We start from the raw sequence: 61,995 nt of genomic DNA on the forward strand, positions 1-61,995 counted from the left end.
AACAGCTTTACTTAAATTTCTAAACAATGATCTGAAAATAAACACAGAAGAATGCAACTAGAATTAAAGAATGGGAGTCGAAGATTAGCCTTCCAGCTTGATGTTGAAGAAGGAAAAAGAAACTTCATCCCTCCTCCCACCACAGGCACACAGTCAGGCTTTGTATTTCAGAATAGCTTGTACCCAAGAGGTCTTACTGAAATGAGTCGGGTCACTTGTTTTGGGTGACCAAGTATGAAATTCCAGGGTTTTTCATTTAAAACCTCTTCCTCCCCTGCCAGGAAGTCTTCCCCTAAAATATTCTCATCCTTACATTCAGGAAGTAGAAGCTTTATTACAGTTTCTAAGATTTGCGATTTCCAAGAAGCATCTTTTATAAGATTATGACACACACAGGGTTAAATACATAAAAATATTTAAAAGCTAGCAGAGAAACTGTATGGGAAAAAGAAATGTAGTCATTGATCTGCACAGTGGGATTTAGAGAGCAATCTTTTCAGTTTACACTTTATAAAATATGCACCAGGGCTGCATGTCAGACAGCTGCAGACACGTACAGTGAAGATACTTGAAATAATTGAACTAAAAACAAAAGATTAAAAAGCATGCCTTCAGCTCAGGAAGACTCCCCTTTCCACTCCAGAAATTTATACTGAAAAGTTTTATTTATCCTGCTTTGTGGCAAGAAATCTTTTAGGAATGCTGTAACTCCCTGAAGGCAAGAGTCAGGAACCTAAGAGGACTTTCTGTATCCTGGAATCCAGCAGAAATACCTCTTCTCCCTTACAAATTCCTCTTCCATTAAAAAATAAAATAATTTTTAAAAATTACTACTTCTGAAGCAAGCTGTCTTCTTTTACTGTCTCAGAAAAGCATAAACCAAAGTGCTGCTATTTTTCCCCACTCTTCTGTGAAGGTCGAAAATTTTAAAAACATAATTTTTTTGAAAAACTTTTTAAAAGGTGTTGCAGATCAAAGATTTCTTTCTCAAGTATTTGCTTAAATCCTACTCATTGTTCATGTAAAAAAATTTACATAATTATAATGTAATTTCCAAACTGAGTTCAGTGAGGCACACAAAGGGATGTTTACTTTCCAGTGCATCATAACAGCAGAAGTATGAAACAAGACAGTTTTGGCACTCGGTAACTGAGGCTTTTTTAAATAGCACTTTTCACTTGGTTTTACAATATTACCAATAGTCTAGATACTTAATTGAGCCATTAAATAGAACTTGGGACACAAATGAAGAACTGATCGATCACACTGGTGTAGGAGCACCAGCAGGTCTCTTAAAAATATCTTTTATGACACTGGAAAATAAGAAATTTTGATTTACAGTAGACAGCATTTCAATATAAGTTATTTACTTTGTGCATTTTACTTGCCCTCCCTGCATCAGTGAGGGCAGTGCCACTCTCCTGTTTTGTGAAGGAAGACACTACAAGAACAGAACTGTTCACTAAAGAATAAGCCACTTGTCTGAGTAACCAGACAAAAATAAAGGAGAGCTACTTAAAAAAAAATTCTGCCTTAGGAAAAGATTTAGTGTTTTCTAAAGAAATCTTTCACAAAAAAAAGCCCAGAAAGAGAACAAAAGGATGGGCACCATGAGGCCAAATCAAAGAGGTCTGCAGTAGATACAAATTTACCTCTGAGTAACCAGAGCACCATATTTTTATCACCATTTAATTCCACCATTAAAAATATAAATTGCTTCCCACAGGAGAAGGTTTAGTCTCCAGTCTACACTTGACCTGGAGGAGCAGCCTTGTTCCAGCTGTGTGGAGCTCCTCACATTGCTAAGCTGAGGGGTGCAGCTCCACAGCACCGCAAGGCAATCCGGACTGGGAGCTGCACCTGAACCCCTCCTGCTCCAGGAACCTAAAAGCCTACACCCTACACAGCAGTCACACCTTTTGTTTCAGCAAGGTGAGCTTGCTGAACCACTTCACCACCCAGCCAAACAAGAACCAAGGGTAATGCAGAGGGGCAAGGCATCATATTCCAGGCAGCTCAAGCGTGAGTGTGCTGGGCAGAGCAAGACACTATCCCTCCTGTTAAGAGCCACACGTGCTATGGTAAAAGGCTCTCCCTGAATTTATTAAAAAAAAACCAACCAAAACCAAACAAAAAAAGCCCAACGAAACAAAAATCTTCAACTTCAGCTCAGCTCATCAGTGATTTGTTAAACAACTTGTATCCTCCAAATCAATTTGGAAGCTCCTGTGGCTGGCAGAATACAACAGAAAACATGCGCCATCTCTCTCAAGCACTGTGAGGGCTCTACCGAGACAGACACCTGGGAACTGCTTTTGTTACAAGCCCTTTCTCATGTTTTCCTTGTAATAACTCTTTTCCTGCTTTTTAACAAGCCACTTCTCACAACAGCTTTGTTTTCTGAAACATTGTTACCTCAAAAGACAACAAGATATTCCTTAAACAATCTTGCCCACCTATGCCTACAGTCAGACTTCTGGGAAGGTTTCCCTGCTGTGAGAACAGGAAAAGCTAACTCCTATCATCCACAGAGGAAGATGACTGAGGATGAAGCATTCAAACAAGGGGCCAATTTCACCTGCAGGCACAGAGAGAATTTCTGTCTTCCGATCTCATCCATGAATGTTTCCTTTTATATTAAACCCTGGCTAAAAGCTTCCTTGCTGCCACAGAAGGCTGTAAGCACAGTAAAAAAGGAGAGACTGGACCAATTCACAGGTAATTCTATAAAGAAGTTCAGAAAGGTATGTACCCTCTAAGATCCTTAATACAGTACACAAAGATTCTATGGAAGTACAAAGGGAAAAGACAACAGAAAGCAGTCAGGCATGTGGGCTCTCCCTAAATAGCATCTCCTATTGCCACTGCTGTACAGCAGAGGAACCCAGAAGGGCACTTGTTAAGGGTCTCCTTGGCTTATGGATGGCAAACAGCAACAGCTCTTGGCTCTACTGCTGCACACTGATGTTTCTTACTATTGTGGAAGTAGAAGCTCTCATTTTACCCTTCTCACAGCACCCAGGGTGTGATGAACCTCCCATTACATACCCTGACAATTCTGAGCAGTTTTTCCATCCAGCAGACTGCTCTAGTGTCTGTCCCAGAGCTTCCTAAGCTGTAACGGAGCTGAACTGACCTCTGGACTTCCAAAAGCATCTGTGAAAATTGGCAGCTTGAAGGGAACTATGAACAGCAACACCGGGGTGTGTGCATCCTGAACTGTACACTAGCAGACTTTTGGAAAGACCTACCATCAATCTGTATTCTGTTCACACTTGGAAAGATTTCTTTGCAAACAATTATTAAGAGGTTCTTTTGCTGAGTCTGGGTTTGGGGTTTCTTTTGTTGCTTCCTTTTAGTCTAGCAAAAACGAAATACTCGTTTTGCATAAAGTGATGGAATTTTTCTAAATGTTTCCTGCTTCTAGAAGCAGGATTTATCAAACCTTTTCACAGTACCTCCTTACTGGGCTTCTGTTAAGATCTGAAGTGCAGAAAGATAATTTTTCTTTTCTGAATTTACACTGAAGAGAGAGAATATTCTGTCACCTGAAGTTATAGATGTAACTGAAAAAGGGAAGGGGAGGGAAGAAGTATGTGGAATCTTACTTGTCTGGGTTTTTCACTCTGAATGTTGCATTAAGAGCTTTTAATCTGGAATCTGCCTGAAAAAGGGGAAAAAAAGCTTTGTTAATTTAACGCAATTAAATTTCAGTGACAAAAAAATCTCAGCCCTTGGCAGCACCATTAGAAAAAAATCCTGCCTTCCTGGCATATTTAAATCTTCAAACATTGAACAAGTTGACACTAGCTGCCCTGCATGTCAGATATTTTTATTAAAAAGTCAAAAAACTAAGCTATTTTTATGAATATGATGTAAACAGTAACCACTAAAATTAAGCTGGTATAATCCAAATCCCACAAAAATAGTCCCTTCTTAAAATGCAGCACATATCATGGAGTTAAGATACACAACCCTGCATTCTTTTTAGATGAAGCAATTAGGTAACATAAGACCATATGGACAAGCTATTTTATATTTTTCAAACCAAATAAAACCAATGGTAGAGTGACCTCTATATGCTCCTTATTACTAGGAACAGTTCCCCAGTGAAATCAAAATCTTATATATGGTGTTCCCTTATTTTATGACTTGCTTTACAGAAAATATGTAATTTGTATATCAGAATAGAACCATTTTAACGCAATGTTCTTCTCTATAGTAGAGCATATATAAATCTCTACAGAATAAAGTTCTAATACCTAATTAAAAAGGTAATTGGCTGCTTTAGTTTTTGAGATGTTGGTTTACCAATGTCTGCAACAGTAGTATAGAACCTTGCTAAGGAGATGGAGGGGTTTTTTTCCAGTTTAACTGAATATTAAATTGTGCAATGGGTATTTACTCTTAATAAGACACCAGTACAGATGAGAGATCCCAGCCTCATCCACAGAGGTCCCACATCACTACAACTCTTCATTTCTATAATGCATTTTATACAAAGCTCGCTCAGGGCTCATCTACACTGCAGGAAAACTCCAAATCTGGGTAAATGGCTGGATTTCGCTTTTGATCAAAACATCCTTCTCTCCAGTAAAAGGAAAATAAACAAACACCCCTTGTGAGGTGTATAGATTTCCTACAGTGTACTCTTTAGCTAACAGGCTATGCCACAGCTGCGAGCAGTGAGTTACTTCAGCAGTACTTGATAGTGCTGGTATATGACACAGGAATATTTTGTGCACTGTTACAGCCAACTCAGGGCTTGAAGAGCTATTTTGAGTTTGACAGAGAAGGGAACAGAGTGTTTTCCCAAACCAAGAAGAGAGGCCTTCCTTTAGGGCCCTTGTAATAACCTCTACAGATGAGACAGGCACAGTTTGAGACTGTTTCACCTCCTGCTGCATTTAGGCTGAGCAGAAGATACTCCATAACTAACCTGGAGAAAGGGAGGCTCAGGGGGCACCTTAATGCTCTCTACAACTATCTCAAAGGAGGTTGTAGTGAGGGGGACATTGGTCTCCTCTCCCACATAACAAGCAACAGGACAAGAGCAAATGGCCTCGGGTTGCAACAGGGGAAGTTTAGACTGGATACTAGAAAAAATTTGTTTACTAAAAGGGTTGTCAAGCACAGGATGAGGCTGCCCAGGGAAGTGATGGAGTCACCTCCAAGTTGTTTAAAAGGCATGTTGATGTGGCGCTCAGGAACATGGTTTAGTGGTGGACTTGGGAGAGTTAGATTAACTTTAGCTGTCCTTCCACTGACCAAACCATCAAAACAAAACATAATCCACAAACAAAAAGGTAAGTGAACAAAACCCTCAGGACTAAGACTGACTGACACGGGGAGAAAACTGTTTCACTGTTACCACTGCATATGACACTTCTCTAAGAGTATCTTGCAAAGGGAAGACAAGGCAGCACGGAGAAGCATGTTCCAGACAGCACAAGGAACACAAAATCCTGCTGGAACTCCAAGTCTCAGCCTTCATGTTTATTCAGAGTGCTTCAGGTGCTTGTATGGTCTTGGATCTCCAACAAGTCAATACACAAGCCAGTTACACTTTGAGTTGATCACACACCCCCATGTGTACTCCTCACACATCCTCTCACAGTACAAACATCACCTGGATACACTGACATTATCAGAGTCCATCCCTCTATGTAGCTATTTCAAAAACCACTGTATTTATGTTCAAACAGCAGTCACCAAAGCCACAGAGTTGGGACAGCATGCACATTCAACAGGTTTACACTTGGAAAGGACCACTTCCAAACTTACAGCTGCAGGGCAAGCTTTTTGTCTTTTGTCACAAAACACGTAGCACTCTGAAGAAAGAGTTCAGTAAAGCACTGTCAGGCAGGAAGCACAATCCTGCCAACACTCAACCATCTAAGTAGGGCTATTTCCTTCTTGCCAATCGCAGCACAGTAACTCCCACACACCACTTTTGAGCATTTGCACCAGAGTTGAGCTTCTAGAAAAACATCTGTCCAGTCTTAAAACTGATTTAAGACTAATACGCACAAGCATTTTAGAGATTAACTCCCCATCAAATGAAGTACAGTCAAGGAGTTTTCAGACAGTTAATTCCTACTATGATCCTATAATCATTTAAGTAAACTAAAGAGAGAGGGGAATTTTCTCTTTCCTAAAGGAAGGGTTAAAATCCCAAGTGACAAATCCCTTAAATATAAAATTAAGTGTTGGGGAGGGAGGGAGGAAAGGCATAATTTAATGATACAGTTGGCAGAATAAACAAAGTTTCCAATGTCAACACTCAGCTGTAACATACTACACTGCATTAATGCCCAATTTAAAGTTTAGTTGCCCTGGTTCAAACTCTTTCAGACAAAAGACACATCCTGCTTTAATGCAGAGGCAACAGCAACACGTAAACCAGTGGTCTGATTACATTTAGGGAATGTCTAAGACATTTAGGGAATAGAGGTTTTTGCTCCAGTGTAGTGATAAATCTTGAGGGTTTATGCTTTAGATGTAGAATAAAGGAAAGATACTCTTTAACAGGTTTTTGAAAAAGTTATTTTTCTTTCCTAAGGAAACCAGAACTGTGAAAGGGAAACTCTACACAATCAAACCTAGAAGGAAAGCAGGACTTGCTCATCTGTCATTTAATCTACAGTGTGGTTTCAGGTAGGCAAACAGTCTCACCACTCTGAGTTTTTACACACCACTGTGTGCACTCCTGAACATACCCTGCCAGTACAAACCTTCTGAACTTCTATGAGTGTAAGCTGAAATAAATATGTGCTGACTAGGAACACACAGCTCCAGAGCTTTACACTGTTTGCACTGTGAATACCAGCAATATTCAAAACCTACTGTGATGGAAGAGAATTATTGCCAACTTAAGTTATCAACAGTAAGTGTCAGTATCAAAGCCCCTTGGACATTGAGGATAAGAACACCAGGGATTTTCTTTAGCTCTCACTATTTAGAATAATTCTTCATAATCCACCTAGTTTTCAGTTGTGATTTCATGAGGCCAGATCACATTACAATGAAACAAAAAGCTCAGTATTTGTCCCCATACAGTAACTCTTCCAGACACAGCCCAGCAATCTATCAGCTTCTCAGATTCTTGACCTGTACAGACACACGACCTTTGATCATTTATTCCTGCAAGTCTTCCACCAGTTTACCCAGCCATGAACTCAATGATGTCAATGGGGATAGTATTACTCCAAGACAAATTCTATTAAACAGTTAAGGGGCACCAAATCCGTCTTAGTCCCTTTCAGCAACTTCTCCTTGTAAAGAAGTCCTACAATTCAGACCCCTTTGCTTACCTTTTCTTTTTTTTGACACCTTGCACCTCTTACCAGGCTAAATCTGACACACACCTTTAAAATGATGCTAAACTAAAGTGACAACATAAAAAAGCAGTGCTATAGGCTTAAGTTCATTACTTTTAAAGCTTATAAGGATCATAATTCTACATTTCTAGCAGAATTACACAGGCACATAACAAGCCTGCTAGAGAACTTAACAACTGCAATCCTACCTATCACGTGCAAAGAACATCACTGTTTTTTGCAGTTACAAGTATACATAAAGCAATGCCTTTAACTCATTTTCACAGCAAACAGCCTTTCATAAATAGCCTAGAACACGTTTGCTGGAATATGTCTGTGTCACAGCAGGCATGAGACAATTACAGTAATTACCTTTAACTGAAATCCAGTCTCGTTCACCATTTCTTTCCACCCACCTTCCTAAAAATACAGGAAAAGAATGTTCAGTTAGAGTAATTTAAGAGTGCTGTAGCTTTTGCAAGTCCCTATTTGAGAGCCTATATCAAAAGAGCTTCTCCTGTAAGCCTGCCTTCTGCCTCAGCTACCCTTCCCATGTCTTTCCAAGATTCTGGGTTAAGAATAACCAATCATTATGTTGTGTTTACATACTAATCTCCCCCCAAAATGCTCTTCTCTTCACTACTCAATTACCTCATTCTATCAAGTGGGGGCAGGAGCCACACACCTCTGTCTAAAGAGGTAGCTCAGCTCTTTAGAAAGAAGGGTTGCCTTTGAGATTATCAGCAGCTGCAAGGACCTTTGCAGCTCGAGGCAAAGTGCAGAGAGCATACAGGTGACAACAGTTTATGTGCACATGCTGTCACCTGGCTCAGGTGTAGTGGTTGGTTTTCCACTGTTTTCAGCTCCTATACATTGGTTCACCTACATACTATACTGTGCTGTGGCAAACGTAGCTGCTCAGTCCACCATTTGGGAATCTCTCATCAAAGCACAGAAAAAAAAAAAGAGCCATCCAACATCTCCTAAAGTTGAAAGCTGCAGAATGCATTGCTTAAGCTGACAACTGGACCACAACTTTTGTGACAATGATCACGATCCAAACCGCAAAGCTACAGAAACTATGGATATCCAGAGAGTGAACTGGAAGCCAGTACTGTCTCTGCAGCCAGCAGCACAGCATGCTTACTATTTCAGCTTTGGTCCTGTGGAAGCTTTCCCAACCAACATGCATTAAGTTCCTAATATGCTGTTTCAAAGTGGTAGAAATTCTTTCTTAGCAGCCTTAAAACTTGACTGGAAAAAAGTCCTAAGGTACATTAGAAGCGCAACTGTACAACTGCAGTGGGCTGTTAAGAAACTTTTAGCTGGACAAGCCTTTTCCACCTCAAGTTCATTCACACTGTCTATCCTTCCTCCCGACATAGAACAAGCTATGGGTCAATAGAAGGGAAGAAGAGCAAAAGAACATTATCTTAAATAAATAACAATCAAATAATGTATTTAGAAATAACTCTACTATACCTGCGTTAAAAATGAATAAAAGATTTTGTCTTGACAAAGAACAGGATGTGAAGCCACACGTAGCAAGAAGTTTTCCAAACCAATTCTTCTTCTTTCCACAAAATCTGGATCCATGTTATCTGCTGATAGCTTATGCCAAACAAAGTCAGCCTGGTTAAACAGAAGAGTGTCAATAGTAAATAAATAACAAACAAAACAAAGCAAGCTGCAGCCTCAGCTTCCTTACCCTTTTTTCTGGCAAAGGTGGAACAACAATATGCGGGTAAGTAACGGACAAATAATTCCTCAACAACTCAAATTCACTGTAACGTCGCCACAGGGACTCCACTGGTGAACACTGTCCCTCACTCTGGGACTCAACAGCTCTGAAAGATAAAGCAGCAAATTTGAGCATTATCACCCACTCCCTCAAACCAGCAGTACAAACAGAGCAAAGGCCCCAAGAATACTACTGATTACTGCATAACTTGCTCATAACCTAAAGGAATCTTAATTAATTTCACGTCTACATACTTAATGTAAAAAATATTTGTAATTTCTGCCTGATAGCACTCAAATTTTTTAGGAACACAGGAAAAGACAATGCATTTACACACCAAAAACAAACAGGTAGATCACAGTCAAGTAAAGAGTCACAAAGGTGACTTAGTTTAGATCACTACAGAATTAGACATATTTCTCTTGGAACAATCTTAGGCTCCAAATCAGCACAATTTCATAAGCAGCTGAAAGATACAGAGTATTATAAGAAGGAATTTGCTATTCAGCGGGAAAATCTTCACTTCAGAGGATAAAAATTGTCTTGCATGCAACAGCTAAAATACTTACAAACATAGCTTCAAAAATATTAAGTAATTTTAAAGAATATTTTTAGAAAAACACAGTAAATTTCAAAGAACTTCCAATTTTTTGTTCAAAGTAGTATCTTTTTATATTTAAGGACCAAGGACATAAACTAGCTAGAGTAAGCAGGTACAAAATTGATGCATCTGAAAAAATTGTTGAAAACTTAAAACCAGCATGACCTAGCAAGATATTGAAGGATTTTATGTTACTATAAAAGGAGAAATCATGAAATACTGTAGAACTGAAAAATAATATAAAAATTTGACAAGAAAAATCATTTTTCACACAATACATTTAAAGCAACAGAAATACTTTGCAATATCATAAAATAAGGGTCAGTATCATTGGGTCAGTAACACTTCTTAGCAGTTAGCATCAGCTGTCTCTTTCAGAGGCTGAACAACCCCATCTCTCTGAGCCTCTCCCTGCATGTCAGACACTCCGAGCCCATCATCATCCTTATGGCCCTTCACTGGACTTGCTTCACTAAGTCCACATGCTCTTTGTGCTGAAGAGCTCAGAACTGGGCACAGTAAGTTATGAACTCATATGGTACTCAGCAGAATAGACTGCTATGTTACTTCTTCCAGCTGAAGTCAGGTTATGCAGTTCTTGAATTCATATGAACATTCTGAAGTTTTAAAAACATCTAAGTAGCACACAAATTATAGATTTTTTTTAAGCCATTCTCAACCTCCTACAAGGTTGGATTTCTAATGACCTTGCTGAAAAACAAACAATTCCACTCTAAAGCAGCCTTACATCTTGAGGTGGAAATAATGTAATACAGATTTATGCAAAAGATTTTTTTTTTTACTGAGTAAGGTAGAATGACTCTTGTATATCTACCCTTGCCTTGAGGAAAGGACATTTATTCCAGGTGACTGAATTTGTAGGGGGAAAAAACTTCAGAAGGAAGAAGAAAAAAAGGATGTATTCATAGCATTCAACACAAACAGATGCAGATTAAAACTGCTTGAGAGTGACTCAAGAAGAAAAGGTGAACACACTGCTGGCAGCCACTAAAACTGCACTGCCAACATCCCACAGAATTCTTCCCTATTAGAGTATTTCAATTCAATGAAGTTGCAACTGCAAATACAGAGTTCTGAAGAGGGTAAGCTCAGCTTAGTGCTGGACTGACAGGCTGTGCAGCATTCCTCCCCACACTAATGCTGCACAGTTTAAATACTGCGAGACCACTTCAGCTCAAAGCAGGTATCTAGTGATTGAACTATGGCTGAGTAAAAGGTAAATTGAATGGATAAGGAATTGAGCTACTATGCCTCGAAAGATTAATTGTTTAGTCGAAAGTTGAAGGCATACACCTTACATTCCTAGGGGAGAAACTCCCAGCAGGGTTTGGTAAACAATCTGGCCATTCAAGACACTCACACAGAAGTACTTCAGTATTACAGATCCTTTTAATCTCCAGCTTCAGCAGCTATCAACCAGCTGCACTGACTTAGACCATGGGTTTCAACAGCACTACTTTCACATGGGTTATCATCAACCCTTAAGCAAGACTGACACAATCAATACATCCTAGGATTATGTGGACCCTGTCTAAAAACACAACTGCACAAGCAAACATGAATAGGGAGACAAGAAAAACACAGGTCAGGACTGCCCTGAGAATCCAACCAACATCCCAGAAGGACCCATCTGTGCTGCAGACACAGATGCTGCTGTGACAGCAGGAAGACACCAGAGAGTCACCCAGAGCTCAGCAGATACATTGAACAGAATGAAGACGACTGCAACCTCCTTTACTCAAATGCAGGAAGATGACAGAGATTCAGATTTCAGACCTGGTACAAGAAGTTCACCACAATATAATGAATGTTCTATCAGACAAGAATGAGAGGAAGAAAAAAAAAACAAACTTCAGGATGCAGTTGGTCCACTGCTATTACATGTCTCTGTCACTCCTATGCATAACCATTTCCTGGTCACAGAAAATGTAACCCTGGGATTGGCACAGGAGTTGTGTTTAATCAGCTCTTCTTTCCTGTATTGATTTTTCTGTAATAGGAGAGTTCCATTATTCATTTTTTTCTAAAATGTAACTAAAGTTTAAGACTGAGTGCATTGCCTCATAACTAGAGGCAGGCTCAGTGTGTGCACACACTAGTGACATTTATGGCAGCCTTGCACAGTTCAGACACACAGTAGAGCTACAGAGACTTAAGAACGTACCAACAAAGGTTGACTGCAAGAACAGTTCACTTTATGTTTTCAATATCATTCTTATTCTGCTCGTCAATATGAGCTCCTAAGGAAAAGTACTCCAAGCTGCAATTATTTTTTGTCTCCACATACCTTATTCTTTGGGCTTACACTGCCATAGACAACTTCAAATATGAAGTTTTCTACTTCCCAAATATAAGTTACTCAGGAAAGTTCATTTGTCTGTTTCATTTCAACAGAGAGTGTGCTTAATTGTTGTCTTCTGCCTCTAACCAAACCCATTCCCCACGCAGTGATCTTAAAAGTATCACTGTGTGAATAACCTGTAACATCAGTGAGGTCAGCACAGAGAAGAATGAAAAGGAGTTTACCTCTCCAGGAAGTTTCTAGCCCAGACATTCCTACTCTGTTTTCAAGTGCACTGCTGCAGAAACACAGCTTCACACAACATCAGAAAAGAACCACCTCGAATTTTGTTAGGATGCATTTGTAAGTGGCCTCAATATATCACTCCCATATCAGATACAATTACAGCAATATACATTAGATAAAGTTAGGCAGCTTGTTGATCCGCCTTAACTCATCCTGCTCTGGCTTGCCATTCCTCCACACACCCAATTTTTGCCAAAGCAGCTTTATCATGTAAAAGTTGATCTGTATTTTTCTTAGAATTCCCAATTTTTGCAATCAAAAGAATCACATTATCATTTAATAAGTTTCAACAGATTTAACACCACAAATATGAGAAAAGAACTAAAGAATAGTGCTCTGCTGCAAACTAACAGTAGAAAAAGAAATGAAATCGAGAAAACTGTCTTTAGAAAGTGACTTCACAGATTCAAGTCTGTTTGGGGAACTACATATACTTGACTTCCATAGTATAGATTACAGGTTAGAAGCACTTACATTTCACATTTCTATCCTATAAATATTGAAGGAAGGCAAATACACCGATAGGATCATCACATGTTTTCACAGTGCAGCAGTCCATTTATCATTTGCAAGGGTTGAGGTCAACACACATCAGTAACCTGTCACTGTAAGAGATCACAGCCTTCTGACAGGAAAACGTTCCAGTGTAAATTACGCTCTTAGTGCTCCGTAACTGTTTGGCAGAGTTAATTATAAATTAGGAGAAGTAAAGACCATGTGGAGACTCAACTGTGCAAAAAACTTTTTCAAGTTTTGTATCAGCTTTGTATTTGTCAGAATTAACAAGAACACGTCAGTTATTTAAAAAAACCCCAACATAGTAGTAACATCTCAAACCCACACACATACACAAGCACTAAGCAGAAATCTAAATATTAATTGACATTTTTAAAAGGTCATTTGGGAGTGTAACACTTCAGCAGGGAAGGACCACAGCTTTATAGAGAAGCCTAGTCCTAAGCCAGCACAAACCACTACCTTGTTACTTGAAGTTTTATGTCCATACAGGGCCTCAAGAACTCCAGGAGGAAGGAAGCAGACTGCCAGACCAGATCATGCCATTCACTGCATCTTCCCTGCCCACACTGAAGACATCAAGGAAGTTTATTAGATCTAAAGCCTACTGCCAATTTGTTCTGACAAAGCAGATGTGTGGACAACAGGCTAGGCTTCCCTCAGTCTAAGTTAATCAAGCTTTACAACCCCTATGAGGGACACAAAAGCTTCACACTATACCCTGATGAAAAAGATTAAATTACTAACAGAGAATCTTGAAGGTCAAACTTGCCCGTGTAGTTTGTTCTTTCTTAACTAGATAGCATCCAATACAACCTCCTCACCACAGTCTGTGTTAAGGAGCCTGACACTATTTCTCTTCTCAGATCATACTTACATCCTTTATTCTAACATGCATTTATTCTGTCTTAGAAGTGCAAATGCTGCCTTTTACAGTTGCAGTTGTTGCTTTATCTTCATCAGGAGGGTACCTATGTAGCACCAAACAAGGCAGTCATGCTTCTTTAATTAACTCATTTAAATAAATTTAAAATTACTTTGAAATTATTAACACTAGTTTCAGATTCCCACTTACACCCAGGCTTACAGTAAAGCTGCCAGATTCTGCTCTCCAGAGCACATAACACTACAGAGCTGGGTAAGGGAGGGAAGCAGCAAAGTTCTTTGCAAAGCTGTGGTGTAAAATCACTGCACAGCCCTCAGTTTGGAGCCCGCGCCCACAGCACGGCCTTTCAAATGAGGTAATAAGAGTTTGAAACTGCATGGATGGATTTGGGACAGGCAAGTAAGATTAGAGAAATTTTTTTTTTTTAATCACACCAAAAATGTCTCCACCTGGTTACATATGAGGCCATAAAATATCACCAATTACAAGAACATTTCTCCCCAGGAACCCCATTTCAGAAAGGAAGTAGAAATTCACAAAGGTACTCATTACACTCAATACCTTCACTACCATCTAATTTTTTAGACCACATTATGAACTCCCCCATTAAATGCAAGTATTGCAGACCAGTTTCAATTAAGATTATAATCACTTGTTGACATTCAGTCAAACTTCTCAATTTGTTTTGGTTCTAAAAACACAATATAATACTTGTACAGTCTTCAGGCAGGAAAACCATATGTTTCCCCTTTAAGTACAGTTTTAACAATGCAAGTTATTCATTCCATGAACCAACCTGCCTGAAAAAATTAAAAAGACAAAATTGAAACCTTCAGCTTTTACATTCATAACTGATGTTATCATAACCAATTCGAAGATTACATTACTCCCTGTCACGTTCATTTGCCTTAATTCAAAGTGCCAATGTGAAAACTTTAGTCCATCTAATTAACCTCTTCTCACTTCCTGTTTAAAACCAATTACCTCAAATGAGCCATTAAACAATTCTGAGTGCAATAAAAAGATGAACGGCTGCAAAATATTAAATCCCACGAGAAGGAAACACACGAGTTTATTTCCCTGTAAAAGCCCTCACCTCTTCAATGGTAGAAGCATTAACTTTGCTTCCAGCCTTTGACCTTCCAGTGTATGAGAAGTGACACTTCCATTCCCCTGTAGTGGGCAAGGTTCACTCTCTGTGCAGAAGAACACTATTTTAGAGGGATGGGCAACTTTTCTCACCAGCTACTTAGAAACAGTCTCTCTATTCAGGCCTCTCAGACAGCTGATATCTAATGATTGCTCTACTACCTGGCAAGCTGTATGACAAAGAAGCTGTATGACTTCTCTTGCCACGGGATTTTTCACGGTCAGCTGATTCTTTGGTTTTTTACACTTCACCCAGTTTGCTGTATTTAATCAAAATATACATTTATTAGGCAGATTAATTATTCATAGTATCAATCAAGTAAAAATCAACAGTAAGTTTTCAAAGCCTCTGTCTTCTTTCACCTCCCAGCTCTCCCCTAGTTAAAGCTCATGCTGAATTTAGACTTTCTTTCTTCCTAATACCTCCTCTGGAGGGAGCAGACAAGTCTTCCTGACTCTCAATGACCAAAACCTGCCTTTTGCTGTTTTATCAGAAGACAACATACTTCTGTAGGCTTTCATCCTGTGCCTCTCCCCAAGAAACACAAGAGTGGGCTTTTCACATAGCCCGGCATGGAATGGGAGACTTTGGGAATGGTATTCAAACAAAATATAACAAAGGAAAAACTCCCAAAATCCCATGGTGCAGCCCTACTACCACTGAAATGTAGCCTGGCTGGCTACTGATTTCCAAGTTCACTTCTCTCACAGAAACTTTCTTTAGAAGTTCTTACACTTTGGGTGGGCAATCCAAGGTCTTAACAGAGAAGCTGTTATCACTCCTGTCACAATTTAACTACTGGAAAACTTTCCAAATACTGAAAACAGAAATAAGATTAGTAACTGCCCAGTCATACTGGGGCAGTATGACTGGGAAACATACTGAGCCACCTTGTCAATTTACTTCAAGAGGAAGTGAAGACTAGTAGGGCTGGAAACCAGGGATCTTGCTATTAAGTAGTCAGATACCAGGCTGCACAAGGTTGTGCCACTTTTTCCTAAAGCCACATTTAAAACAAACAAAAGAATACACTCTAGTCATCACATTATTTGATCACAAATGCCAGACTAGAAGTCTTAAAGCAAGCAGGATGGAAGCAAAGTGAACTACATGGGAAGTGTCCTACTACTACAGAGGAAATTGTTTACTTTAAAGGAGAACAGGCAAAAAAGGCATTCCCCAAATGTCCTATAACTAAAAGTGCATCAAAACAGATCACTTATGGAGGTGCTGTGCATTCTGATTGACTTTCAGTTCTGTCATGAAAAATAACAGGTACAAGAGCAGGAGTCAGGGGTTTATACTATCTCAGTTCCTGTCGTTTCATGCAGACTCTGATATAAGACACAGCTGCCTAAAATTCTAACAAGCAAGTCTGAATTTAGATAAGGTCTTGGATATTTGTAATTTCCCTTATAGAAAGCAAGTCATAGGCTGAGCACTTATATCTCAAGAAGGAATATTTAGCTACACATCTTATTTATAAGAATTTATACTTGCCTTAATACCATTTCCCAAAAAGAGGTGGAAGTGTCCCCTGTTCTTATAGGGAGAATACAAAAACTAAGTTATTTTTAAATAACTGTATGGTTTAACGGAAGCTGTGAAACAAATTGACATCATGACTAATTGAATAGAAATAGTTCCCAACAAAAATCTAATTAGCTAATGCAGAAAGGTGTAAACCAAGAATATAGGGGATGCTTTCAAGAAGCACAACCCTTGGAATTTGCTGAGGCTCTGTGGTCTATGGGAATGGAGTTCATTTTGTTTCAAAGAAACCCATCTACATCAAGGTATAATATAACTTTAAAAAAAATCATAAAAGTCACATGAAAATGTGAGCATAGTAATAAGTCTTTTCATTTTGAAAAGAAAAAGTAAGCAACAACATTTTCATCAGCACTGGTGAAACTTACATGTTAAAAGTTTAAGCACTTAGCTCCTGTTCTGTACCAAATACACAGGAGTCATCACTGCATCCATCTTGTGTCTCTTATTCACCCAGATACAATTCCTCAATTAAAACTGAAATTAAATCCTAGATAGCAGTAACGGTGGAACCCCAGTTCACATAAACGTAATGCAACTATTATTAAGTGGTCTTCCTTTTATATTACTATAAAAGTTTTATTCTTCAGCTACAGAATATCCTATTACCCACAGACAAATTGCTGTAAGCCCACCTACAGCTACAGGCTCAGCAGGAAGCACATTTAACACCCACCATTTATATTTATGCAAGAAATTTTGCCTTCTCAGCAAAAGGAAAAGAGAACCCATTTTATTATAGATGTGACAAACCCACATTTTCAATAGTTCTGCGACAAACATGTCTTGGTATTTGCTGACCACAGAATAAAATAAATCTAAATGAAAAAATGCAATCTGAGCAGCAAAACACAGTTTTGCCACTATAGAAGAACGACCAGGAAAGACCAGCAGGAGAGAGTGTAAAGTAACACAGGGATGACTGGGAAAGGAGATGCAGTCAGCATGTTCTAGGGCTGCATAAAGCTACCCCCAGAATACACTTCACATCACAGTTAGACACCAATGATTCCAGTTTTCTTCTCTTTTCCTTCAGAAAGATTATTACAAGCAAAATAACACTTATTTTACATGAGAAGATGTGATCTTTAATATCAATACACTGTAAAAGTATTTTTTAAGCATCTGAGCAACTGCCAAAGAACTACAATGTTTGAAAAATATAATATATGTCTATTTTGGATTTCATTTTGTAAGTTTAGCAAAAATACAGTAAAACATATCCCAGTAGGTCTGCAGTCAGTTTGACTGGCGTGTCCATTAGTTAAACAAGCTAAGAAGCCTTTTAAATTTGAACTCTTCAGAGCCTTTGCAAAATGCAACTGCTTTGTTTCAGAAGGTTTTATCTATATAGCAGATCATTCCCAAGGCAAGGCCCAAAGGTTAAAAGTGGTAATATAAAGAAGAGAGAAGCAAAACTCCCAAAAAAGTCTAATTCTGAAATTCTTGATTCAGCTGAGTAATATGATCCTGCATAATAGGAGTCATCTGTGACTGTTTGAGAAGTAAGGATAATTAGAAAATATTTTAAAGCTTTTTTCACTACTCAATACTTGACATTTTAAGTTGTCTTTGTGGTACTGAGCATGTTTATCAAAGTAGTATTATTAATCTTGTTAATACAAGAAGATTGAAAGCAGTAAGTTCTCCAGTGAAAGTTCAAGGTAGTATGAAGAGAGGAAACAGTTAATTAACCCTGACCCTTAGACCATCTACAGGGAGGACGTGGTGATCAGATCAAGCAAAACACTCCAAATATTAGAGGAACAGTAAATTTTCACCACGTAACATAAGTCACGAGACTTCTTTATTTTCTTGTGATCTCCAGCAAGCTTAACCATTATGTTAGACCTCTCTCATATACAGCCTCATAAATGTGTATAAATTTGCCCAAACTATGTCTAAGAAATAACCAAGCAGTTGTTGACACCATATTAAAGCAACAACTTTCAAGCACGCATTTTCCCACCTAGCTCCAAATCAAGAATTACAGTACAGTTACACAACACCAGCACTAGTACTGGAGATCAGCTGCCAAGTTTTCACAGGAAAAGATCCTCCACAGTGGGTTGATAAGCACATGACAAAGCACAAACCAGCTAAATCCTCTCATCAACTGTACCTGAATATTTTTAGGGGTGGAAGGAGGGAAAATCTGTTAAGAATGGCACATCCATGCACTCTGAGATCAAGCTCTCATCACCCACCTAGTCTCAATGAGGTAAGCAGTGTATGTTTCTTGTATGTTCATGGCATTCCTCCCAGTCCGCTTTTCAGCTTCTGAAACAGTGATTTCCATTTTCTTTGCCAAACAGTCTTCCATCTTTTTAGAAGAGGAAAATAAAGATTCATGCAACATTAACCACACAAGGCAAAGGCTACTAACCCTGCCTCCCCTTCTCCCACACCACATTTGTTCAAATAAGACAGGTCTCTGTGGGATAAAGGCTTTGACAGGACTTCATTTTATACCTATGTTCTCTATCACATTTGCAAGTGAAAACAGAAAACCTGCTTTGAGGAGAAAAGAGCAAAGTTAACAAACTGACAACTTCAGATACCAAAAATCACCCTGAGCCAGGAAAATACAGAAAGGAAAAGTATTTTTCTTTACAGGTAACAAAGTAACCTTTTTAAAAGCAAGCAAACAAACAAACAAACCCCAGTACTTTCTATCCAAACACTTCCCAGCTACCGGTGAATTCCTCCTCAGGACACCTGGGACATGTAACCACCTCTCCTCTTTCACAGGAAACACAACACATCCGCACCGAGATGTTTTTCTTTTAATCTCTCAGAGGAGAACGGTTGTCTTTTACACATTTGCAATCAGGAAGCAGTCAGGACCACACGCCCACCCAGGAAAGGCAGAGCTGCACTGAGCAGGGAGGGGGGATTCATTTGTGAAATTAAGGGGAAGGGAGAGACAAAAAGGGTAATTGATATAATAATCTGACACTAGGGACGAGGACAGAGGGTGCACAAAGCTCTCTGACAGAGGCCAGACCGAGTCTGGAAGCAGAGCCGCTCAGCTCAGAGGGTCGGGCTGCACAGCTCTGCCGGGCAGGGCTCGTCCCCGGGCAGGTGGACGAAGGGCTCGTCCCACCTGTAGCCCCTTCCCGCGGCGGCGGGCAGTGCAGGGCAGGGCACCGCCCGGCCCGGCCTCCCCGCGCCCCTCCGCCTCCCCGCCCGGCCCGGGCAGCGCGCTCAGGAAAGGCCGGTGCTCGCCCCGGCCGAGCAGGCCCCGGTCCCGGGGCGGGGGACACCGCCCCTCCGCCGCCGCCCCTCTTACCTTCACCGCGGCCGCAGGCTGCTCCGGGGGCAGCAAGGCGCCGTCCTCTTCCTCGTCCTCCTCGTCGTCGTCCTCCTCCTCCTCCTCGGGGCGGCTGCCGCTCGGCTCGGGCTCGGCGCTCTCCATGGGGCTCGGGGGCTCGGCCGCCGCGCTGCGCGCAGGCGCTGATCCCGGCTCCGGGCAAACCCATGGCCGGCCCTAGAGCCGGGCCGGGCCGGGGTGTGTCCGCGGGGCCGCCCCGGTCCCGCCGCCGGCCGTGTCCACCGACACGCTCGATCCCGGGGCGCTGCCGGCGTCCGGCCCGCCCTGGTACCCGCAAGGGGCTCGATAGTTCCCCTCTGCACCGACACCCCCCTTTGTGACCGTGCTCCGCAGCCGTGAGCCTCCCGTCCGGGACGGGGACAGAGCTTCCCCTGACCGCTCACCATCGGCCTTACAGCTGCCAGTGTTTATTTCTAAGATTTGTTTGTGGTGTTGTTCCTCTCTCTAGTTCTCAGGTCATCCCAGAGTTTCTCACGCCTTTCCTGCTTGGATTTTTTGACAGCCTGTGTTGTTCTAGCAAATAGCACACCTTAAACAAACAAACAAAAAATATATGCCATATTAGTAGGAAATATTTCAGATATTTTTCTGTCTTTCGTCCGTAGCAGGAGTTGTCACTTTTCTTTACACAGTCTCTTTCAGCAGCCAATAACTTTCCCACAGGATGTTTCTTAGCACTAGGCAGCTCGGGTTATTTTTTAAAGCCCCCCAGCCCATTATTTCCCCACTCTCAATCCTTTGCTAGTAGAGAAGGACTCAGTCGTGCTGTATTCCTTACCCTACTGGCTACCCAGCCTTTTCCATCAGCTCCCTCCTGGCGCTGGCATGACACCCAGAAGGGCATTCTCCTGCTCACCATCTCTGCTGGCCAACACCTAAGCATGTCCCATCCCACCACGCTTCCCCAGGAAGGACCTAAGTGATTAAAATCTGCCGAGTTCAGCTCTGGGGAAGCCTCTGTCATTATTTATTAAAAGCCCCAGCCATCTTGTTTCATTAAGGAGGAACAAACTTTCCTGTGCATTTCTGTTATTCCTAGCCTGTCTTTTTGGAGAGATATACAGCAAGTCCGCCCAGCAGCTCCTGCAGAACATCAGTTAATGTATCACACACTGTACATAAATACACCTTCATTATTGCAGCCTTTGGGTTTATTGCCTTATAATCCCATGGTACCTACACAGTCCTTGTGGGGCTGGCAAACCAGATGAAGAGATTGCTCCTATATATTCCTCATAATCCAAACACCATTTTGGACACTCAGGAACAGAGCCCTTGTTCCCTGGTTTACATATCACATCATTCCCTTGAGACTTCCCATTTTTGCACCAGATTCATGTCCTTTGATTCGGCACTACATTCTGTATTATTATCATGTAGTTTTTTTTCTTTTCTTGTCCTTTTCAAACCCAGGTTAAAGGCCACCTCAGGGGATTACAGAGTTGATATTATGTGTTTCTTTGCTTTGCCTTTTTTTCTGCTTTGTGTAGGAAACGGTTTTTTTTCAGTGTTGACCAGAGCTGAATTTGCATACAGTTTTCATCCAAAATTTAATCTTTTTCTTTCAACGACAGTTAAAATAAATCTCAAAATCCCCTTTGAAGACCCCATGAATTAATATTTGGCGTCTGGTTTCTATTCTGTTGTCTTCAATGTTTACTCAACTTTTTCCTCAGCTTGTTTGAACGGATACCTCAATCTGTCCTTTCCCACCCCTCCACCACTGTAGCTGGATGGAGTTTCCCAAGCTTTTCCACAAAAGGCTTTCCTAAAACAAAAGTTTTTTACAAGTATGTGAACTGTGATTTGTCCTCTGAATAGGACTGATTTAAGATTTGTTTTCTAAACCCAAAGTCCAGTTTAGATGTAAAAGCATGATTGCATGCTGTAAGGCACAGTCTGTTTTCCATTAGGGTATGGTTTTCTTATGTTTACTCAAGATGTACATTAAGATACATACCTTGTATCAATTACACTTGCATTTGCAGCATGCACATACTGAATTTTTTCTGATCCGTATCAGTGATATGATGGAAATATTTATGTGAGGCTCACGCAGGATACCATACTTTGTACTAAATATTTTTATTATGGAAACAACATTATCAATAAAGTACAGTAATATTTTGTGGGTCTAACATTCTATGATTTCAAAAACTATTTTCACCTTTGAATTTTCTTTGTAGTAATAAAAGTTGTGGAGAAGAGTTAAAACACTGTGGATATAGAAGGAGGATAGTGATAGAAGTGCCCAAATCAAGTTGAGCAGCAGCCTGGGTAGTCCTTATGTACATTATAGCCTGGGGAGCTTTAGGGGAGAGTGAGATGTCCTGAGAAACTAGTGTGCAATGGAGAGGTCTTCAATAAGGACCAAAGTCTCCAGCAAAGTGCTTTTCCTCAGCCACATTTTCCTACCTCAGCCTGCAAAGTGGGCTAACAGTATTTTCTAATAGCACAGTACTGCTCTCAGGAGAAATTCCAGGACTGATGCTACTTTGGTCAGAATAAGCTTTAGTGTTTTCCCCGTAAGCTAGGCACAACCATTCATGCAGCCAGGCCCTCTTTGGATCCCCTCCAGTCAGGATCTGAGTCCAATTTCCTGCAGGTCACTCTAACCAGGAAACTCTCCTCCTCTTCAGCATCTTCACTAGGCAGCATAACCCTTGTTCTTAAGAAAGCAAACTCAACTTCCTACCTACCAGTCCCTTCAGTCTCTGAAGCTGTCCTGACTCCCGTCACAGCCTCTGTAAAACAGGGAGCTCCATCTTTTTCCATCCTGAAGTCTGTTCTTTTTAATCCTACTGTTACTCTGGATAAACTGCTTTTTGGCAGAAGATAGCTAAGCAAGGTATATTACCTTATAAATTAGATTCCTAGTGCTTTTTGTAAGCTTATGTGTGTTTCCTTTCTTGGATATTTTGACAGTCTGTGTTGCTCTAGCAAATAACACACCTTAAACAAACAAACAAATAAAAAACCATATTAATGGGAAATATTTCATAACAACTTTGTCACAACACTATTTATCAGTATCTTCATTTAGAGTTTCTCGTCCCTTCAACCTCTTAGAAATAGTTAGAATTAAAAGATAATACAACTACCATCAACAACCATCACTTTACTACTGAGAACTTAAATGAAAACACCTAAAGCAGTGGCTCTGCTTTGCATCTATCCTGCAACACCCACGGCCTTTCAGTAACCTCAGGAAGAGAGAATAAAACAGCCAATATTCCTGCTGACGAGAGTCGCGTATCCTGTGCAGTGTCTGGCTGTGCCGGCGGCTGAAAGCAATGGGGTACAGTACAGAGTAGATTCATGGAGCAACACAGCTGGAGTTGAGGACCCACCATCCACACCACACATATTTTAGCTGATGATTTTTAGGGTGCCTCTAGCCCACTTCCAGGGACTGGCTACCCTTCACACCTTCCAGTTTGGCTGCTACCAGAAAAAAACCCAATGTGTGCCCTGCCTTAAGCCTGCCTTGTAGTGTAAGCCAAAGCATTCCTTTGGCCAGGAGTTTCTCTTCAAAAGCACATTCCTGATCCATGGTTCAGGCTTCTGGATCCTTTCATAGTTTTACTATTAATAATAATAGTACAAAGATCATGACTCAGGCTGTCAAACTGCTCCTACAGGCTAATTCCTCCAGAACCAAAGGTGTTTGCTATCTGGAGCTGTCTGGCAGCTGAAGTGATGCCCACTTGTGCTGTTGGTCTTCAAAGGCTGATCCTCACTGAAGACCCTGGCATCTGTCCACATGTGATGTCCTCGGTATGATGGATGCAGCAGAAAACAGTGCTTGCTTAGGATCCTTAAGAAAACACAGAAGAGGAGTGAACTTCAAGGAACTGTCAGTAAAATGCATGAGTAGCTGCTTCAGCATGGAATACTGCAGGAGGAAAAGTAGGTGAGTTCAGGCTGGCTCCTCATAGACATATTTCTATCATCTAAATATCTGTGCGAAATGATCACTAAACAGTAGGAAAATCAAAATTTTGTTAATTTTTCAGAAGAAGAAAAGCTCAAGGGAAGATAAGCAGAGAGTGGAAAAGAGAGATGGGTGCAGGAAATCACTCAATTCCACTCAATCTGAAATTGGTAGCAGTGGTTTCCATCCATTTCAGCTATGGCAGATCGAGTTCCACAAATACAAACACAAAGGCCAAAACTAATCCACATTTTTGAAAGAATCTGTACAAACACATCAGTAGTATGAATGAAAACTTAATGAAAGTGGCTTCAAAAGCAGCTTGAAGTGAGCTGTGAGAAAAACTCAAAACTTCAGAAGAAGAAAGCCAGAAGATTTGGGACAGAATTGAAGAGAAAAAAACCAACAAACCAACTCAGTAACATTGTAAATGATAGAGGTGGTACACCTTTACTTAATCTTGCAGCATTCATCAAGGAACCTGTTGCATGCCATCTGTGAGAAGCTGGAAGTTAGGCCAGTGTTTCTGGACTATGCAAAGACTCCAATAAAAGTCAGGCATCACAGAAAGTGCAATTATGTTTCATGGCTACCACAACGAGCATTAACTGAGAGGCAGGAGCATGGGGAAGCTGACAGGGCTGAGGAGAATTGATTGAGGCAATGTAGACAAGGCCACCTGTGGCCAGAGGTATGGCTGTGTCCCTCAGGATGCAGTGCTGGCTTTGATTGCTCATGCTCCTCATGCTATCTGATCATCAAAGATTGCCACACCATCACTGGGACAGGCTGTAGCAAGAGAATGGAAAATGCCAACGGTATTTTTCATGGTATTTTTCCTGGTATTTTTCCTTAGGTGAATGCAGGATGGATGTGATGGCTGGATTGGATCCACCCTGCAGGATGCACATCTTTCTCAGGCAACTGTTGCTGATGGCACAGTGAAACCAAGGTCATGCTTATACGATGCAGAAGTGATGACATTTCTGGGGTTTAATTAACTGCCAGGACAACTTGAGAGGAGTTCAATATGATCACACAATAAATGCACATAGATTAGGAGTATGGATTTGTGCTGCTCACAGGTAGAAGCTAAGTCCCAATCCTATCAGGTAGCTGTTTTCCTTAGACCCGTCTTTTAATACTTCAAGGTATAAAATTGATTCTCCTCACGACGAAACTACTCAAGGAACTAATCTAAAGCCCAACATAACTACTGACATAAATAGATTAAAATAAAGAACAATGTAGAAGCAATACATATTAGTCCAGTCATGTAATATGCAGGAAATCAAGATGGCCAAGGGAACATCTGATTGCACAAGTAAACCCAACACTTTTTGTTGTAGTCAGTCATTTTAAACTCAGTACTCCTACTATGATCTCTGGGGTCTAGAGGGCATGGAGGAGGCCTAGAGAAGCTTGGGAGCACTGGCCCTTGCATTAGCACTGTCTGGGGCATGGTTACGTGGTTCCCTTCTCTCCCTCCACATTCCCTGTCACATGAAGGTGAACTTCACCCCTGGAAAGAATAATAAGTTTGACTCACCTGGGCCCGACACATGTTCGTTGTGACGTTACCCTGCACGGGGGTATTTAGTGCTCATGTTGGAGCTTCAGATCTCTTGCTTGATTGCTGAGCCTTGCCTCCCACGGTGGAAACCCAGGCTGCTTGCAACCTTCGTTTAAATATATGTTATATTGTTTCAGGTGTCCAAAGTTTTATTTTACTTCTCTAGTAAATATCTTCAGCTCCTAAACGAGAACTTTGGGAAAACTTCTCCCACAATGCAACTTAAAAATCACCCTGCAGAGACCTTACGTTCCTCAGCTTAAATCCAGCCTTCAGTGTGCCTTGAGTTATGAGGCTGTCCAGACCACTAATAGAGGAGCAGGGGAATTTACACCAAAAGGAAAAAACAAGCCAACAATAAAAATAACCATTTATCTCTTCTTCCTCCCCAGTGTCTTACTCAAAAGGTCACTGTGTTCTTTCGTGGAAGCAAAGCTCTATAATGTGAGTTTAGACACTTTAGGTAAGCCCCAGAGTTCTTACTCACTTTCCCCCGAGTAACTTTGGCGGATTTTTAGTTTGAATTTTTTCCCTGGATAAGATCTAAGAAATAACCAGGGTCTCCAGAACAGAGCTGTTAGTCAGAGAAAAGACAGGTCAGTGGGGCACGTGCTACAGGGCTCCCCACTCAACTCTGCGTGACTCACGGCACAGTGCTAGGAAAGAAACAAGCTCCTAGCCTCCCTTTCCTCCTATTTTGCAGATGAAGTTTGCTTACAGTAGCCTCAGCTCAGTGGACTGAAAATGCAGGTTACAGAAGCATATATCTAGCTCTGTGCAGTCTTACACAAGGGCTGAACAGACAAGTTCCCCCTGTGCAGAAAGCAAACTCCTGCCCATGTCATCATGGCACCATGTTTTACCAAGGAGCAGGTCTAACACCATCTAGAAATAAGTACAACTGTTTGGAAAGAGCGGGACGTGCATTGCTTCACAAAAGTTTCCCTTTGCACAGCTTCCTGTAGAAACCCCATTGTCCTGTAAAGGTGTCATTGCATAGGACATCTACTGCTTTTGTTCTCATTTCAGGGACGTCTGGTCCCAAATCTCTCCCTAAGATTATTCTGCAGAAAGGATGAAGCATTTTACAGGGTTCAGTTTGGCCCAAAAGTTATTTGGGATTGCCTGGAATTTTGGAAACTGCAGCTCCCACAGCTCAGGGTCCCTGGCTGCAGTGACATTGTGCAGGTTTCCTGCTGCCTTCCCAAGTTCTGCTGCTAAAAAAATAATACCCCATGCTTCCCTTGCACTTCCAAATCATACAGCATGTTTTGTCAATGTCCACCATTGTTTAAAGTCCCTCTGAGCTCCTGCTGGGGACATTATTTCTCTCCAAGTTTTATAGGCAGTGGGGGATTCTTCCTGATTTTAAAGAGGGCTCCCATGGATCATGAATAATCTGTGACATTACTAACACAAGCCTTATCCAGTTGTCTTGTAACTCACAGAAGGGCTCACATCTGAAAATCCAACTGGCAGTCTGAGCATCCACGGGCATTTTGAAATGCTCTGAATCCAAAAGAGGAGAGTTGGCAGGTCACCCCAAGAAACCACTGTGCACACAGCAGTTCCAATATGCTTATTGGAAAATAACGTGTTTCTGAAAGTTTGCTGAACATCTGCTTGTCCTTAGTCCTCAAAGGCTGTACTTCATCTGTGGTAACTCGGGCCAGCCCATCTCTTCTTGACTCATAGTACATAGCACACAGCAAGCTGCCCAGTTGGATGCAAAGACAGATAAGTGAGGGAGGGCATTGTCACACCTTGCCTGGAGCTGGAGCCAATGCCCTGTGGGGCTGTGGGCACAAGGCAGCTCCCCCGGTCAGGCAGACCTTTCTAGGCTTGTTCTTCCAATATGTTCTCTGTGTACCCCAGGTGGTATCTTCCCTTGGGGTATCCCCCTAACTTGCTCTGTTATCCCAGGGATATACAGCCATTTCCTTGTGGAGGACAGGCTGAGGTGGCTTCCACCTGGGCACCCTGAAGCAATGAGTAGCAGATCAAGCATCCCTCTGTGCAGAGGCCAAGCAACTCTCTGCCATGCTTGTGTTACTAAGGCGTAGGAGACACACTTTAGGTTTATCAGCTGTGTCTGTACCTCATCTAATGTCTCCCCTTTTTCCTTTTTAAACACGGAAGGGAAAAGAGAGACCTTATTTAACTCCATAACAAAATAGTTTATATAAATAGTTTACAAAACAACTGGGTGCAGATTATCAGAAAGGTGGATACAAAGAAAGGGCCTTCAAGTCCAATGGAACAAAAGTTTCACCTGTAATGAACATGCACACACACAAGCATATATAGATACACAACATATCCACCTGAAACTGATTAATGAACTAAAAGATGAATTGTAAAATGGGTAAATAAAAAGCTGGAGATTTACTGAATTAGAATCCAGTGTATGTATTAAAAATTAGTCAATGTATTCATCAGTTATTATAAAACTTTTTTTTTGCCTGCATAAAGCCTTAATAACAGCATCTCTTTCTCTGCCACTCTCGAATACATTGATCTGAAGGATTGGGGTAGATCATAGGGCAAGAGTTTGAGGATTTTACTCCTCTTTTTGCCACTGATTGATTGTGTTAACAACCAAGGCAAGACAGAACTCTGCTACATTTCACAGTTTCCCTTTTGCAAGTGGGATAATATTTCTTACTAGTTTTGTATAGCAGTTTGGATCTTGGGGAGAAATGCTCTACGTTATTATTTTAGGCCCTGCTTCAGGAAAACATGTATATTTAAATCCTGCTGCTTTAGTGGGTCAAAAGCACCTACTTTAGGCTAAGCTCATATTGATGTGGTCTTTCTGAAAAAGCTGCCCTAAAACTTCTAATTATTTTTATTAAAAATGTAACCCATTGAAGCTTACTTAAAAGATAATTTCTAAAAGAGAAAAGTAGTGAGTTAGTTGCAGCTCAGGATATTGGAGCGTTACCTTTTGTGCTTTATTCAGATGAAAGAGTCATGCAGGAGTACCCATGCCTTTTTGATTAGATGCACACAGCAAACTTTAGGTCCCCTTCAAAGATCCTTGGGCCGTGTGAAGCCAGGAGCAACTCCACATTGTCATCAGAAAAAAAAAATCAAACTCTTTTTCTCAGAGCCTGACTCCTTTGCCCAGCTCCCCCCTCCCATATTTGTATATATTTCGAGAGGAGAGTCAGGTTTAGTTTGTTCATAAACTGCAGTTCCTGGGCGGACCCCACGCACAGCTGGGCTTTAGCGGCTGGATCCGCCTTCCCGGCAAGCCTGGCTGGGAGCCTCGCAAACTCGGGGCTCCGGGCTTGACAGCAGAATCGCAGGAGACTGGCTCCACCGAGGGAAGATGAATTGGTCAAAGCCGTGAAACCGGGTGTCTTGTTGCTAGCGGGATCCAGAAATGGGTTACCGAAGGAGTCCGAGTCTGCTTCCCTTACTGCTGCTTTCCTTTTGTGAGTAGAAAAATGTTTCTGGTTAGGCAATGTTAAGCAACATTCTCTGAGAAGTCATTTATTTTTCCTTCCTCCAGCAAAACAGCTAATCTTTGATTTCTCCCCTGATAGCAATTAGCCAGAGGATTGGAAATAGCTGAGAGTTTAGTAGAATACGCTGCTGCAACTGCATCAGCTGTGTATTGCTCTTATGGCGAAGGGCGAGCGATCTCTTGGTGGAAAGTGCTGCGTGCTCGCTTGGAGCAGCTCGCAGATGTCAGTGTTTACAGTGCAAAAATATATATAGGTCAGCATTACTTGTTGGAAGTTTTTATTTTATTGTGGGAGATTAAAAGCAACTGAAGTGCACCGCTGAACAATCTGGCTTCGACAGTGTCCAGATGTGGTGAAGTTTGCAGCTTAGAACTTTTATCAGACCTGGTTTATGCGCAGAATTAATCGAACTATTAAAGAAGGGAAGAAGTGGGGAGAGGGGGAGGAGAAGTGTCTTTGCAACAACATCTGGTTATTCGGCAAACCTTTCCAGCACTTACGTAAAGATTTCTTTGTAATAAGTGCCCTGTTTCAGTTTTGATAGCACTTCTTCAGTACCGTAGATAAAACCCTCCAGCAGCACTTGAAAATGTGCCCATCCGTGGTTTAACTTTTCTTGTTTATATCTTGATGATTGTTTCATAACAGGGAATGGATTTGTGTATAAATGAGTGTTATATACACATCTCCTAAGTATGTGTGTGTGTCTTTCTGTATATACAGAGCCTACGTATGTGTATACATGCATATGTCCCTATATAGTGTATATTTATATATTTGCATGGGCACTGACACTTTTTAAAGTGAACTCTGAGCAACACAGACCTGTTCCCCTTGCTATAGAAATTTCAAGGCAGCTAGAATTGCTTTTTTCTCCAAGCAATGAAGTAGGAGAATTACAACACCAGTATTTTTGCATCCAAATGAAATAACTGGGGGGCAGGGATCTGTATCTGTATTCGCTTTATGTGGGTCCCCCTATCTACAAGAACAGGGAATAAAAGAATGATCGGTGAGTAGTTTGTGTGTAGGCAAACACAACCCTGGGGGCAACTGTTGAAGCAGAGAGAACCAGATGGGGAGATTTAGGACACAAACTCTGGTTAATTTTTCAAAAAGTTGTGAAGATATATAGTATTCATTATTGTAGATAATACCCAAAAGTATGGTTTGAAATGTAGGATGCTATACCGATAACATCCTGCTAACTTAATTGCAGCTGGAGCAGGAATTACTACAAGGTATTATTTAAAGCACAGTCCTGGGTTGTTTTTGGTAAAAAAGAAGACCACTAATTATCCTTCAGAAATACCTAATTTTGGAGTTATTTAACTTATGGTTTCCTTTTTCTGAAAGGCAAGGTTTTAATCTGAAAGAAGCCAAACCAAAACATATCATGATTACTAAGTTCATCTGAAAGGTTATGTGAGTGATATGATGACAAAATTTGCCTCTGCATGGGAAAAAAAAAAATAAGCCAAGGCTTGCTCTCTGTGATTCAGCTCATCAGTGATAGATGTTTTCTAAGACTACATCCACTTCCCTTGCATTTATGATAAGATTGACCCTACAGTCATGTTGAGACAGTAAAAGTACCCGGGGAGCCCACTTTGCATTGACATTAAAAAAGAAGGGAACAGCAAGTTCCCCAAAGAGACAGAGTATACACATTCAGCTGTTCTTCAAGCAACAAACTATACCAGCTCTCTTTTAAGAGTGACAGTGCTAGCCTGGTGACAGCAGCGAAGTTGCTTCTCTTAGCACAGAGATTTAAGACTTGCCATAGAGAACATGGCTCAGACTCCAGCTGAGCATCTTTAGGAACTTTGCTGCTCTCCCTAAGAGTTTACACCAGGGCAGCAGAGACCCCAGTCTGTGCTCCATGCTGCCTGTCTCTATGCCTTGGATCACCAACATGGTGAAGTGGCCATCACACAGCACCTCTGATCGCTTTTGTCCATACACGATGGAATAAAGGGCTGTAGTCTGACAGACCACTGTATTTCCCTAATTGTCCCCAGCCAGCCCCAGCAAGGCTTCAGAATATCCACCCTTAAACTCCTCCCTGGTGGCAGTGGCTGCTGGAGGGCAGCATTTTTGCACAACTTTCTCAGCAGAAGGTGCAGACAGGAGCTGTAGTTGCACTGCTGCTAGCACAAACCCTCGCACAGGTGAGCAGAGAATCCTTCCAAGGTAGTCCTGGATTTACCCTGCCCGGGACAAAAACAAATACAAGGATCATTCAGAACTGGAAAACTGTCTTATGATATGGAGGACTGAAGGCTCAGTTTGGCCAGGAGGGAGCTGGAAGGTGAGTGAGCCATCTACAGCCAGGTCCCAGGGAGATGCTTTCTGGCAGAGGGCTTCCTCTTCTATGGAGCAGTGGAAAACCAAGATGTACACACTAGAAGCTAAAATGGGGTGCATTTGTGTTAGAGCACAAGACAGTAAAGTTGTTCCAGCAAGTAATTACTCAGGCTGGGGACGTGGTAGATTTTTGTTGCTCAAAGCCTTCAAGACTACAAGACTATCTGCTTGGAACTACAACCTGTACAGCAGCTACAGACTTGATATCAGGATTACTGTATTGCGCACATGGAAACACTCTGGCCTTAAAGTTAAGAATTAGGAGTTTTTCTGCCCTGTTTTGTATCAGTATTGGGAAAGTCTGCCTTGTGCTCCACCTGTTAGGAACAGGACTCACATCTGGATAAGCAGGCATTTGGCTGAACACAGACTCATCTCACAGAGAGGACAACAAAGCACCACAACTCTCTGACTTGTGGAGACAACCTCAAGAGTGTGAGCTAAGTGTCACTGGTGTGACGACAGCTCTCAGGGCGTTAAGAGCCCCAGCAGAGTGTCTTTGGGCATCCAACCTCCAAAAGAGGAGATGAAACTTAAAGTCTGCCAAGGCACATAGGACTTCCATGGCAGAGCGAGCTGTAAGAGAAAGAAGATTTTTGAAATGAGGGGAGGTTGCAGGTCTGCTGCCCCAAGTCTAGATCTCCCAGTTTCTGGGATTTGGGTCTGCTTCCCCATAACTCAGTCTCCTATTAAAATGCTGGTCCACTAAAATATCCTAACATTTTTGCCTAGTCTCCTGGGGTCCCTTTGTCACAGTCCCTCATGGAAATTTGATGGCTCCACAGAAAGTGCATTTGAGGGTTATCTCCTGGTAGATGGTGGCTCTCTGAAGCCATATGCTCTTTCCTGCCTACACAAACTGTTCCCCCAGTGAGCCTCTTCAGCTAAATATATAGAGTGTATATAATTCATAAATCAGGACAGGGAGCTCCAGGGCTGTCAGAAAAACATCTCTGGCTTTTGATCTGCCCAAGAAATCTCTGACCTATCCCAGGCTCCTCAGGCAGCTTGTTCAAGAAGTTGGCTTCCTATTTCTGAGGTCAGCAGAGCTAAAACCAGGGGTCATAGTGCCACCAAAATGCCAGCCCACTCCTTGGGCAGAGGAGCTGTTGGAATTGCACCCCAGCACTAATGTATGCACAATTCAGGAACATGGGGTCAAATGTGAGCTGGTGAGGGGATGGGAGAAGAAACAGGGCAAAGGAGGAGTCACCCTCCATTTCACAGCAAATACATCCTTTTGCAGAAAGGGGCTTTGCAGGTCCAAGGCTGAGCCAGGGCAGCTGAGCCAACCTCTTCTACCACTCTATGCAGCCTGTGGAGGTGGGTGCTGCCTACCCCAGGACACAGGACTGCGGGGTTGGTTGTTACAGTCCTTCTCAAGTAGCACTATGTTCTGCTTTAGTGTTGATTTAAGCCAGCCAAAACACCAAGGAAGAAATTATTCCCTCAAAACAAACCAAGGGGCTGCAAGGGCCCCACATTGGCTGGATGTAAGTAACTGGGTTGGGAGCAGGCAGAGCATCCCACTGCCTGAAGGAGAAACTTGTGTGTCCTACCATGAGGCTAAATAAGAACAAAGCTGGAATAAATTCTCCAGTTAGGAAGTGAAAGGGAAAAACACAAGAAAAACCCTGACAATGCAGAACTGGAGTCCTCTGCAGTGTTGCAAGTGGCAAGAAACTGAGCAAGGAAAACAATGTATTATTTTGAATTCAGCTTTACACTTCTCCAAACCCAATACTACTGTTTCAGCCTTGTGTAACTTAGATTAACTGAAGGTTAAGAAGACTGGCAGTGTACAGCTATGTCAGATTTATGAAAACTGGCATTTCCTCTCCCCAGCTTTTCTCAGACTTGAGACAGGCTGGTCATCATTAAAGCTGCTCAAATCTGTGTTTCGGTGGGGGGCTTTGTGGAGGAAAGTCCTTTTTGAAATATAATTCCACAACCCCAAAAAAACTCCCAAACAAATAAAACCACAAACCAATAGTAAAACTTATGCTTACTGGTGTCTTACTGGTGTTATCACTATTTAATAATGGTCACAAAGACATTTTTGTGTACCAGTAGTAAATAAATTCAGCCAGCTGCAATCATGATACTTGTTACTCCCATTAGAGATGGAGTTCTGGACAGTCGTATCCCACATATTCCCTGAATATGCAGAAAGCAAACACTGGCATTAAAAACAGGTGACTGGGGGGTTTTATTCTGAGAAAATATTCAGCTCTACTGCCTGTACTCCATGGCTTTATATTGTTCCGTGTTTTGTTCTGTCAAGTTTATTTCCTCAGGACATTGTTTTCCTCTCCCCTTAGTGATAACTCTTTGCAATAACATTTGCTTTCTGCCGGGCTCCACAGTGTTACAACTTGCCATAAACTAATGAACTCTCCCATAGATTGTCGTGTTTTCAAGGAAGTGCAACATCTGATCTTTTTATTAAAAAAAACAGTCCCACCAAGGAGACAAAATCAGCAGCTCCCACACACTTTGCTCTTTCACATCCCATGTTTAGAGCTGTGTGCCAAGTGAAAGCCTCATGCTGGAAGGGGCCTCCACGCAGAGGGGAGATAACACCACTGATGGCTGGCTGCCCTATCAAACCTGGGGATTACAGCTACATTATCTCTGTGCTGGACCCCAACTGTGGGATAACATTTCCTTAGGGATCTTCAAGGGGAAGTGAAGGGATGGCTGAAAGCTGTCTTGGCCCTGCTTGCATGCACATCCCTGAATTCAGAGTCAACTGTCATGATCCTGCCTCCGGAAAGGATCTGTAGCGCCCATCAGAGTCTTATTTCTTCTTCATCAGTTGGTTCATCTTTTTACTACAGTCCATGTAGGATTGAAACTCTCCTGCCAGCTGTTGGTAACTGTCAAAATTGTAGGAGAAGTGGGAGTGCCTGCTTATCATGCAATCCCCTCTGCAGCCCATGCTCCCACCAATTACAGCGCTCCAGGACTTACCCTTTCATGGAGCTGTTCCACTGCAGTGTTTTCCTTCCCATTGATAAGCCAGGAACATGCCTGACAAACGACAGCTGATTTATACTACAGCAAATGCATCCTGGCATTGGGGTAATTAATGTGTCCAGCTGTGCACTGCAGCCCGCCAGTCTGTGCTGGATGGGGGCTACCACCCGTGTGAACTCCAGCAGACCAAGGACATGCCTCAACTCAGTGCTACCCGTGACTACACAGGGTTATTTGGATTCAAGACTAAAACATATTTTTTTTAAAGTACCTTTTCAGCGTTTGGACCGTGTGGTTAGAAGCTGTCGTGGGGACCTGATGTGCAGTTCCAGCAGTGGCAGCTGCCAAGTGTCACTTTGCAAAGCCCTGCGCTCCAGTTCCACCCCTGCCACTCTCAAAGCAGGCAACAACTCTCAAAGTGGTTGAAGCAACATCATACTGGACATGCTCTGCCTGTGGGAAGATCTCTTATCTTGCCACGCTAGGGAGTCCAGGACCATCACACACACCCTAATGCGTGCCCTGCACACAAAGCAGTACAGATGAGTTTGTACCAGCAATGGGAACTAGCACAACCATGACAGCCAGCAAACAGGGCTGGTTTATTGCCATGGTCTGGGGTCCAGGCAGGGCTGAGCCCTGAAAAATCCCCTGAGAGCTAACACCGACTGATATCGCTCCAATATCTGAGTCTCTCCTAATCTTTTCAGTTCCTCTAACACCCCTGTGAAGATGTTCACTCTGTGAATAACACTTATATCTTTGCATCTGGGAGGCCCAGAGACATCTGCTGAAGTTCCTGGCTACTAAGAGGGGCCTTTTCCTTAGATCAGCAATGTAAAACCCTGGGATTTTGATACTGATCCCTTCTCACTTCAGCCATCCCAAACCAGAAGGCTTGGCTATGTCCTGCATTGCCATAGTGCACCATGCACCCCATCAGAAAGATGCTATTGCCAACGTGAATTCATGCTGTGTCCAGCACTGAAAATCCAGAGAAGAATTTCTCTTCTTTTCCTGCAAAATTGGTGGCTCAGACCCCTTCCTGGAAACAGTTTTTGGGAGTGCCATGACTGCAAGTGCTTCTGATGTCTTTACAAGTAACACTGGTATAGCTATTTCTTTAGAAAGATCCATTGCTGTTTTCAGGTGGATTGTTTAATAAAATGCTGTCCATGGAGAATGAACGCCTGTGTCCCCAGTGAGTGTTTGACAGAGCAGGTTGCCAGTCAATGCAGCTGGGACACGATGAGGAACATCTGTTTGATGCTGCTTGATAAAACTTCCTGCCTGGGAGACTCTAAATATCAGCATCCAGCATGGAAGAAATGGAATCAACTGCTGTCTTGCTGTGTAAAGCATTTTTTCCATACTAGATCTGTCCCAAAATTAGCCCCAACCAGTTCATGATAGCAAACAAGACCCTTCTTCTTACAATGGGAAGTGACACACAGAGCCATAAGCTTGAGAAGTTGAATGAATCATCCTTCTTCAAATAGACCCAGGGTACAAGCATCCACAGAAATAAGACCAATGGATCCCCTGGGAGCTCAGTTCCTGCCATGTCTTTAATATGTCAAAAGGCACTCGATGGAAGAAAATGGTCGCAGATGTTCCCACCAGAGGCAGAGGCCGTTCGCTTGGGGGTGCGATCTCAGCACACGTTTACTGTGGGTTTGTGTCTTTGCCCTGTGCTCACCTGCTGTAAAACAGCGTCACAAGCCTCTGAGCTTTCCTTTCACCCTCGCCAGGGCTATCAGCTCTGCAACAGGCTGTAGCTTGGGAGGCAGTTCTGGGGCAGAAGTGCTGTTCAGCAATATTCAGACTCACCATGTTTCAGGAGGCGTCCAGAGGCAGGATGCTGAGTTGAAAAGGCAGTGCACTATGCAAAATGATGAGATCTCGGAGCAGAAGATGGTGAATAGAGAACCCACTCTTCATCATTTCCTCCATGTTGGAGGAGCAGCTTTGCCCCCTGCACCTCATCCCCTCCAGCTGTCAAATCTCTCTGGAGGGAGTTGTGCTGCAGCTCTGCCCACTGGCTGGGACTTGTGGGAATCTTCTTCTCCTGCAAGTGGGATCTCTTGAGAGGCATCACAAAGACAAGAAAGCTCCTGTTACTCTTATGTGCAGAGAAAAAGCACTTCAGGCTCTGTCAACAGAGACGTACTTGAAAATTTTTTTCCATACCCGAAAAAAATTCCTTTCCAAACCCCTGCTCCTTCTGCCCTCCTGCCATAGCTCTCTTCTGCTTTAGAAAATGGAAAATGTTCAAGTTGAGTTCAACCCTATTGTGCAGTGCTTTTTGGTAGGTTGCAACACAAGCTCTCTAAAAGATATTTTAAATAGATCAAGAAAGGCATGAAAGAGAAGAACACACCACCTATTTACACGCTAAATGTGGGACACTTATGAGAAGGGAAAAAGTATTTTGTGTCTGTAATCCAGGCTAGCCTCAAGTTCAAGTTCCCTCTGACAGCACAAATTACTTAATTACTGTTAGATCCGATCTAAATGAGGGCAAAATTCAACTCTACATAATAATTTTAGCAGACATAAAGAACTGGCAGTGCTGGTACAAGTTGATGACAGCACATGGATGGAAAATTAACAGAGCATCCCTGCCCCAGCAGCTTGTCACAGAGTCCCTTGCAAGCCCCACTTGATCTGATTCCTTGGGAATCAAAGTAATATATAAATGCAAAAAAATACAAACTAGCCAATCACAAAAAGTCCAACCCAGACATGAAGAGCAGCTCCAGTCTAACGTCTCTTTGTGGGCTCATCAAAGACCTTCTAGCAGATGGCAAACCGAACGTGTGCCAGGAATTTCAAACACTCCTCAGGAAGTTCATCTAAATCATCAGTAAACCATTTGCACTTAAAACAGAGTGAACTCCATTGCCCAAATGTGACCCAGATAATGTTTCTGATGTGTTTACCTATTTGGATGATATCTTTAAATTTCAATTCCATCTATTCACAGAGATCCAGGATTCCTGCAGAGCTTGAAAAATGTACACAAAACTGAATTCCAGAGCATAATATGATGATAATGGTAAAAAAGCCCTGGCTGCCATGCAAGAGTTTTACTTGAATTTGTAGGTTAGACAGAGCTATGCCTGCTACCTACTTGCAGCTCATGTGCTTTTTCTCCTTGGTCATTGTTGCAGCTTTTTAAGTGTAAAAAGGGGTACTCCTCTTTGCAACATCTTCCTGAGAATGAGCTGCAGAAGCTGCAGTTAAATGGGATATAAGATAGACTCTTGGTACCTCTGCAGAAACAAGAGCAACAAAAATTATGGCAACAGCAGTGTGGAGTTGGTTGACTCTTACCTTCTGCCATTCACCTCCCAGTCCTGAAAGTGCTCTAAAATACTCAGCAATTTCTGCAGCAACTTGTGACAAGATGAGCTCAAACGAGCTGCATGTGACCAGGCTGTGACTCCTTCTCCCAAGCAGTGTGGGAGGTGGGAAAAGGGACTTATTTTCAAGAGAAAAATTTAGTCAAAACTGGATCACTGCAAAGTGCTCTTCAAAGGGCTCAAATCTCAGAGCCCTCTGAAAACATGGCATGCAAATCCACCGATATCAGAAGGCACTTTCCACAGGGGATGTGGCAGCTTAACCCTTTGCAGACCCCACTGGCAGCCCATGCACACCATGCCATGACATATGCTAATGCATTGCTTCACCCTGAAAAGCCCCAGACAAGTAGACGTGCTGGCAGAGCTGCTAAAACTACTTATGAACTGCTGAAACTCAGCATTTCCCCACCTCCTCAGACCCTGAATAAATTGCTTTCCATCTGACAAGGAGAAATGGCATGTTCCCATCACACACTGTCTGGGCTGGTGGGAATTGCTTGAGCCATGGGGCTGTGAAGTGATCCTGGTGCAGGTGACCACACAGGACTGCTTGAATACATGGGCTGACCCCTGGCTGTGGGTTTTTTCCTCCCAGACCCAAACTTGTTCTGGCTGTGCTGCTGGCTTGGCTTGCTCTCTCAAGGCTTTTCCAATACAACACGTAGGTAGAAAGGACAGAAAAAGATAGGAAAAATAAAGGAATGGGGTCATAGGTGCAATGAGGGAGACTTATTGCCAGCTGAGGTCTTGGGTTGCACCTTTAGACATAGGATGGCTGTGAAATTTGGATTGTGTCATAGCTCCTCACATCTGACTTTCAAAGCCCAGTCTTTAACCAGCCGCTGCTGATGGGATAAGCACAGTTATTACTGGGCAAACTCACAACTGCTTTTGTCTGCCAGGGAAGTTTGTGCCTGGTGTGGTAATGGCTCTGGAGGTACCGGCCATAACTACACAGTGACCCACAACAGCCAGCACACACTCGGCACTGAAGGAGTGCAAAGTCCACTGTTAAGCTGCTGTCCTGTGCAGTGTGAGGGACTGCTGTGCTAACCTCCTGTCCTGTGCTAAACTTCAACCCTCCCTTGAGCCACCTTTTTAAGGTAGGATGCAGAGCATCCCTGCTCATCTACCAAAGAAGTAAACTAGTCTCCTAGAATAGTGGACAAACCCCTAACTTCCCTGTTTGCTTTGGGACAACTTTGCTCATCTAGAGAGTCAGCACAAGACTGACACCCTCATGGAGCTGTGAACTTGCACTTTCAGGGCTGTCTCATCCTGCCCTTTCACAACCATCATCTGACTCTGGATCATGGCTTTGTGCCATTTTCATGTTCAAATTGCAGCCCAGCAAGTGGCACATGTTCCATGTGGCAAGTGTTCCATGATCGATCAGCCCAGCCAGGTCTGATACAGCAATTCACCTTAATTGGACTTAGCTTCTTGCCCGGGTAAAGCAGGTGCTTGGCTGTCATAGGGACTTACTGAAAAATAATGCAAATAACACACAACCAGGTAACCCCCAGCCACCAACTTTATGTTGATGTTTCAGTGAAGTGTGTTGGTGAAATGGATCCAGAAATACACAAAATTTTCAGGCACTGCTGAATGTTTCAGACACTGAGGAACAACAAATGAAATAGTGCAAGGCCACTACTGTTTTATCCATTCCACATTCCCCCATCCTCAACTCAACAACTCTGGGCGCAAACTGGTGTTAATGGGAAGGATGTTGCCCATAAAACCAGAAAGAAAGGGTTCCTGGGAGAGCTTGAGTTGAGAGTCAAATTTTTGCCTCACCTGATACTTCCAAAGCACAGCAAGGGAGAACATCTTCCTGGTCATGTTGGGCTGGGTCCTACTGGGCTTCAGGACCTCAGGACTTGCTGTGTTTTTCAAACTTTAATGCCAAACTTTCTTTGGCGAATAATTTTCACATTTGAAGGAGTTACCCAGCTAAAAGACAAGCAATAGGCAATAGTAACATGTTTCAAGGGGCAGCAGAAATCCACAAAGTTGCTTTAAAAATGTTTATGTAAAATAAGCTTCATCTTAATAATTTTTGCTTGTAACACACTGTTGTGTTCTATGTGCAATTTTTCCATAACTCTGTTCTAATGGGTTGCATGAGAGCTTGGATGCAAAGTAGCCATGAGGAGATGGGAAAGATCCTCCAGGAATTACTTTGCATGTGGAAATGGATTTCAGTTCAGCCACTTCAGAGCAATTTTTTGTTTACTTTCCACTGACATGAAATCAACCACGATTGCATCGCATGCGGGATTGGTTAGCCAGTTACATAATGCTTAATAAATCCAAGAGAAATAATATAAAACACATCACCCAGTCTGGGAAGTGGAACAGTATCTCAGTCAGTGTCACTAACCCGCCCAGTCCTGGCATTGCCGAAGTATCTGAACCAGCGCTGGGGGGGTGCGGGGTTGTGCTGTTGCATGATAGATGTGATTAGGAAAAATGCTTGCGGCATGTGTAGGAGCCTTGAAGACAGACAGATTGCATGGGCAGACTGTGTGTGATGGTGAGGGTCTATCAAAAGCAGAGGTCACACTCCTGCAGGGAGGGCAGCTCACCCTGTCCCGCAGGGCAAGGCAGGCACGTGCTCGCCCAGCTCCAGCTGTATCTGCTGCTCATGTAAGGTATTACCTCACCCTAATAATTTTCCTCTGAGTACTTCATAAAATCATAACGACCCTGTAAACAGAGAGAGCAAGATTAGGTGATTAATTATTTACCACAGATTATTTCTGCAGTGGCATGTGGAAGAGAGAGAACATTTCACTGGTGGTCCCAGGGGAGTGAGAGGGAAGGGAGGTGACCCAGGTCAGGGTTGCCAGGCTAAACACAAAACTGTGGTGCCCACTTGCACCTGAAAAACGGGGTGTGCAGGAAGACTACAGGTACCTCAGGGTCTGCAGTGCCAGCGCCCTGGCTCTCCCAGGAAAGCTGTCCAGCCCATGGGTGTATCTCTCCAGCCACAATCCACTGCTCTGCACAGAGCAGTTTTTGGCCTCCTTTCCCACATTTCCCTGCCTTCTCTGCTCCCCCGCTTTGCCTCTAGTCCCAGAGGAGACCTGCTGATGTCTTCACCCACGCTGTGGCTAACTTCCAACAGAGGAAAAGCTAGGGATGAAGGGGTTAATTACTACAGGCGCAGCACAAGCCAAGCCTGTAAGTGACTCCCTATTGCTATTTCGAAAAAAGGCTGCCTGGAAAGGGAAAGGAAAAAAAAAGAAAGAGAGGTTTACTTTACAGCCATCATTATTTCATCTGCAGAGTTTATACAATGGAAAATAAAAGCCAGGCTACGCGAAGTCGAATCATTTCTGTTTCATTAATGGTATGGAAATCGTTTTGTTTTTATAGGGGAAAAACAAATGTGAACTTGATGTGTGTGTGCGCGCGCACATGCAGCTCCCTTCATTGCAAAGGGCAGAGCAGTGAAATCCAGAAATAAAAAATGACTCAGAGGCCGTAGGATCTATGAGTCAGTTGAGCTGCTGTTGTTTTTAAACACAAGTGAGAGCACGGTATGGCAAATAATTGCCCCTGCAGCCTCCCCACCGCAGGTGTCCAGCCCAGCACAGCCCCCAAGCTGGACATCAGCTGGACCCGGGCTCAGCACCCCTAGAGCCCCGGGATCCAGGCAAGTGCCCTAAGGGATGGAGCAGGGGCTGTCCCTGCAGGAGCAGCTTTGGGGATCAGAAAGTGAAATCTGGGAAGGAAACTTGAGATCCTGACAAGTGGATGGAGGAGATAAGTGGCTCTATGGGCAGACAGAGGAGCCCTGTCTTTGCCCACAGGTGGAGACATCAACTGACCGAAATCAAAGGGAAACTGCTCTGACCAAATTCTCCCTGCCAAGTGCCAGGAATCACCTCGCTGGCCCCTGGCACTCCAACTTAACTGGATGCTGCCAGCTTTGTTGAGGTGCAACCCTGGGATATGTCTATATGAAATGTCCTAACACCCCAAAAGCAGAGTCATTGTGCTGACGCATAGAAAACTTGTGAAAGGGACCCAAGAAACGTCAGAGATTACCAAAGCAGAAGTATGGACAATAATCTGCAGAGCTCATCTCTCCCCGGGGTGAAGTTAGATCATGATGTAATTTAAGCGTCTGAAGGAGATTGGAGGAGCCTGCTTGGTACGATCCATACCCAATTTACTTTGTAATGGGACTAAGCAGTATTTGCTAAACACTTAATTTAAAGGGATATTCTCACAAACGAAAAATAAGTGGTGGAATAAGTCAGTTACCAGCCTGTTTGAAGAAGGTCCAAGCGAACAAGAAATGTATACTGCATGTCTTCCTGGCACTGGGAAGCACTGATGTCTAATGCAATCAAAATCAGTCCTCTTTTATTCACCAGGAAACATTTCTGGCTCATTCCTTGCTCCATACTGTACTCTGCCAAGTACAGTATTTATAATACAGGGAGATGTGGGACCACATACCTGAGGGCAGAGCCTGGTCCTCTTATCCGAAGGCAGCCCGTGTACTGCTGGGTTTCCTGGCAGACCCAGTGGCTTGTGCCTTGCAAAGGCAGAAAATAGGATAATAAGTTTTTTCAGCTCCATTTGGTCTGCTCTATCTCTCCTATGAAGATAAAGAGTAAAACACATGGCTGGAGAAGAACAGCCCAATACTAAAAACGTCTTTGGTTCAGCAGCAGAAAGTAGCACCAGACCTCAGCACTGGAGAACAGAAGTATGCTGGAGGAAACCAAGCTGCTTCCGAAATAAAAGTACAGCATTTTGAGGTCTGGTTCTGGGGAGATTCTGCAGCACAGCAGGATGCCACAACAAGACCAGGCACTTTCCAACAGCTCAAGCTGGACCTGACTGCAAGAAATATGGGACCTCTGATAAACAGGTCATGCCGGGCAACTGCAATGGGAGCTTCTGACCCTGTATTGGATCTCCTGCCAATAAGGACATAGGCATTACTCTGATGGCCATTCATGGCACTGGGTGTTGCTTCGTGGAGGAGGCAACTCAAGAGTAATATGCTGATGGAGAACACCAAGGACCTGATGCTCTCACATGGGTCAGCGAGAGAGCAGAGCCCATCAGCTCTGCTGTTGGTTTAGTATTAAAAACAAAATACTGCATTTATAAAAGGGAAGGAATTTGTTTGTTCTCATAATAATTTTATGAGAGGCTCTGTTATTGCGTAGTTGTGTCATTACCCGTGGATGAAAGCCCAAGGTAAAGCCTAATCCTAAACTTGGCGGCAGACAAAGGACTAGCCACTGATCCCAGGCTCACCAAGGTGGGAAAGCAGGTCCCAGCGCAGTCTGGATTTCCATCAGGACACCTACTCAGATGTTTCCAGGAGCAATATGTCTGCAGGATCAAGGTGGAAGTGCTCCCCAGTCCTGCATTTTCGTGTGTTGCTGGTTAGAGAAAGCTGCAGATCACCTCAACTAATCTCTGTGGCCTTAGTCTTCTCCAAGTGCAAAGCCTGGGGATTACAGGTTAACTGACCTGCACGGAAAACATGATGCAGAGAGCTCCCGGAGCCACCACAGTAACAGCAAGCTGGGCAGCCCTCTGTGACTGCTGAGTTAGTGTCAGCCCCATTCTGGGGTACTTGGAGAAACACACAAAAGAGGGGCTACATAGAGCATTTATGACTTGAAAATTATCAATTTTTCTTTGTCATTGAGAAATACAAACAATGTAAGGGTAATTATCATGGCAAGACAGAGCATAATCTGAAAGTTGTATAATGGAGGTCCTGGGTGGCAGAGGCCTTAGTCCCCTTCCACCTTGGGAAGGGGAAAGCTGGGGATCTCACGCCAAGCACCTTTCCTTAAGCCTGCATGGTGTTTAGGTGTTCTGAAAAAGCATGTCAGGGAGAATACGTGAGAACTGAAAGTGTTCATTGCCTGCACATGCCATTGCTTGGACTACAGAGCACTTTCTCCTGTGCTATAACAAATGCACTGTGAGTGCATCTCCATGCACCCCAGGCTTGCTCCTTAGTGATTTCCTCTCCATGGGGGCTGCAGCATGCAGAAAGCTGGAGCCAGAGTGGATGACCTACCTGCTCTCTGGGAATGCACTGGTAGAGAGGAGCTTACAAAAGCCCCCTGCTGTATTCTTACAGCTGCAGTAAGAGCAGCTGAGCCCCTGGCAAATGAGCAAAGAGCTCATCTGTTGGGGGCTGACTACTTCTGTGGCTGCAGTATGGGACTGGCATGAAATTCCCTTGGAGAGCTGTTTTCAATGACTCTTTTATGGGGAAAGAGGATGGGTTATTGATTACAGCAGTGGTGCTTCGATGGGCTTTGCAGGTGGCCAAGCAGAGAGTGTGAGCAATGAGAGGTGGGAGGGCTTCCCCGACACGCATGAAAAAATATCCCGGTGTCCTTGGGTGGTGGTATCACCCCCACTGCTCTTGCAAGAGAGACATAGGGACTTCTGGCGTCATTTTTTCTTTATTTTTTGATCTGAAAATCATCTCATATGCTCTCAGTAACCTCTCTGGGGTCCCAGTTATAGATACCAGAAGATTTGATCCTGCTGTCATGCACAGGAGAACAAGCCTTCCTATTGATGGTAAGCCAAGCTCGCTGTGAGCCCACCTATCGGTGACTTCAAACCATCTTTCCAACTGTTGTTCCACAGTAACTTTGACTAACTGTACTATTTATTGGCTCACATCACATCCTTATGGCTTCAATTTATTTTTGGAAAACTCAACCCACATTTAATTAGTTTATAGTTTGTTCCAAGTTTTGCTTATCCAGATTTTTTTTTTTTTAGCTTTTTTTTTCTTGAAGTTTGTATTTTGATGTTTAGCATTTGCCTTGGCAACATCTGGAATCCGTTTATGGAAGTGTATTGTTACTTTTACTGCTCGTGCAGCTTTATTAAATCATCTGACTATTAATATTGAAAGTGTTCATCTGGGTCTAATCAGGGCCAAGATGAGTGATGTGGCAGTTAAATTGTACCTACGAGCTAATGGTTCAAGGACACAAAGTCCTGAAGAAGCTTGTAGTGGGCTTTGTGCTCTTCTTTTAACTTCCTAGGAGAAGAATGAAGGGGGGGCGAGAAAAAAGAGATATTCCTGCTCTGACCTTTCTTGCAGAGCAGATAACAGAATCACAGCCTGAGCTAGTTTAGAACAATTTGTCTCCAAAGAATTTTGTCCGGTTACCACTATATTTCTGGATCTTGTTTCCATATTTAACTCTTTCATCTGCCCTAGCTTCTTCATTGCACAGCACAGGCGACTGCCAAGTCAAGATCCCCACCAGACGCAGCAGTACAATATTGGTGTTTTGCTCTGAGATCTCGAGTAAACCCTTGACACAAATAAGTAAATAACGTATCTGGTAGGCATAAATACACAAATAACAAACCTCATCCTGTACCAGCAGCATCCACAATCTGGATTTGTCCTTTCGCTGCTCCTCTGCAGGGCCCCCAGTTATCCCTGGGTGATGGTGCTGAGCCCACAGTCCTGCACAAGCCTGCTGCAAGCACAGCACGAGCCGTGGCATGGATGGGTTGAGCTGAAGGGCTGAAAGAAGAACTATGGCAGCGGCACCAGTAGAGCATAGACCTGGCTGTGATAGGACTTGGGTTTGGGAGGGGGAAACCAATTTACCTTCAATTCCTTGTTCCCATGTAGAAACACCAATGGAGTTTGTAGGGCATAGTGGCTGCCACTGTAGGTTGAGAGCTGCACACAAATGCTTGGGCTTGATTTCTCTCCCACCCCCAAAACTCTCATCCTCCGGAGGAGTTTTGCCTGAGACTCTGCAAACTTTGCCCCGGCAGAGCGAAGTGGGAAGTTGAGGGCAGTTCATGCTGGCTGCAAGTGCTTCAAATCTCAGCTGAAGCCATGGTTTTGGTAGCTAACCCTTGGATGGATGCAGGGCATTGGATCTATTGAGATCACCCACAAAATCACAAGGCACTTCAGCAGGGTCACAGAAGCCCCCTGGATAGGGGGATGCTGAACAAGAGGTTGTGGGCAACATCTTTACCCACTCTGCTCTCAGCTCCCCCACCACCTGGCACAACATGAACACTGCTGAGCTGCACTTTAAGCCTGGCATGGGTCACTTAACCCAAAATTTCCTCCTTCCAGCCTTTAGATGTAACAGGCTTTTCCGCTACAGCCAGGTTTCCCCTCTGCCATTAACCTTGGCCCTACCTACGAGGCCACAGGAGCTTGTAAATGGTTTATTTCTGTATGGGAGCCTTCCAGCAGCTCTTTATGAGGGTCACAGGGAGGGGGGTCTGGGCCACTGAGGGAAGCAGAGCAGGCACATGAGATGCTGTCAGAGCAGGCTGTGTGCTCTGGATTTGGGGAGAAGAGTTGTTAAAAACTCCTTTTTGCTATTGAGACAGTATTAAAGAGCGTCCTTAGGCTTGGCCGTGGACCACAGGCAGATGACAGATGTGACCACCAAGGACACAGGAGGTCCTACAGGTTGCTCACATACCTGGGGGTGCCCGTGGGCGTGTTCCTGGATCAACAGGGCCCTGCTTGCAAGGGCTGAGGCTTTGCAAGCCACAGTCAGGGATTTTTCAGTTTGGTTTTTCTTCATACTAACAGCTGGTGATGGAAAACCCTGTGATGGCTGTTGCAGCACAGTGAGCCATGACTGGCTTTTCCATAGGGGCTGGGAGCACCCAGCAGTGCTAGGTGCACTGGAGACATGGCAGCCAGAGAAGCATGGATGGCCCAAACCTTCAAAAAATTAGCTGCTGTATTTCAGGTTCATACCTGGACAATTTGGAGTGTATATATTTAAGTAAAAAAGTATAAATATACATTTCTACATAAGCCACTTAGTGGCTTGTTTGGCTTTTTTTTTTTTTTAAGACATTTAGCAGCCTTAAAACAGGAAGTTTAAATTTAGCTGGGATTTATCCCTTAACCAAGCATAGTTCATGCGCCCTTTCTATAAAAATAGAGATAATGTTATGCCTGTGAGATACAGGCAGAGCAGCTCCCCACAGGCAGCAGTTATTCCTACTGCTGCAGCAGATCCGTGGCTCTAGGGACAGGAGAGCATCTGATGCTGGGATAGGGCAGAGCGGGCAATGGAGCCCTGGAAGGAGCAGCTCCTGTTGCCCCAGAGCTTGGAAAGTCTCAGCCCATCATTTCTTGCAAAAACACAGATGCTCAGGGTGGCAAACACGCTTCCCAGGTGGCAAACACACTTCCCAGCTTGGGCTCATTGAACAGGCAGAGGGAGGACAAGGAGACAGCAGGAGAGAAGGGAGCTATTCCAGACTGGCCATGCCTCCCTCCCCAGCACCTCTCCTCCTGCTGGGAGGAGAATAAATGAAGTCTTCAGGCGTGCAGAGAGACGGGGATGTCCCTTTTTGAACACCGCATGTGCTCAGGATGAGGGGAAATGCCAATCTGAGCCTAGGTTGTAGAGGAAGAAGTAAATTTCCCCTTGATGATAAAGGGTACAGGAAACACGGAGGGAAAATGCGGCTTCTCTGCGGCTTCCCAGGCTCTGCAAAGCTCCTGTTCAGTGGGACCTGCCTCTGCACCAACAGCATCCCCCCATCTCCTCTAGGCTTTGGCGTAATACAGAGCATATTTGACTGAGGAGTGGAGCAAAATTGCTCCAACCAAAATAGATTGGATATTAGGAAGACATTTTTCATGGAGAGAGTAATCAGACATTGGAATGGGCTGCCCAGGGAGGTGGGGGATTCACTGTCCCTGGAGGTTTTTAAGATGAGACTGAATGTGGCACTTAGGGCCATGGTCTAGTAACCACAGCGATGCTGGGTCAAGGATTGAACTTGATGATCTTGGAGGTCTTTTCCAACCCAGTTGATTCTATTCTATGATTCTAAAATCAAAGCTTAAAAAAAGTGCACAGAGAAATAGGGTCAGTTCAGATTCCTTCTCCACTGTTTGTGTGAATTACTGAAAGTGCCCCACTCTGGGCCAGCACGGCCCCGCTCACCCTCTGCCCCCTCTCTGCCCCTGCAGCCTGCAGTGCCAGCGCTCGCCGCAGCCTGAAGACCAACCTGTGCAAGTGGTGCGACTCCACGTCTCCTGCCTGTGAGGAGAAGGTGTGCTACAGCAACTGCAACCTCAACTCCTACTGTGAGGACCCCTACGAGATCTGCGTGGCCATATGGTGAGAGGAAATGCCCATTGTCAAGGGGAGATGTGGGGGAAGAAGGGGTTCGCTGGGTGGGAACTCATGGAAATGCACATGCATGTGCCCCTGTGCTTGGATTATTGCCCACTGAACTAATTCAGGACTTTCTCTTCCTCTTTCTTTGACTCCACTATAATTAAAATTACAATTCGCTGTAAAAAAACTATTTGGTCTGCCCTATAATTAGTACCAGTTTATTTTCTAAATAAATTAAGCATTTAAGTACCCGACACAAAGAGTGGCAAGTTTGCTGTGGGATCTCTAAAGCCCCGTAAACCTCTGAATTTAGCTTTATGAGCTGAACCCAAGGGCAAACCAGCAACTCTGACCTCCAAATCTATGATGTCCTCCTGCATCAGGCTGGTAAAACCTTGGTTCACACGCAGGGGTGCAGCTGAGGTCTGTCCCCATCCAGCACATGGATATCTGAGCTGACACCAAACTGGGGTTTAACACACTGGGTTTAACCCACCTCCTTCCTATCCCCTGGAAAAACCCTTTTCTGCTCCTGCGGGAGGTGCCTGGAAAGGAAATGCAATCTTGCATTTCAGGCCGAGCACGCACTGCATGGTTTGGCCCGGAAGAGTGCCTCTCTCAGCTTTTTGGTCCTCATGAGCAAAACTAAAAAAACACCCATTTTGGGTCTGCCCAGAGTGATTTTCCTCTTCTTTCCCTTTTAATTTGTCTGCCAAAGTGAAAGCCAGCCAAGCACTTATCGCTAGGCTTTATCTCAACCTGCTAATTAGCGTGAATGCTGAACGCCAGCTTTCAGTAGGAGTTTGCCTCAAGATAATTGTTGCATTATGGACTTTTAAAAAAGCAAAACACAACAAGAAACCCAAACAAACAAACAACAAAATCCACCCCCTGCCTCAAATTCCCCTACACACATGGAGCAGCCACCTTAAACCCTGGGTAGGCAATCCAACATCTCCATGGGTTTTCCCATTGACAGCCCACAGGAAAAAGCAGCATGAATCCCCACACCAGGAAAGCAGCCCCACTGCATGGGATGGAACTGCACCCTGCATCATATATCAGATGGAGTGAGGCAGCTACAGAGTCACAAATATCCTGCCTACCCCTCCCAGTGTCTCCCATCCCTTTCTAAGGTCCACCCATAGAATAAGATCCCTGCAGACAGGACTCACCTCCAAGCCAGCCTTGCTGCTCCTTGCTCACTTGCAGAGGCATATATGGATCATCTGAACTTGTCCTGTGTAGGGATTGCAGTCACAGCAGCAGCTTTGCCTCCATGCTTTTGAGCAATGTGCTCACATCCTCCAGGTGCCCAAACTTGGCAGTCCATAGAGAAGGGATTACACCCTCCTAGGGCTCTTCAGCTGGAAGTTCCTCTGTCAAATTACCTGGTAGCTCCAGGAAAACATGGGGAGCACTGAAATCAGCAGACTTCATCAGGGAGAGAGTGACAAATTTAGGTTCTTTCCCTGGCTTTTATTTGTGACTTCCCAGCTGACATCAGAGACATTGTGAAACCTCTCCATACCTTCACCCTCTCACTTTGCATGGGCAAGTCAGAAAGCAGAAGCTGTCCCTGAAAAAGTAATTAATGGTTGTAATTTCCTTTGAACTCCCCCAAGAGTAGCCGCACTGCTCTCCAGCCACCCATAGCCCATGCAGGGCCAGTCATTCCCCATCACTGCCTTGGAAACATGAAAAGTGCTGGGTTACTCTGCCTCCTCTGGGGAAGGCTCCAGTGCAAGAGGATGTCCTGTGTGTTATCTGTGGCACAATTCCCCTTTTACTAACACCAGCCCACACCTCTCCACTGCACAGGGGAAATTCGGGCAGCAGAGACCCCCAGCCTCTGCTGAGGCACAGGTGTTGTGACTTGTATTGTGGCAGAGGTGACATACAAAGTCATGTATGATGGTCCTGCGGGACCGTCATTTTGGTGAGTTTCCTTAGGACCATACAGCCCCAAAACCTGCTGGTCTAGCAGCTGGTGTTAGTAAAAGGGGAGTTTTGCCCCAAAAAATGCACAGGGCACTCATCCTCAGCATTGGCCCTACCTGATCCAAGATGCAATTATGAACTGGTGAATTATCTACTGGAAACAATCAGAGTCTCTGGCTCTCATCCTACTGTTGGTGTGTGCCAAACGTTTCTCTTTTCAGCAAAGAGACAAAGGGCTTTAGCACAAGCCCTCCAAAAGCATGTGTAATTAGAATTACACCAGAGCTGCAGCAAACAAGTCATTCCCTGTGCAGCTTAAAACAAATGGTCTCAGAACCAGGTTTAAGGTGACAGGCAGGTGACACAAAGGCTGAGCTGCCAGACTAATGCTGTGTCGGTTCATTTGTAACACGCAGGAGACAGGACAATGAGAGCATCAGGATCAGCACACTCTGCCACAACCCCCACCGCCCCATCGAGAACCTCATGGTCCCCAACTACAACACCTCTCGCTGCATCATGGCCCCCCAGCCCAGCGAGGACGGGGTCATGTACATCTGCGGCTGCGTGGATGAGCAGGAGTGCAACGACAAACTCATCTTTGAAAACCACACCAACGGTGAGTGCTTTCGTTCATGATATTTACGGGGAGAGCAGCACCCAGTGCCAATGACAAATCACTTGTATTTCCAGCAGAGTGGGAGATGCAATGGCAGAAGGGGCTCTTTCAGCACCTTTGAGCTCCCTGTATAAAATCTGTACCCCGTTACTGAGCCTAGCTTTTTGCCTGTAGCTGAAGCATCCTTCCATGCAATACCTCCAGCCTTTGTCTGGAAACATTAGGTGATGGAAAATCCACTGTATCTCTCGGTGGGCTGTGCCCTTCAGCACAGGGTGAATCAACTGGGGAACCCAAGGGCTGATGTAACCCAGTGTGAGTCAGTGCTCTGAAAGCTTTAAATAAATCATGTTGGAGCAAATCTTGCCCCAGAACACACCCACGGGAACTGCTGGCATCCACCATGGCTGCAACCCCAAAAGGTGGAGGTGCCGGGGCACAGGGCTTGGCACATGGTGGTGCCTCCCCTGCTGTTCTCCTGGGGATCCCTGCAGTGAAGTTTCTCTTGGGCAGAGACAGCTGGAGCTGCATACACATGTTAGTGTGGCTTGGCACGCCTGTGGATGCTTCTGCAGATGGCTGGAGATTCAACAGGAGCTGTAAATCCACAGGAGGGAAAACTAAGAGGCAGCCCATTTCTGTACCTCAGGAGGGTCATATACTTTGGAAACGCTTCCAACAGAACCTGAGCCTTTGGGGGCTTGTCCAAACCTCCCTAAGTCCAAATGAACCAGGTTTATCCAAGTGTCCATCAAGAATCTGACCTGTAACAAAAGCAAAGTGAAACTCCTCCAATTTTCCATTATCACAGAACAAGGACATGCTGAAAATGAGCCTCAGTAGAACCTGCAAGCCAGCAGCATAGCTTTCCTGCAACACAAGGAAAAAAGAAAAACATCACATAAAATGCAAATTCTCTGAACAACCAAGCCACATTCAATGGAGGCAAATGATGCTAAATTTGGCAGTTCTTTGCTGCTTCCCCAGCCAAACATAACAGGTACACACACTTCTAGGGAGAGATAGTCAAATCCCAAAGCTGGGATATGTAATTTCACACAAAAATGACAACTGGCTCATTGGAAATGCCACCCCCAGCAAAGGCTCCATAACCAGCCTTCTCCTGCCAGTCAGCATGGAAAAGTGCTGAAAGTCATAGAGGGAGCAGTGCAGGTCTTAAACAATTCTCTCCTCTTTGATTTGGGTCATGGGGCCAGCTTGGCAAGCCCCAGCCTCACAGATCCCATTCTTTACATCCTTTTCTTCTGCATTAAGGAATCATTTGCATTTTAAATATTAACTTCTGATCATATTCAATGGTATAGACAACACCTGAGCAGAGAAATATCTAATAGAGACAAGCACTTTTTGGGCGGCTGAAGCAGGCAGGTTTTTTCCTGTTTCTCGATTCCTTAAGCCCTGCTTTCGGGCCTGGGCTGCTGGGTGGCATTGCCCTCACACTGAGGCTGCAGGGGACTCCATCAGGCCTCAGAGACCACCCTAATGAATACACAGAGGCACCATTTTCTAAAGCTGCACATGCAGGAGCCCAGCGGACACCCTGGGGAGGTGCTGGGCAGGGTGGAGCATGCAAAATCCTTTCCACCTCTGCTCCAGCTGAGTCTGGCCCTGGAGCTCCACCTCCCCTCAGCAGAGATGAAAAGCCCCTGGGAGAGATGCTCAACAAGGTGTGAGTTTACAGACCTGTGGTTATTGCCGGAGCAGCTACATTTGCTCACTGTAGAAAAGGTCTAAGCCTTGCTGCAACCCCTGTGTATCAAAAGACTTCCATCAGGATGGGGCATCCTCATGAAGGAATTTCCTGAAGTTGTGTTAACGTCCCCTTTTCAGGACTCGTGCATGCAGCTCCCTTAAACTCTTTCTTCAGAGTTTCAAAGATGGGATCTGAAGCATCGGGTAAATCCATTAAAGCAGTAGGTGATATCCAGGCCTAACGCTTTCCAAAATAAACATATTCCCGAGTTAGTTATTGATTTATATCAGTTTAGGTTGATCTTGTGGTTTAAACCTGATGCCTATTTTAGAAACGCTTTCACAGCCTTGCAGAAATTAGCTGCAGCACAATTTTTTGAAATTTGCCAAGGAAAATAGCTAAACGCTCTGTTTTTCCAGAACCTGAATTATGATCTGCACACACTGAGGTCAAGCAGCGAGAGTTTTGCTTATGGAATGATTCTTATCCCTCTTCCCCTGGGTTATTATACTTGGCAGAAAAACCTCTGAGTAAGATTTTACTTGAATATCTCTACTGAAGTCAGCATGCTTATTCCAGGAATTGTGAACATCAAAGGATCAGACAATTATATGTTGTGTGAGGGTTATGGCTTTGTGTGCATGTCACCCCCCAGCACCCCATGAAAGGGTTTTAAAAGAAATAAAACAAAAGCAGCCATGCCCTGGCAGATGATGGGGTTAGGGTTGTGACAGAGTGAGGAAGGAGATGCCAACACTGGCAGACAGCATTGAAGAGATGCTCCTTTACTCTAATTATCATGCAAAGCATCACAGTGCTGTCCTGGGCTGGGTGGTCCTGCCCACTGCCAGCATCCCTTCTGGCTCTCTGTATGTCACAGAGGTCCAGCAAAGCTCCAGCCCCAAACCCCCTCAGAGATTTGCTGTTCGAGGCTTGCCTTGCATTTATCACTGTTATTTCCACCCCAGCTCCCCCTGCCCTGAGTGCAAGTGGTGCCTGGGACCCCCAAAAGGCAGCGGAGCCACTTAGGTGGCAGCAGCAGGATCTCACATGCTGCACTGCCCAACCCAAGCGATGCTGGCCTGCATCCCAGACCCTCTGTTGATAAATTGAGCTAAATTTGAGACCAAAACTAAGCATTCCCCTCACTAACTGCCTACATCTGGGTTCTGTGCTGAGATGGGTTTGTGCGGCCCCGCAAAGGGCTGCGCTTCATTAACAGCTTCGCATATTTTCCTCCTCTGCGTGATGAAAACGAGCTGTTGCAGACCCGCGGCAGCAGCAGCACCTCGCCTTTGCTTTCCTCCCCCCAGGCTACTCCATGCTGCAGAGCAAAGAGGTGATCCCGGTGGCTGCCATCAGCCTCCTGCCCCCGCTGCTGGTGGCGGTGATGATCACGGTGATATTTTACCTCTGCCGCACGCAGAAGCGGCGCAAGAGAGCCAAGGCGTGGGGTGGGAAACCGGGACAGCCCCCGGCGCTGCCGGAGCCAGGGAGGGCGACGGAGCGGGAGGAGAAGTTGTCCGTGCTGATGGATGAGAGCCCGGCCGGCGCCAGCCCCAGCTGCACCAGCAGCCGCCCCACAGAGCTGCTCCCCATCGAGCTGGACGAGATGGTGGGCAAAGGGCAGTTCGCGGAGGTGTGGAGGGCCAAGCTGAGCCACAGCCGCTCGGGGCAGTACGAGACGGTGGCCGTGAAGATCTTCCCCTGCGAGGAGTACTCCTCCTGGAAGAACGAGAGCCAGATCTTCACCGACACCAGCCTCAAGCACGACAGCGTCCTGCAGTTCCTCACTGCTGAGGACCGGGGCACAGGGCCCCGCCGGGAGTACTGGCTCATCACCGCCTACCACAGCCGGGGCAACCTCAAGGACTACCTGTCTCGCCACGTCCTGAGCTGGATGGACCTGCAGAAGATGGCGGGCTCCCTGGTGAGCGGGGTGGCCCACCTTCACAGCGACTACACTGCCTGCGGCCGGCCAAAGATCCCCATCGCCCACCGGGACATTAAGAGCACAAACGTCCTGGTGAAGAACGAGCAGGAGTGTGTGCTCTGCGACTTCGGCATCGCCATACGCCTCGACCCTTCCCTCACAGTGGACGACTTTGCCAACAGCGGGCAGGCAAGTATGGCCCACCAACCCTCTCTGGAGGACCCTTTGCAAGCCACCCCTGGTTGTCATGTGGCCACGGTCCTTGCCCACCCTGCTAATGTCTCTCTCTTCTTTGTGGGCAGGTAGGCACTGCCAGGTACATGGCCCCAGAGGTCCTGGAGTCCAGGGTGAACCTGGAAGACCTGGAGTCTTTCAAGCAGATGGATGTCTACTCTATGGCCCTTGTTTTGTGGGAAATGGCCTCCAGATGTGAAGTGGTAGGAGGTAGGAGCATTGCACTGTGGTTGCCATGTGCCTTTTTGCTCCCTTACTCCCACATCCCCACTGATGGCACAGGACCTGATTTGGTGTGGCTCAGGTCCCTGCAGGGGTGCCGAGTGCTGGTGGCAGATCCCTGCCACCTGGCTGCCTGCTCTGTGTGCTGTGGCTCAAGGGAGTGGCTCAGTGATCAAGGAGCAGGATGGGTTCCCAGGAGTCACCTGCTCCAGGCCCTGCTCAAAGCCACCCAGCCACTGTGTCGCACCCAAGCCTGTGCCAGTGATGCAAACCAAACCAAGCAGGAAGAGCCAAAGGTGCCTCCCTCTCCTCAACCATTTTTTTCTTCAGATAACACTATAAAGTTTAAGTTGCAATGGGGACCCACAAACCCTAGACTCAGGCACTTGCCAGAGCTGCATCCTGACACCTGAAATTGAGTGTAGCAAAACAGTTCATTAACTGCCCTGGTGTTGGCCCCTCCCTGCTCCACTCTTTCCCTTCCTTCCGTATCCCACGTACTTGCAGTACAAACCCACCAATCCTTGGCAAGAAAGCTGCCCCAGCTGTCCTGCACACCCCAGGCCTGGGGGGCCCTTGCCTGGCTCAGATGCTCAGACCTGTGCATCCTTTGTTCCCAAGCCAGCATCCCAGCCATTCCTCCTCACTCTTCTCTCACCTGCATTCATATCCAGGCAGGAGCTGGCAGAAACCAGCGTGGCCTCTCACCTCTGCAACAGGCAGTTTCTCCTTGGCCTCCTACAACACAGGGTTGCTCTTCTGGAAGGACCATTTCTCCTCTAAGCCAATCCATGCCTGCAGCAGGAATCTAAATGCTGGTATCATAGTCACCCCTCCCATCTTTCACCAGCACAACACTTTCTACCTGCTCAAAATATGTCTCACCCAAAGACAAACCAGGTCCTTTGTAGTGCATCTCTTGGGTTCAGGGGGGTGGTCAGATGGTTCCTCGGTGAGGTCTCTGAAAACAACCTTTATGTGAAAACCCAGCACTATGTTTCTGTGTTCAAATTCTCAATTTTTTTCCAGAGCTGTTTATTTTTGCAGATTGCAAAAAACAAGTGTATTCTTATCTGGTGGACCATACCAAAACAAAGCAAGGAATGCACTAAAAACATCCTGTAATGCTGCTTTTGCTTCCTTGCAGAGGTAAAGAATTATGAGCTGCCTTTTGGGTCGAAAGTCCAGGAACAGCCCTGTGTGGACACCATGAGGGACATTGTGCTGCATGGCAGAGGCCGACCCGAGATCCCGAGCAGCTGGCTGGTACACCAGGTAAGCTGGAAGCAACAAGAAAAGAGCAACCCCTGTTGTCCCACTTGACCAAACCAGCCTGAAAAATTATTAAAGTTATAATCAAAGGAAAAGTGGGCAGAACTCCTCGGCTCTACTTTCAGCTCCATTGTGGCTGGCTGGGCCCACACAAACCCCATTAGACTCATTTCCCTGGTGTATAAAAGCCACCAGCCAGAGGTACAGCAAAATCTATTGATCAAAAGCCATGATTAGGAAGCATTTTGAATGCCAGGAGATGGGTTCCAGTTACCTTGAGGATAACAGCAAAATGGAGCACTTCAGTGCAGGCTCTTCTCACAAAACAGTAATTCATCTGAGTCCACCCCACTTCTCCCCTAAACACCTTATCCAGAAGGCTCTAGCTCAAGAAACATGCAGTCCCTGGCACACAGCCATTCACAGCAGGTACAGGGGGGAAAGGAAGTGCATCCAGCCTTCTGTCTGCTTGGTTGTGGAGGTTTCAAGCTCAAAATCACCTCTAACATGAGAGAAAGATTTCCATTTCTACAAGGAAAGCAAACCAGGAAGCATCTCCTACATGTGAAACACCCAGGGAACACACATTAAGCTGAGAGCAGGGACCCTGCTAGGCTCAGGTTTTGCCAAGGGAAGTCTTTGACCAGCCTTCAGAGGGTCTGAAAGCAAAGTGTGTCAGCACAGAAAGCATAACCCAGTGCTCTAGAACACCAGCACTTCAGCAGTGATGAGATGTGCTCTGTTAAAACCATCCACAAGTACACCCAGACCAAACAGCTACAGGAACACAGTTCCCCACTGGCCGTGACAGGATCCTCTGTCCCAGGGCCAGTGCCTTCTTCCATGCACCAAGGACACAAGGGGTAACAGGCACAGTGGCCCATGACTTTAACATCTTGTGAAAAACACCATCTGCTGATCAACAATCCCATTCACCTGACAAACAAGCTGAAACATCAAGCCTGCTGGCTTTCAGAGCCTTGCAGTGTTCAGTGCATCATTTTGCAATGTCCACCCATAAAAGACACTGCCACTGCCTTCCCTCTGCCCGGGTGGCACTCAGAGGCAGACTTTTCAAAGGGAAAGGTACAGTTTCTTGACCTCAGGCAGCCACGTGTTCCCTACAGTGTCTCCTCTCAAAACCATGTTTGTCCAAAGACTCACAACTGACCTGACTGACCAAAGCTGCAAACAGCATCAAATGAATCCGTGGTTTCTGCTGCACCCCCAGGGAGTTTATCAGCCAGCCAGTCCATGTTAGAAGTTCACTCAGCCTCTTTTCCAATGAAGGCAAATACAGGAACTTCAAATCAGCACTGCCACATATTTGAAGCCTTTGAGTATTCATCTCAGACATTCACCTCCCAGGGTCTCTGATAAACTTTGAAACCACAGAAAAAATATACAGAGGCTTGGGTTGTGAAAAATCACACTCTGATAGAGCCTGACCATAACTGTGCTGTTCCCTGGGCTGAGGGGAGGCTGACTGCAGTCACCTCCCAGAAACAACATTGCTGTAGTTGGGTTGGTTCAGCACACAAACAGAGCAAGGCTTTTAAGGAGGGAACTTTTATTAGACCAGCTGATGGTCACTGGGGAAGAGGAACAGAAAAGCTATGTTGTGTTCCTGAAAGCTTGCCCCTGACTAATCTTGGCTAATCTAATAAACATCTCCTTTCAAGCCTGGCTTTACAGCATTTTCTGGGCATTTTGCAGCCGTTCTCCGCAGGATGAGGAACTGGGCAGCACCATCTGCTGGGAAGCTGCAGAAAGCCACCGGCTTGTGCCACTCCTGGGGTCAGCGCTGGCTTCCTGTGGGAGAAGGCACTGGGTGACACCAAGAAACTGTGACAAGTCACTCACCTGAATGGGCAGCACCCTCAGATGTTCCTAACAATGAAAATAAGTTTGCTGCAGAGCTCCAGATGGTACTTCCATGGTACTCCTGAGAGCATCAGGATTGCTCTCAGTCAAGCGAGGACCTATGTGTCTGGCCATGGTTGGATTTTTAGCAAGAGTCAGCATTAACTTCCCTGACAGGGCTGAGTCACCCAGCAGCAGCTCCAGGGCAACTGTTTGCAAGTCTGCACAACAAAGACAGCTGAAGAGATTTATCCCAAAGTTTCCCAGATAACTCACTAATGTCTCACGCCCATGCTTCTACCCTGTTTCACACCCCAACACATTAAAAAAAAAAAATAAAAAATAAAAAATAAAAAGTTATTTAGGCCAGGTGAATTCCTGGATCTGGTTCACGAAGCAGCTGAAGAGACGGATGTACTGGCCACAACTGGAGGGCTGGTGCAGGACAGGAAGGAGCAATGGAAGCTTAAGTCAATATTGCCACCAAAAATCACTTGTACAGCTCAGCAACCTTTGGAATCTTGGAAAAACAGACATCAAATATAAAAGCCAAACTAAGTCCATTTGTAAGTGAAATAAGATGCTCCAGTTGTATCATTCAAAAGAGCATCATCATGACTGACAAGGCAAACTACAAATAACTGTCTTGATTTCAGGGTAAAATAACCACAGAGAATCTAATGACTAAACCATTTGACAGTGCAAATGCTCTGTTTGAGAACAGGCTTACTTTAAAAGCTTCGCCTAAGCTAGCTCATTTTTGCATGTAATCAATTATCCTCAAATCCTTTCAACTAAGCTAATAAACGAGTGACGTCAGAGGTACTGAAACACACCATCTGTCAGTTTTACTGTACAATCCCGTTCTCTCCAATCTGTGTCCATTATGGAAGATTGAGTACAATAGACCTCAGTAGAAAGGTCCAGAAGGACAGATGACACTGATCCTACACATCTCTAGGACTTGCATTTTCCTCCTGTCTGGGTCCACATGATGACTTCAGGGTCGTCTCTCAATTGCAAATTAAGAAATACACAAAACCCACTGAAAAACATGAAGCTTTATTTAGAATAATGATTTTTCCACTGTGTTCCAACCTTAGTTGACAATGATGCCAAAAGCAATAGCACATGATAGGAATTACATGGGCAAAGGAAGGTTCAACACAGCTTCTGGTGCTAGCTGTGTTACTAACTTGAGAGTGGGAAAAATACCAGCTCAATACTACCATTTGTTTTGTTTCTAAGCCCAAAATATTGACTCTTTTCAGAACGCTACACAATTGGACCAAAAAAAATATATTTCTGGGAGACATAAGCATTGTAACTGAGAGGAACTACATGTGTTCTGCAGCACACTGGGAAGCACCCAACCACACCTCAAGCAAAACACTATTTTGTGATGAGAGAACAAGGTTCAGCTGCCTAACGCAATGAGTATTTGGCACGGTGCACCCTTTCAGTATGCCACTAAAACAAGAAGTCAGATTTAGGAAATTTAATTCCAAACTCACCCCACCCATACCCTCCCTCCAGGTGTAACAGCCAGGGCACGGGCTGGAACCGAAAGGCCTGGGCTTACCCACCATCCTGCAGGTCACCATTTGCACCTCCCTTGTCCCTCCTGATTTTAGGATGCTCTGAATGGGCAAGGCTGAGACAGGAGATGGAGGGCCTGTTTCCTTCCAGCCCTTATTTAAGTCCCACAGCCAACACAAGTCAACTTCCAGCAAGGATTTCCAGAAAGCTTGGGAAGTGCTTGGGAGCAGATCCTGGGTGAGCTGAGGCTGCTGCTCTAACACAGACAGTGCCAGTAATGGTGGAAGCACCAGCACTTGCCACAACTTACCAAGGCTGTTTCCTCTTGGACAAAACCAGCCTTTATGCAGGAGGCTGTCAGAAGTCGCAATAAAACACTGTTAGATCAGCTCCTCTTCTTCCTGCCTTCAGATCCTAATTTGAGCCCTTCTGCCCGCAGGGGATGCGCTTTCTGTGCGACACCATCACGGAGTGCTGGGACCACGACCCCGAGGCTCGGCTCACTGCCCACTGCGTGGCCGAGCGCTTCAACCTGATGGCACAGATGGACTGCGACGACATCCTCAACAACAACACGGACAACGAGGCCAGCAAAACAGCTTCTCCAGGTGGGGAGCACCAGGACAGCGATGGGAGCACGAATATGCAGTGACACAGCAGGCAAAACCCCTCATAACGAGGAACAAGAGGATGAGGGAGAAGCATTTAGCCCATGAGGGGAAAAAGAATCACCTCGCTGTGTTTTTCAAAATGGAACTAAGATCTAGTACATAACTTATTTATAAGATCTGTTTCCTCCCACAGATACAGTGACCTGTGGAATCAATACTTTGGTTACAGTGCAACATTATATATGAACTGATTTTGTACTTACTTTAAATGTATAATGATGCCAAAGCATTCTTTTTATTATTTTTTAAAATAATAATGTTTAATCTTTTATTAATAAGCACCTGAATTCCATGTCTATCTTTTTTAAGTCCTTGTATACTGCCCTAGTGAGTTTCTTTTCCAACTGCTTAATCTGCAGAGAACAAGACAATTTTCCTTTTTTAATGGCCTACACACACGCAAAACCCCTGTTGTAGCAGCAAAAAAACATCTTGAAATGTAACATACCCTCAATGGAAGAAACACTGACACACAAGAAAATTATTCATTGATCAGAGTCCTTAATATTGTGCAAAGATACACAATAATCCACTCTGCAAAAGCCTGATATGCTGCAACTCCAACACACCTTTTCTCACTGGTGAATTCCTGAGTGTCCTTGATAGTTCAGGTGAAGTTTCTTTGATAGAAATCTAAGTCACCAGTGTAGACATCGCTGCTTCACACTAAAATCTCCCCATGCAGGGTATCTAGACAACTCCTTCCCCCATCAGACCAGTTTCCAGCCTCTTCCAGCCAGATCTGTGCTACAGTAACAGTGTCAACACAAAAGTGTTGGCTAATTCTTCTTGCAACTCTCGCACCCCTCTACTGAGTTACACACCCCCCCTCCACCCACCCCCCCCCCCCAGGAAAATCAATAAGACAGAACTCAGACCTTTATTCCCATAATCACCACACCAAGCCAGGCTGCCTCTATTCTGGAAAGCAATTAAGGAAAGGTAAGTCATAACTTGCTCTGAACCCTGGCACTGTGCAAATTCCTCCACCCTTGGGAGCAAAAGGGAATAGAAACCGTAAGTGATCCTAAGCCCTGCACGCCCATACCTGACATCTACACAGAGGTGTATCTTTCAGGATAGCACTGGAGAGGAATTCCTTGCTTGCCACCACGCAGCTGCATGGATCAGCCCTGAAAGAGGGGAAAGGAGCAAACTGTACAGCAGCCACGAGCTTTCTACAGCTGAGGCTCCCCAGTGTGGAGCAGGGAAGCAAATCTGCAGGTCTGGTTTGGTTTACTAAAATGCTGTGACAGCACCCATACAAAAAGCTTTTCTTCTCTAGCTATTGTTTCCACCTCTTTGAACTGTTTCCACAGCTCCTAAATTAAAAGCTTAGAACCAAATTGTCCCTAAATCCTTCAAAGGTCAGAAGGGGAATGAACTAGGTTACATGAAATTTAAATAACAAAAAATTTGCTTAGCTACCACATATAAATCTCCACCTGCAACTGTGACCACACCTGTCATTCTCACTAATCTTCACCTGGCTGCTACCTCCTGTCACCTTATAATTTTTCAAGTTAACCCTTTTCTCTTGAATCACATCATCCCCAGTTTCCCACAAATACACTTTTCCCACCCACCTGACTTCAGTCTCATTTCCTTAACACATTAACCACTGCTCTAGCCCATGGGGCAGCTTTACTGTCATGAATATAAAAACCACAGGAACACACAGAACTCCCCTCAGGCTGTCCAGTCTTTCCTTCCCATAATATTTCATGCAGAGTTTCCGTACCAAGTTTTGTACAAGTTGTTTGGATACACTGATAAATATGTTTACTTGGTCTTCCAAGTTCGGCTCAAGAGGCTTTAAAAGGCACTCTGATCTGTTCTTCCCACAGATGACAGGGACAGAGGGACCAGCCTGTGCAAACTAGACACTTGAAAGCTGCATCTGATTCTGATGGCTGAAATCCAGATTTTCCTGGGGAGACAGACTTCATCCTAAGCTTGATAGTTTACACTGTAAATATGCTGGAAACTTAATCTATTCCCCTCCCTTTTGCCTAAAACCTTGAACAACCCAATTTGCATATTGCATTTTTTTCCATAAAACACAAATCCATCAGGATCACATGCCTGAATGCCTGCATTAAATAGGAGTGACTTGTCACACACTGCTTTCCATGAGCAGCAGGCTGCACAGCACCTCTGAAGAGAGCCACTTATTTAAGCTCCAAGAGCTGTTTACAATTCAGGGAGCCTAAAACCACTGAGATCAATCAGAACTTTGCTCTTAAATTCAGTGGAGCCCAATCAGGCCATAAGAGCAGAAGGGATCATAAGCCAAAGTCCTACATTTTGCCATGCTCTCTGTTGAACACACTGTGGTTCTAGCAAATGTCTACATAGGAAGCAGCAGTGAGCCCTTCCCTGTGCTCCAGAAGGTACAAGATGGAAACAACAGCAGTTATGCAAGAGAATCAA

At 44.4% G+C, this 61,995-nt stretch overlaps 2 protein-coding genes across 3 annotated transcripts in view; one reads left to right on the forward strand and one right to left on the reverse strand.

Moving 5' to 3' along the window:
* The window catches only part of SNX4 (sorting nexin 4), a 34,671-nt gene extending 14,849 nt beyond the window's left edge, over window positions 1-19,822 (reverse strand). The window contains exons 1-6 of one of the 2 annotated variants that reach the window (XM_032693270.1): window positions 19,665-19,822; window positions 18,580-18,695; window positions 9,028-9,166; window positions 8,802-8,951; window positions 7,692-7,739; window positions 3,609-3,664 (exon numbers count right to left, since the gene is read on the reverse strand). In XM_032693270.1, coding sequence (XP_032549161.1) covers window positions 3,609-3,664; window positions 7,692-7,739; window positions 8,802-8,951; window positions 9,028-9,166; window positions 18,580-18,695; window positions 19,665-19,790 — 635 coding nt within the window. In that variant the 5' untranslated portion in view covers window positions 19,791-19,822. The remainder of the gene's footprint in view (window positions 1-3,608; window positions 3,665-7,691; window positions 7,740-8,801; window positions 8,952-9,027; window positions 9,167-18,579; window positions 18,696-19,664) is intronic. The other variant, XM_032693271.1, reaches the window with a different exon arrangement.
* Window positions 19,823-28,436: 8,614 nt separating this feature from the next.
* Window positions 28,437-59,849, forward strand: LOC116789350 (TGF-beta receptor type-2-like). Its single transcript, XM_032693094.1, has 7 exons — window positions 28,437-28,653; window positions 47,404-47,554; window positions 49,912-50,114; window positions 53,142-53,950; window positions 54,064-54,205; window positions 55,365-55,492; window positions 59,331-59,849. The coding sequence occupies exons 1-7, from the start codon at window positions 28,602-28,604 to the stop codon at window positions 59,541-59,543; spliced, it is 1,698 nt and encodes a 565-aa protein (XP_032548985.1). The 5' UTR covers window positions 28,437-28,601; the 3' UTR covers window positions 59,544-59,849.
* The last annotated feature ends 2,146 nt before the right edge of the window (window positions 59,850-61,995 follow it).

The sequence above is a fragment of the Chiroxiphia lanceolata genome, chromosome 7 (genome assembly GCF_009829145.1).
Source record: "Chiroxiphia lanceolata isolate bChiLan1 chromosome 7, bChiLan1.pri, whole genome shotgun sequence".
Lineage (NCBI taxonomy): Eukaryota > Metazoa > Chordata > Aves > Passeriformes > Pipridae > Chiroxiphia > Chiroxiphia lanceolata.

Bases quoted from the DNA above. Each gene is read 5' to 3' on its own strand.
- LOC116789350 (XM_032693094.1), top strand. From the start codon at position 28,602: ATGGGTTACCGAAGGAGTCCGAGTCTGCTTCCCTTACTGCTGCTTTCC. The intron at 53,951-54,063 runs GCAAGTATGGCC...CTTTGTGGGCAG, and splicing joins ACTTTGCCAACAGCGGGCAG to GTAGGCACTGCCAGGTACAT. The intron at 54,206-55,364 runs GTAGGAGCATTG...GCTTCCTTGCAG, and splicing joins CAGATGTGAAGTGGTAGGAG to AGGTAAAGAATTATGAGCTG.